Consider the following 72,089-nt stretch of genomic DNA (forward strand, 5'->3'; position numbering starts at 1 on the left):
TGTATTCCAAGATGATCTTACGTAGCAAGGCAAGTTTTAATCGACGATTTAGCACTTCCCGTTTTTGTTTGGCATGAATCCAACAGCACCTAGTTGCAATATAGTTTAAAATTTATATAGAAAAACATACACACACATATTCATGCGCATTCACATAAGCCATCTGTCGTTTCTTCGTAGAAAATACATAAAATAATATAGATTTTCCAAAAGTAAATAGGGAAGATTAACCTTGGCCGAGTCTTCTAAGTTCTTGGTTTGAATTTAATGGCTCGAAAAGAAAATGTAATTAAAAATATGTAAGTAACTCAATATTTTTAATAATCCATAAATTAAAAAAACTTTTTCTAAAAATATTAAATATTTTAATAAATCAAAATCTACCTTTTAATATATAATTAAAATTATACATAAATTATAAATAATAAATTTAAATTTTATAAAATTTTATTGTGTATGTAAATTGGATGCTCAATAGAATAAATACTTTCTATCGATCGATCTTGTTACAATGTGTAATGAAATTGCCAGGCTTACATTTATTTACGATTCAAATGAATTGTTCAATGAACTAATTTTAATGCATTCTGAATATTATATAAATATTATTTAGTAAAATAGATGGTTAAATAAATATATTGCTATAGATGGCAATAATATTGTTTATTTTAAAAAACGATTAAACGATTATTAATAATTATTAATAAAAAAATAGTAATATAAATATTTAATGTATGTGCATAATTGTAAGATGGAATTTTTAAAATGTAATTAATAATTACCCTGCTTTACGAACTGCACCGGTGCAGTTGAAGGATGCTGCAGCTGTTCCCGTTTGCTTTCCTTTGTAAGGCGAGTTCATAACACTTTCACCATCATCGTCGTCACTTACTGCTGTAGTTAATGACATTCTATCATCATCTGACATCTGCGAAAATAATTTGTAATATCATAAACTATATGTCTACAATGTTTTCTACAAATATAACTTTACACAATTGTTTTTAATAAATTACATATTATACATGTAATTAGTTTATTTTTATAAGAAATTTTATATTAAAAATGCTTGAAAAATGTTTTTTTAATTGGTGAATTTATTGTGATAATTTACTTTTAAAAATGATCCTAATCCTAATAAAATCCTAATACTCATAAAACGATATAACATTAAGAAGAAACTGCATACATGAAGCATACAAAATCATTCATTTAAAGCCTATTCAGACCGAATGAATTTATTCATTCAATTTAATATAAAAGGAATTAAATATACAGTGTTCTTGTAAAAAAAATTATGTTTCATTACATCCTGTAACACTCATTGATTCTTTCGATAAGAGGTTTTTAGAATGAGGAAAATCAGATTACTGTGTTATATAAATTTAATACTCCATATTATTGATTGCACAGCTCTAACTATACAATGTAATACATAATAAAATATATGATTTTATATTAGTTTAATTAGTATAAAAATATCGATAAAATTCAGAATAATTGTTTATTACTCATTTTTAAAAAATTTTAAAAATCGCGTTTTCTTTAATTATACTGTGTATAAAATGTAATAAATTAATTTCAGTCATTGCTTCATTTTCACACAGATAATAAGCGTACTGCAATAATAAAGCAATAAAAGCAATAAAAAAATGAAACTTACGAAAATGTATATAATTCAAGGAAATAAAATTAAATAATATAAATATATATATATATATATATATATAGAAGATAACTGTTTACAATAGTATTTGTATTTGCTACTGCGAACGTTTAATACAACGCTTATTCCAATAAAATATATCTATATTAATAATTTTTATACAATAGCACTTGATTTGTTTCATATAATACATTTCAATACATGCAAGTAGAAATAATATTGTAAAACCATTAAATATTATACTTACTTATCTTATAACTACAATATGCACATATGATCTCAGCTATTATTATAGCAATTAATATGACAATCAAACAAATAGAGTAGTGATATTAATTTACACGTATAGTATATTCATATCCAAATTTTGAAACTGACATTTACTTTCATACCATTAAATGAGTCTCCGAATTTTATCCATTACAATTGAAGAAATAATTCCATATATTATAACATTAGTAAATTTATTATAAATTTATATAAATACTGCATATATAATTATTCAATTATATTTTGTGTATTTATTTATAATTTCATTTTGTAAATTAAATTAAGAAGATAATAATATTCATTAATATTAATCTTAATTTTTTCTATTAAAATGAATACATATATAGTTAAATATTTCATAAATACTCATGGATTTTTTAATTTTTATTTGGCATCCTATATAAATAATGAGAAGCTCAATTTTGCTGAAAAATATATGAACATATTTTTAAAGCAAATAGAATAAATTTATTCCAATTATCAAAAATTAAATTTTTTTTCAGAATGTATTGATCTATGAATATAATTAAATTATGTAAGTAGTGTAACTTATAAGATATGTATTATACTTATTTTTAAACAATGAAATAATTTCAAGAATATAATATGAATGTCAAAATTATTTGAAAAGAGAAGAATCTATATTTATAAAAATCTTTTAAAAGAAGTTATCCGATTTAACTTATATTAAGACTATATTATTAGATATCAAGATGTGCAATACAAATTAAATGCAACATAATAAAATTTTTTGGAAACCTTTATTTCCTATTCATTTAATTTTTTACAACATAGCAATAAAAATAAATTCGTATAATGTTCAATAAAAAATATTTCATTTGAATTATTTGTAAATACTTTACAATAACATTAAATAAAAATATACTCGTAGAAACATTTCATAATTTTTAAGAAATTCCTTAATATTTTCGTCGAGTAATAAATATTTATTTTTAACGTTTTATTTATTAAAGTTATGTAATGAGTATTTATAAATTTTATATAATGAAGTTATATAATAAATTATGGCATATTTATATTTTAAAAACTTTCATCATAATGAAAATAATTTTATTATATATTTTAATTGTAAAAGCATCACACCTAAAACTTTTTAAGTAAAATTTTTATATCTGTACTCTTTAGAACCTTTTTATTATTAATAGATCTTATATAAATTTAAGTATAGTTTTACAATAAATGTAGTTTAAGTATAATATATATATATTTCTCTTTCATAATATCCATATTCTTTTCTCAGGTATATTATACATTATCGAAATTTGAATAAATATTAATATTATATATATAATGAAATTTTTTCCAGTCATTTTAATGCACAAATAAATAATATATATACATTAAAAATTAGTAAAAAATAATAAATAATTATAATATTATTAGAATATAATATAAATAGGTGAGTGTAAGTTTTATTAAAATTTCAATACATTACGAAAAAATTTTTAATTTTCCAAATGTATATAAGTTAAATATCGGAATATCATATTTAGATTAGTATAGATAAAGTATATCGTTATATATTCATTATAATTATTTTTATTTAATTATACCCATGAATTATCGCCTAACAGTCAAATTAGTCTTTATTTTAGTGTTGCATATAATCAATGTTGTAATTTTAAATTAGAAAAAAATATTAAAAAATTAAGTGCACGTTTTATATTTAGAATAACTTTATATGGATTGACATACTTTCTTTCTTCTATGAAACTAGGGTCAATGCTTCAAATACATAAGTATCTTTGTTTGTATAAATTTATAAGTCTGTTAATTTATGAGACGAGCTTCCGCTAAAAACTACATCAACCTTTATGATTGAGCAAATCGCGAAATGGTATTAGGCCAGTGCAAATTAATTTACTATGTCTCTCTCTCTCTCTCTCTCTCTCTATATATATATATATATATATATATATATATTTCTTTCTCTAATTGCGCGCACAGTAAGAAAAATGAATTGATGGATTGAACTTGATGGGAAGAAATGCAAACAAAGAATACAGCTTCAGAAAATAAAACATGATTAATGTGAAACAAAGCAAATAAATAAACCATCGCCGCAAAGCATAAATACCATCCAACTAGGCGTCAACGCGTCTAAATCATCATTTTCGCCAATTCCATCCTGCTTATTCCTACTTACGACCCTCCTAAGAAAGTCGGCATTGCAGATATCCGCCGTTATATGCGGGTGGTAATGACAATAGCAACTCTCATTGAGCAGTTTCATGTTGCTCTTGGCACTGCCGTTGATTTTAAATATGACTTCGTTTTTGGGAACGCGTGTCAAAGGCTGCGTATGAGTCGTTCTGCTGCCCTTCTCAGCCTCCCGTTGACGTCTTTTCACCGATCTTCGCTCGATCATCACTATAATGTTACGACTCTCGTCGATTTCACTTATTACGTTTCTCATGAACTTTAAGTCCATACAATATGCATAAAAGTTATAAAGTCGTCCTTACATCTCAAAGACCTTATAAACTTTCATCTTTTAGCAGCCGTCATAAACATAGAAGCGTAGACTCTGTTTTTTTTTTATTGTTATCTATTCGTGTATCATGGAGCATTTGATCAAGTAATACAATGACTGATAACGAAATTAAAACGAGATATAAAGTCTACGACGATCTTACATTTCTACTCTCCCATCATGTTCTTTATTCACACTTTTTATTTTTTACCCGTCCAAGAAAGTCTTCTTTCACGCTGTTTCTGCATGTATGTATTAATTTATTTTATTTGGAGCAAAATTAAAATATATCGTTTATTTTATGCTTTTATTATTATTTAAGGCTCCTTGAATATTTCAAATAAATTTTTTGACTTATTAACTATTTTTATCGTCAATTAATAAGAATATTATTTTCACTTGAGTGTACATTTAATTATAGTTTTTCTAAACTTTTAAGATTACATTAATTCCTTTTCAACACTTTTCTTAAATAAAGCAATTCCATTCTATGCATATATTGAGTGTTGGAGGCTCGGTATTACATAAGCTCATTACGCTCAACGCCGATCATTGTAAATAAAACGGCTTTGTTTATCCAGTGCTCATAGTAAGATACACACTCGTGTTACTTTCTCTTTCAACTCTTCGTTTTCCGTCATCTAAGTATATTTATCCAGTCCGTTCCACGCACTATATTACAATTTCTTTAGTGTCGAAATATTAATATTTCTTTGCGTATTTTCCTTTAGAACGAAGACGTTTTGTAAAACCAAATGTACACTTGAAAGCCCCCAGCTCGAAGATGTACTTTCAATTACTTGCATAACGTATCTAAATGAATCAATTCCAAAAAATAAGTTACACTTAGTTTTTAATGGTTGTATTTTGTTATCCCTCTACATTCATTCACATATATGCATAATGTAACGTATGCTTATGTTATCCGGAGTGGGAAAGGAGATGCAAGGTGTCACATATTTGTAACATACTAATACATCGATAATCCTCAAAATTCAAATCTCAATACAAATCATGGGATGACACTTCTAATAATTCAATCGTACGAATAATCTCGTAATTTCTAATTTACTTGTAATTTATACAAGATTACAATTCCATCTGAACCACCAATATTCATTTGTGCACTCACTGCGTAACAATCATGTAAATTTAGGCAAATTTAAATATTACTTCTTTTATTAATTCCATATGCTGCTCGCTTACATATTTATATGCCACTATATGTGTCAATCTATTTACCGCTCAGTTTCTCTCTCTATTTTCGTGCGCGGGCATGTGCGGATGCGTGTTCATTTACGTACGCGCTCGCATCTAAGCATACGTGCGTGTCGTAGGCAACGAATCTTTGAATGCGAAAGTAGCTGAAAATCGGTATCTAGCGATTTCATGCGATTCCATGCGATAAGGCAAACGGGCACTGTCAATAACTATAACTATAGCCCAGTACTATAGAGATGGCTTCTCCATCGGTAATTCAACCACAGGGAAACAGCGGTACAATCGAAGTTCATAATAGCGTTATTTTATTGAACTGGTCTCTAGTGCCTCGTAAGAGCTAGTGAAACGCATCCGTGTTGAGTCATACGCTCTCTGACAAGAACAAGCAAGTAGATCAATTCCAGACTTCATGTGACTCTCGCAGAAATTTCTCAACATCGACCCCATCTATCTCGTGTCGTAAAAAGTCGAAGAATGATACCAGATCCGAAGAAACGAGCTTCACCAAGTATATAACGGTCGCATACACCACGTAGATTTCCAAGACATTTAATGAAACCATGGCAGCCGCACGCATCTTGCACATTCTCGCACACTACCCGCTGTCCTCCTCTCGGTCAGCTCGCTGTCCCGCGAGACACTCATCAGTTCCACTACTCCCAGCCACGTGTCCGACAATCGACTTGTCCACCCTCGGGATTAACAAAAGCCAACGACGCTCAGCCCATTATCCTTGCCAATCCCGCCAAAAGTAGCGCATCCCTAATCAGCAGGCACAAGCGAATCGCGACGCTAACGGCATCTCCTGCACGCGGCAGCCACCTTCGGCAGACCCCACAGTAGAAGATAGCCTACAATCACGTGCTTCGAGGTGTCGCGCGCCTCGCCGAGGGCCGCGTGCCCACGGCCGCACGTCCGCGGCGCATCCAGCAGCTCCCGTTATAACCACTGCCGGAGGATGGCTTCCGTACACGAGTTCGTGGGAACGCTGGGTCTCCTCACCGACGACTGCTCTCAAGCGCTAGAGGAGCGCGAGCCTCTGCCGAGGACCGGAGCGTTCCGGCTGCGCTCTGGCGGCCCACGTACGCACACTCGGAATCAATACCCGGCCTCCTACCCACTGCGACCCAACCACCCCCGCACTCTGCCGTCGGCATCGCCGCCGCCACCGCCGTTGCTGTCGTTTCTAGCAATGCTGCAGCAGAGGCAGGGAGTCTGGACGAGGACTCAAGAGGGAGTTGAATAAAGATATAGCGCAAACGTGGAAATGGGCGAGATGGACAACGATCAAGCGAGAGTGAGAGAGAGAGAGAAGATAGACGAGTGACACGCTTGTATGAAAGGACTGAAATGGGAAACATGAGTAAAAATAGATAAGGACGTGTATGAAATGGAATGGAGGAAGGGGACTCCGGCTACTGGAAGACGAAGTCGGAAGAAAGTATGGGAACGCGAGCGAGAGAAGGAGCGAATGTAAGCGAAAATCTGCTAGCTTGTAATGGAGATGGATATAGAGGCGAAAATCAAAATGAAATGGAGCAAAGGGAATAGCGAAGGTGCTAAAAGGATAGGTTTATTTTAATTTTGATCTGGTGCTTCGATATGCCAGATAAACGTACGAAACCTCTTAGCATTGGCATTTATGCGATTATGACGTAGCATGAGCCTCAAACATTTGAAATTTAAAATACGCTCAGTCAGTATTCAAATCATCAAGCATACCCTGATTTTATTAGAATACGATAACGACGGAATAGCGGATTTTCCAACTATTTCACTTTATCTACAACAAGGTGTAAGCTTACTCGTTGAACCTAATATTTATCCATCAATATTTATAAATATTCTAAACAAATTGTGAGAAAATTGACGTAGCAAGTTAATTTTGACCGTTAAAGAAAAGTTGAGGAATTTCGATCGGCGCTTAAAGAATAAAAACCTTTTCTCTTAATTAGATTTTACTGTCATTAAAAGAAATTGAAGTAATGTACAGAAAAATAATGCAAATTAAAAAAGAATTATTTCCTCGTGCTTAGTAAAATATGACCAACATTTTCGAAAATTTATTCCTTTATTTTTTTCTGATAGAAAAATTAGTTATTCTTTATATTTCACATTTTATAGAAAAAATACATTTTTCATTTATTTTCAGTCCAATTAAAAGTAGCATAAAATGTGTAGTAAAATATTGAATTTGATAACAATTATTATAACAATAATTTATACTATGAACAAAATTTATTTCATTTTATTATAATTAATTTTCTCAAAATTTGGTAGTAATATAGTGATATAATAATAAAATTATAGTATATATGATGTAATATATAATTTCACTTGTTATATTCGCAGATATGATGCGTGAACAAACTATATTGGGTTAAAATGACTTCAGTTCCGATTTATCAAATTACATCATTTGAAACATTTTTTAATTAATCAGACTTGTCATATTACAATGGAAACAAAAATATTAATACAAAAAGAAAGAAAATAACAAAAATTGCTTTACAAAGGAAAAGTGAAACATATAAAGAGAGAATGGTTGAGAAAAAGGAAACAAAACGTATGCATGAAAAAGTGCGAAAAGATAAGAAAGACAAAGAAAATTAGGAAAAAATACTAAATAATATGTTTCACGATGATAGAAGTAGGGATTATGTATAAGGAAAAACAAAAGAGAGGTGGGGGGAGGGAGAGACGGGAGAGAGAGAGAGAGAGAGAGAGAGAGAAATAAGAGGTAGTAAGTTAAAGAAACTAAAAACAAAGGAGGCAGTTTAAGGATAAGTCGCGATGATTTAAGTAAATATAAAGAGCTATTTGTCGCAGGCCTTAATTTTCATTTAAATTCTGAAATTTAATTTTTCCTAATAAGCTTCTAAAATTTCGAATATATTTTATGTAAAAAACTATTTATGTAAAAATATTTTTTATCTCATGATGTTAGATACGTAAAATCAATAATGGAATTGTTATATTAGAATACTATGTGTATCATATAAGGATATATTGACCAGTAGCTACTTGAAATTGTACGGTTTCATAACCATGAAAGAATATAAATATATTCTTTTTATCCGAATCTTAATAAAAAATAATGAAATAAATTTTGTTAAAGTATAATTTCATATAATCATAACCATATGACAATTTAAAAAAATGAACTTTTTATGAATAGTTGCACATCATTTTATACAACTCATATATGTACACCATATAATGAATTTAGTATGTGAAATTATTTTTCAAATGTCTCTATTTTAAATAGATTATCATAATAAATACGTATATTAATATAGCGCACGCGTGTGTGTTTGTATTTTATTATTTAATACAATTAAATATTGACAATATTGTACGACAATTTCATCCAAGAACTTTATGAAATTCAAGTTGAGTATAAAATTAATATAAAATATAGTGGATACATATTATTTATACTACTTAATTTAACACGGTATTTTTTTTTCTCGTTTCTGTCTAACAGAATCAATATTTTTTGGCGATCAACCCTGCAATAGTTTAAAATAAATTGAAGGAAAATGTAGCATTAAAATATAACTAAAAATAAAATGTAACGAAATATAAAATCTGGAAATTAAGAGAACACATAGTAAAACAAAAACATTAGTAGTTCAATAATAAGTACCGAAAAGTATAATATACACAAAGTTCTACCGTAAGTACGAAAAATAGAAACAAGTAATAAACTAGAAAAGAGAAAACGGGTTACAGTATTAGAGTGTCTTCAAAATAGAAAGAAAAAGAATGAGAAAGAAATATAGGAAGAGTGAGAAGAAGAAATACATATAATCGAGGTTGCACTGGTGGCATTAGTGTTGTGTCGCTATAGGCATGTATATGTATTAAGGACTGTTAGTGCTGAACTGCTACTTCCGGTTCAGCCACTTGGAAATAGTCTCCAACTCGTTCCTCACCTCTGAATTTTACCCTCCTTAACCTTTGAAAAATGCAAGAAAAGTCGGCTTCGCAGAACCGTTTATAACTATCGGATCTTATGAGATGCTGAAAAGGTTAATTCCGGTAATAAAGGGAAAATCGTTTTAATAAGGTACAAAAATTTTACAAGCTTTTAACATCTTCTCTTTCATTAACTTCTCGTGCAATCATCGCTGATTAATAGTTTATTATAATTCAAAACAATATATTTATTATTATTATAAAACAATATTAATTTCAAAAGCAAGTTATCTAACTGCTATGCAAATAAAAAGGAAACCCTTAATTTTAGTAATGTTTTATAGGGTAAGTGGACGCATAAATACTATCTAATTTACTTGTAATAAATATATTAGTTTTCATATTGCAATATAAGAGTTTTTACAATATAAGTTCGCTAAATTAATACAAATAATACTGTATTTTAATTGTTTATTGGACTAAAATCATATTTTTCTTTTAATTATTTACTTAACCTCTGTATTTATACATTAAAACTGTTTAATAATTTTATTATTTAAGATTATTTTATTATTGATGAATACATTATATTTTCTCTATAAATAAACTAACTTTATAAACTTGAAGTTGCGTATATACTTATTCCTTAATAAAAATGAAAACTTTCTAGTTTGATAAATCTTCAAATGACTGATAAATTACGTCTAACTTTCCGAAATGCCAAAGCACAAGTGAATTCGCCGACTTAAATAACAAAACTGTACAATAGCGTGTACTCAAGATTCATAAAATTTAATGAAACAGAATCAGAAATTTTATGAAAGATAACTGCGTGAATTGTATTCCTCGTAATAGATTTTTCTAGCAACTATGTACGTGAATAGATAATGATAAAAATTTTTCATATGCTACCAATAAAATACAACAAATATTTTATATTACATTGTATTTTCACACGTTGTATATTATAGTGATTTATAGCATGAAAACCCCTCATATGCTACATGCTATGGAAAAGCTTGAAAAATATTGAATAATAAAAATATGTATGATAAATATTTACTGAAAAAAAGACATTAACTAGCACACAGAAGTTTTTGCGAAAAGGTGCTTTATCATAAAGGACTAATTTTTAATTGCTACTGCAACGCACCAGCATAGTACGACATACTGCTTTACATCGGCAGGTGACATTGTTTTACAAGGAAGTATTATGCAAAGAAAAATGATAAAATGTTCCTCGACTGGTAGAATTATTCAAAGATCAAATCAAAGCAAATTATAAAATAAAAATACATTTGGTTTCAAGAAGACAATTTAATTTCGTACAGAAAAAGTAACAATGCCAGAAAATAAAAAGTGCATTTAACGGTATAAAGTAATCATCTTCAATCAGTTCCAAATTGCAACCCTAAACATCCTTGCAGCAGGAAAACCAAATTAAAAGCGAACAAAACCAAAGGCTGTTCGATTTAGCCGGAAAGAAAAGGAAAAAGCTAAAATCACTTACGGAGCGCGAGTGTGCGACGAGTGTATCAAGCTCCCTTGAAAGCCTACAGTCACGCTGCTCCTGAACAACGAAAATATTTTGTGCGGCAAAGCACGACGACAACTGACGTTAATCACTATTCTCGAATCCCCTTGATTGTCGACTTGTCAAATTAGCTCCTCCTATACATTGGCCTTCGTTTGCCTCGATCCATTAATTGCGGCACCAGTGAAAAAGAGTCGGCACACCTTTCCCTTCACCACTCTCGGAGCCATTTTCCCCGTGAGCTTGTTGGCATAACTACCGAATGCATCGACATGAGGAAAGTGATCGGTCGGGCTCGAGGCCGCCAACTGTCGGTTGATTAGCAGCCGAATGAGCTCGGTAGTACACGACGTCAGCTCCCCAAACTTATTTGAATTATCGATGCAATCCTGCTGGAATGGCATGGGCTTCGAGGATTAGTGAAAACTTGTTTTCTTTACATTTTATAGCGAGTAGCTGCATCAATGGCTTCTCGCACAACAAGCAAAGCATACCAACACCGAATTAACCCAGCAAATCGACATGGCAGTAACATATCGCTTGGCTTTGCTCCCTACGTCGTCCCAGTCGCCCAACCCCAACTGTCCCACCCGCTGCTTCCAAAGTGTCACTTCTTTCTCCACCCCTTAACGATTTTCGCTGCAATTGTACATGACCGTGCGCGAGGCTATAGTCATGTGCACTAATTCACGTAGGCAACGACAGCTTCTGTCTCTCTGATTCATTGTTCGCCTTCCCTTTTCGACTTCACTTTACTTTGAAAACTGCACAATGTCGTTTCAAGACTTTCTCAGGGATCGTTTTTGATAATCTTTACATTCAGTCCATTCATTTGTTTTACTTTCATACCATAAACACTTTAACTAATCAAATATAATCCTAATATTCATAGGTAAATTGAAAATTAAAAAATGGATACTGTGACCATGATTTTGAAGAAAATTAATCTTTTACACATGTAGCATTATTACTGAGAGTACTCTTCAACCATTCATATTGTAAATATATTTCAATATCCATTTCGCTGTTATTCGTCATAATTTAAGAGCTTTGGTCTAAAATTCCAATATACAATCAGTATACGTATTTATAGACAATTGTACCAAAGTATCCAAAATTGAAACAAATATTTAGAAAATTATTAAACTGATCTATAATGTTATAGCAAGGTGAAAAATGTATATCATAAATCGAAATAGTGAAATTATTAATAGCATTTTCTCGAAAATGTGTACTACCAATACAATCAATATTAACTATATATGACAGACAACGATTCATTTGTCAAAAATATTACTTTATATTTAATTAACCTAATTCCCATTCGATAAGTAATGAAGAAACTATCTAATGATATATTAAAATATAAAATTGAAATCGAAAATGAAATATTTCATAAAATAAATGTCTTGATTTTTATTTTCCCAATTTTCAATACAATTGACTTTCGGCAATTGAAGGGCCAGTTTTTTTCATACATTTGATACTAAAGTGTAAATGTATGACAAAACATATATTAGTATATGAGTATAGTGTATGCTGATGAGAGCTACAGAAGTTTTCCAAACATTAAGCGTTTGAAAACTTCAGAAAGCGGTAAATTTAAAAAAATTATCATTTCTTTAATAAAAAATTAAAATCAATATGACGTTACTTATATACATAAATATATGGTAGCATCATTCACATAAATTAAAATAGAAACTTAAAATCAAATAGTTTTTACTTATACTAGTAAACTTATTTAATTAATGTAATTATAATTAGAAAATTTAATTACTTTTTATACTTTACTAATTTGATTATTAAATATATTTGATATTTATTATATTTTATTATTAATATATATTTTATTATTAATTTATTTGATAATATATTTAGATTTTAATTACACACATTTTTTTTTATTATAATTATAAATTTCTTTTCACGCATACATATTTGATAATTATACATTGTAAATCGATTTTCGTATAAAATTTTTTTTATAATAATTAATTGTATAATACATTGGACGTGAATAATCATTTTTAATTATTTAGAGACACGGTAAAGTTTTTATTTATGTTACAAATAATAATTGAGTTTAAATAAAAATTGTAAATAATCAAAGTTCATCGTTTACTGTAACTTTGACATTATATTAAAATGATTGTACAATTTAAGTTATCTTTTCTCATTGTGGCTGCCTCCGTTACTTTAGCGACTCTGCTAACTTTATCTATATTTTCTTTAACTTTCTTTTTGACTTTTTGACTTGTTTTTCAAAATCTTTCAGCCCATTGTTAAAAAATTGAAAAATCGCATATTCACGAAAGTATGCATCGATACAGGAATCTGATAACATCGAGGAAAATATTTACTCGAGTGCTCTATTGAAAAACTATATCGATTCACAAGTAAAGAATAGCTATTCTCTTGTAATCGAAATGGGAGATTCTTAATTTTATGCTTTCGCCCAATCGGATCTTCTTCGAAAATTGCATACATAAATCTACTTTTTATATTAAATTTATAGTCTATTTAAGATCAACTTTATGGTTATTAATGGTTTAAAAATATATTATTAAATATTAATGGAAATGTCGAATTTTAAATTAATAGTTAGTACTATTAATATAAATTTTAGAGATATATTAATTATCTTATGTAAAAATTTTAAAAATTTTACATCAAGCTTAAAAGTTTGGCTCTTTCATTCATAATAGAAAGTAAAAATTAATATTTAAATAAGAATGCACTTTGGACTAAAGTCAGTATTAATTGTATTAAAAATAGATAATAAGTAACAAAGAAAATAGATTTATATTTTCATATCTATATTTGTATGAAAAATTTATACGAAGTTCATGCATTCTGTCCTATAACAGTTTGAAGCACATACGTATTTCATTAATTTAATTCAATTAATAAAATTGTCAATATTCCCAATATAACTTCGAACTCACATTCGATAAAGAATTCTTTACTTATAAACAACTATTTAAACCAAATTTTCAGAGCTTTAAAATATAAAATTATACTATCTGAATTATACTATACTGAATGTTGCTTATTCAAATTTTCATTCTTGTACATTTACATCAAAAAGATTAAAAAATTAATAAGCAGATATTTAAAAATATTATTTCTAGCGTCGTAGTTCTTAAAATATTTAAAGAAAAGATTAACTTATTATTTCCACAAAAAAAAACGGAAAATTGAAATTTTTATAGAAAATATTTTAATTAGTTATGAAATTTACTATAATTTATAAAAAAAAGCTGATTTATCCAAATTTATATTTGATAAAAATTTATTAAAACTAATATTATCATTTTTATGCATGTATTATAAACTATTATATATTAAATCTATAAATTCTCCTTACTATTATAAAATATTTTAAAGTACTGAAGATGTACTTTTCAACAATTTGATTATTAAGCAGACGGCAGTATAAATATATATATATATATATATATATATATATATATATATATATATATATATATTCCGTTATTAAATTATAAAAGTAAATTGAATACTATTATTACTGTTACACTTTTCATAAAGACGTTAACCTTATTATGCATGTATATTAAGTATTAGGCGTTAAAAATATATTATCAAAGATCGTTTATGTTTAATTTATTTTATAAAATTTATAAATTTATTGATATTTTTTATAATCAATTACAGATTTGAATCCAATAAAAACACTTTTTAATTATTAAGTCATTGACTATTATATTGTAATTCTTATTAAAACATGAATTTAATATGCATTTCAGAATGCATAAAATATATTTTCTATTTTTGTTTGATCTTAATATATTCACTTTTTATTACTATTTTCTATTTTTTATAATAATATATCATCGTTGTAAGCAGTCGCTTGCACAAGACAGTTTAAATCGGTGGTCTCTTATAAAGCTGCTCAACATTAATGTTCACTCACTCTCCAATGTCTGTATACGATAAATCCTATTCGTGTATCCACTGATAATATTGTATTTTTATACGATCCCATATATATATATTTTATATATATATATATATATATATATATATATATATATATATATATATATATATATCCAAATAGTAGAGTCCAAATAGTATAATAACATTATTTAGTAGGCATTATAATGTTTTCTATTATTCTTTTGTAAATATATTTTGCTTATAAATAAACACCTCAAACACCTAGTATTTTCATTAATAATTACAAATCTTTTAAATTATTTAATAGATGAAACATATGATATTCAACGAATATGGAGTATGTGATTGTACTTAATAGAAATATATTTAATTACCATAATATGAATATTGTATTTATTAACATAATAAAACACTTATAGAAAATTATTTTTAATATGAAAGTAATAAAAATTTTCAAATCTAATTTAACTGAAAATTTGATGTCATACCTCTAATAATTTCAGAATTAATAATTATGAATATTATCTTTGTATACATTATTACAAACTTATTATATTTAAATGTTATTCAAAATATTTTTAATTAATTTTATATTTTTATGATTGTAATAAAGCTTATATTTTATATATCTTTATCTAAATACTTGCTTAATAATAAATTGTCATTATCTAACAATAAATAGTTTAATACCAAATTTTTAAACAATAGAAAATATATATTATATAATGTACTCTATTAGATGAAAATGATTAATAATATATTTAAAAATATTATTAATATATAAACATTACTAATGTACTTGTATGCGATAGTTTATTTTTTTATTTTCATTAAATTTTTGCATTTTCATTTTATCAAATTGAGTATATCTGAACATCTTTCATTCATTGAACATGTATTAAAATTAGATTCTACAAGAATCAAAATATCGTCATCTATTTGGTCTTATATTTGTTATTATTTATTTATAATTGCTTTCCTTATTTATGATTATTTTTCTTGGTATATTAATTTTTTCAAACTTAATCCTACATATTTTATACAATATTTTGATTGATAAAGTTTTTCGACTTTATTTAATACTCAATTTTTTTATCAATTCATAATTTACATAATTTTTTAATTTCTCGCGAAACTCTAGTAGATATATATGCATACTATACAAGGCTAAATAAAACTTTGTTAAACGTAATTTCATAAAATTATTTTACAAGCACGAAAATGTATTAAATACATAAACACTATCAAATGAGTTTGTTCTGTACAGTCGATTATGAGCTACACAAATTCTAAATATTAAACCAAGATTTCAAAATTCCATGTAAAAGTATTGATATTTTAATTTCTACTTATCAAACAAAAAGTATCAAACTTTATTAAATGATGCGTACAAAATAACTTGAAAAATTATATGCTTATTCATGCAGTTTTCTAATGTAAGAACTGGTAAGTGTAATAAGTGAATCAAAAACAAGTATAATTATAATAATGTGCTAATAATTATTAATTATAATTACAATAATACAATGGAAAAACCAATTTTTCGCATTTAACGTAGAATGAATAAAAGGTATCTCACAAGTTTCAGATTCTAAAATTTCAAAATGAGCATCCCAATACAAATCGTATCCTTGCATGGTACTGTAAGAAAAATCAGCGTCCCACACACATCTTTTTATCACTCTCGTCTGCTCTACCCGGACTCCAATCCCGCTTCCATACGTGCTCCGACGAACCTGCAAATGCGCATCGGTACCCCCCCCCTCCCCAGCCGCACACTAAGGCCAACTGGCGAATGTAAACTCAGGGCCGCACTATTGGACCCAGAGAGAGAGAGCGAACCAATCACCTCGGGTTACTGGGTTATTGACTGAGCACGTAACCTGTCATCTGGCTTTCTCTACTCTCCTTAACCCTCGCCAACAACATCGATCATTACTCAGCGTCCGCCTCGTCCATCCAACTGCAATCCCCATTTCGTTATCGCTTCCTTCCATCCGCCGCCCCCTTTTTATTCTCCGCGTAATCCGCGGCCGCTCGTTTCAGCACCTGAGCCTCGATTTGCCGTCGACATCCAGCGGTTCCGTAGATACGACGAACGACGAGATAATGGAACTTTTATTCGAGATCCGTTACAATGTACGCGCAGTCTTACAATTTAGACCTTGCACCATTTTACGTTAATATTTCAAACGAGTCGATCTCGGCGATTGACTCGATAATAACAATTTTTATTACTGCTGATGCATCACTCTCCTATCTATTCACGTTTCATATAGAATAATTGCGACGGATTGTTTTCTATTTTGAGTAATTTGATCAATTAATTTCTTCTTTATAGACTCGTAATTTTGGTTTTATTATTAAATTATATATTTTATCATTTTTATTATTATCTAATAATTTACTGTTATTATTATTATTTGCTGTTAGTATTAAATTATGATTTATTATAAATTATAAAATGTATAGTAAATATTTTGAGGTAGAATTAGTAATGTGTATTTCTGGTCTTGTCGATTTTCCACATCAGTGTTTTCATTTAAAATTAACGGTGTAAACTAGATGCACAAATAACACACAATAGCATCGGTTCCTAGTCCAGTTAGATAATTCTTTCAGACTTTTCGTCTCTCTATTTATAATTTACCAACATCGATCCGCATACATCCATAATCGAGAGTAAAACTTCAGTCGAAAATGCTTAGTATTTATTAACATCTCGAAAGTTAAACGGCTTGTTTAAAATTTAATCACAATTTGTTGTCATGGCATTAATTTAGCCTTATACAAAATTACATTAACAGACCGATAAACTACTTTACACCACCAGTTGGTTTATAAAAACTTTCTCGAAACTTTTATTCCAGTTAATTATATTGACTAAATAGTATATAAAATTCAAGCTGAGTTTATCTTTTCTTTTTAATTATTCTATATATTTTATTTATATATATATATATATATATATATATATATATATATTTATTTATTATATATAGCTTAAAATAATTTTCGTGATACACATGTTGCCTTTCCCTTCCAACCAGCTCATTGGCGCTTTATAATACGAAACTGTCCGCTTACAGCGCTTGAGAAATAATTAAGAATTACCCGTCCTTACAGTTATGCTAGATGAGTAGTCGAGGATAGGAGCTTCTGACGCTATCGCTGCGGTGGTAATAATCCAAAAGTGCCAGAGCTTGTGGGGTGAAAAAGCTTCGAAGCTAAAACGTATTTGATCCGTCTTCTAGTGCGAGTTTAAAAATGTCATGCTATCGTGGAAGGAGGGAGGCAGAAGAGACGCTCGCCTCGCAAATGGATGTGTAAAAAGAGCAAGAATCGGCCTCGATGTGGATTACTTCAAAGCCGCTTACGTTCAAAAGTAATGCACTTTTTCAACTGGCTTTTCATATGCGTACACGCGTTCTTTTCCCTCCAATCCTCGTTGCCAATAGAAGCGCGTTCCTTTCGTCTTGGACGCTCATTATTATACGTTCTCTTTCTTCCGCGCAATGTCCACAAAAGTGCGCCTCGAATAAGCAATACGCTTCCGATTTTTCCATCCCCGTTAAATAATATTTTCTATAGCCATGTGGACGTATTATTTTCCACCTCTTGATCTTCCGAGCATGCTATTGTAATGATCGAGCGTAACATTGCCGAGATTTAATTGAAAATACGAACAATTATAGGACTGTTTTATCGATCGGCTCGAATTCCTTTATATGCCGATGAGAAAATGGAGATTATTCCACCTAGGATATTGCTCACTTCTATTTTTTTTCACCTACGCTTTTGACAACAGAATCCAAATATTTTCAAAAATAAACTGCGCTTTCAATATTTTCGACAACGCGACTTTTCCGTTTACACTTCTATCCGTCTATCTCAAATGTAGTGCATTCTGTGGCCTCGCAATTGCTCAGCACGTATGTCATATATACATTCCCTTACTTAATGCAACGCGTCATGTTTATATTTTCTAAGTGATGAATCGTGTACTCGTTGCGTAAACGTCGATTAGGTAAATATTTAAATATAATTTATTGAGAGCAAAGCTTAAAAAAAAAAATAACTTAAAATAAATGAAAAGAAATGCTAACTAATAAAAAGTTACCATCCATCAATATCAATGTTCAATGCTCTTATAAAATGCAATCTACATCTTTTCTGTATATAACCTTAATAAAAAAATATTTGAATCTAAATAAAGTACAAGGATACATTCTATTTGTATAAACATATGTAATTAAATGAATTATGTTACTAAGGCAGTTTAGAGAAAGTTTGCTTAGTAAAATTCGCACATCACCATAAACAATATTATATCAATTTTACATGATGAATATGAAAATATAACAGCAAATTTGGGTATATGAGTTTATTTTTAAAATATCTTTGAATGAAAAGGAATAGCAAATAAATACTTGGTATATTTCTTTTAAAAAATATGCGATTGCATGACTTTTAATATGTGAAAAAAATTGATAATTTGACAAAAATGAAAGTCATAAGATGTTTATACACATGAATAATAATAATGTTTACTTAAAAATGGCCATATCAAATGTATGAAAAACAAATTACATATAATTTCGGTATTACATGTAATTGCAGATAATAATTTTCAATCATATTTTCGAGAGCAAATTTTCATTAGTTTTTGGTTTTTGGCGTAGCACTTATGTAATTATGATAAAACATTTATAAATCATTTAAAAATGCAAGATTTTATACATACGCGGCTATTTAAGTAGGCATAAGTTCATCTTAAAAATATAATATTTGTACCAAAAATAGAGCGTGTTAAAATGAAAGCAAATTACGTTGTGATTCGAAGAATTTTATTGCTTGGAGTTAAAACAGTTATACGATTTGTATTTTACGACAATCATATAATATACTTGTGTTAAGCCTATGTACTACAAAATAAATATACGTAATTTAGTAATAAATATAAGCTATCGAGAATGTGTAAATAAAATATTAACAAGTTCATTAAAACTAATAAAATTCAATTTCATTAAGCGTAAGCTAATTCTAATATAATTAAATTGAAAGTGTATGTACGTAAACTGATAAGTGAATAAAAGCGCATAATATTATTATTTAACATAAATCAATATATATAAAATGGATGTGTTAAAAATTTAAGATACGCAAAAACGTCTTAACTCGTATTTAAACGCCTTTGCATAAATGGGTAAATCTTTATCTTAAATCATAAAACATAATATTAATGCAACTGATGATTATTTTAATAATATTATTTTATTGCACGTAGTAGTCATAATGAATTATACTTGTAAGAATTAAATTTTTAAATGATCTAGCATTCATCGAGTAAACATTTAAAATGATGTTTTAAACCGAGGAAGGCTCATGTATATATAGATGAATGTAAAATATGGTGAAAATTGTAATAATTAGAACTAAATCGCCGTCAACTTGAATGCTTTTAAATCGCTTCTTATCAAAATAAATAGTAGATAATATTCAACATGTTAACAGCGTATTTCAATGTATTCATCGATATGTAATGCATAATCAATTTTTCAATAGTTACTTGCATTGGATTTCCTCATAAGCCAATTTTACATTATAAAAGTATATATAATGATTGAGGTAAAAAGTAAAAGGGCTTTGCTAATATATAAAATTGTCGAAGAGCTAAAGCCAGAAGAAAAGCACTCAATGTCGCGTAGATATCTTTCAATAGACCTATCAATTGAGAGAGAAAGAAGTTGAGCATATATCACCTATATCATCATCATATATGGAATACGCGTGCGCGAAAGAACATTTTCGTGTAATGGGCGTTACAGTATTTGAAGATAAGTGAGACAGAAATTTCTCTCTCTCTCTCTCTCTCTCTTTCTCTCTCTCACTCTCTCTCTCCCTCTCCCGTTTAACTATGTAGATATAAAGGGTCAACAGGCCACTTAGTTAAACTTACCTCCGAAGATGTCAAGTAGCAGAGCCTCGAGTCTGTGCTCTCAAGGGAGGCTTGTTGCACAATTCCATATCTGCTCTCACGGTCTGACATGTAATCCGACCTCACACTATCCTGTCTGTCGAAGATGCCTCTGTTGAAATAAAGAATCATGCAAAAAGAGAAGAAATGTGTTAGATGTTTTGTACAGTTGCTTAAGGTAGACATGCATGATGAGAGAATCGTAAGCATAAGGAAAATATTAATTATAAATATTATTTACTAGGCGATTCTATTCGCTTAATTTTTTTATATAAATTTCCAATTGATAACAATATATATTTACAGAAAATATAATACATTCTACATGCCTAATCCTAATCTGTCATTTCTCGGATATTTATTGAAAAATACTTGGAAACTGAAACAACCCGAAAAAGTGATTATAAATTACTAATTATAATTAAAATCACATAACTTGTAAAATCATAAAATTCAAAATTTTGTGATCTTTTATCAGATTTCAGAGTTTATAAAAATAATTAAGAATTTATTTTCTTTAACAATTACAAACCATAATATTAATATTAGTTCAAATTTGATTTAAACTAATTTTGTATCCACGGTTTACTACCTTGTGTCTTTCCTTTATATGTATATATATATATATATATATATATATATTTTAGTAATCACCTACTTCTTTTTATTGAAATATAGGGACAAATTTAATCCTATATCACTTTTTGTTATTAAATCTCAAAACATGTTTAATCCATTCGGTAAAAAGTTTTAGCCTAGATTTATTAGAATAATATTTTCAGTGCTCCTATACGACCTCAAATGCAATATGACTATCTTTAATATACAATGTATCATTTGATCGATACACCCTTCGGTGGCATTAAATTTATTCTGTAAAATAAGAGCTGTGAACACAAATATTAAATAAGTATTCATATTTTTTACTGAATAAATACAAATTCATCTCAGATTTTTAAATAAGAAATACAAGCTTTATTAGAATTGTTTTTTCAGTATCTTCGAGTACCATTATTTTAAAAGAAAACAGAGCAAAAGTTTTAAATCTAATACTGTAAGCTAATAATAAATAAAATTTATAAAATTTTATACGAATACGATTATAGATTTTTTATAAATATAAAGAATTAAAAATAATAAATTTTCCTTTCGACAAAATAAAAATAATGCACGCGTCAAACTAGCAATTGTATCCTTCATCTCATTACAGTCTGTGTGAACATCAAATATACAATTTAATAAAATCTAAATTCTCCACCTGTCTCTGACATTTATTTTCTCTACAAATATAATTGGGAACACGTAATCAGAAGTCTTCTCTTTTTAAAGCGTCTTACGTCACAAAATGTAACATATTATTTTTTTCCCAAGAATTGTATTATGCTGAAAGAAGGAGATGTGAGGACAAGAATTATGTCAATATGAACTATGTTAAAAGAACATTAATCCATAAATTTTATCAATAATTATTAATAAATGAAGTAAATGATATTAATAATAAATTAGGCGGAATTTTAAATGAAATGTTTGTCCCGTTGACTAGTTTTTATATTACTTTATCGTGATTAAATGGTTTGAAAATTTATAATATTATTATATTATAATGGAATATGATTTTTCAATAAATATTTTTGGGATTGGGAATAATATTTTATTTGATAATATCTTATTACGATTTCAATTATAATACAATTTTTGTACTTAGAATATTTAAAACCATATACTTAAAAATAATAATATTTTTTAATATTTATACAGTACTAATTTTCACCTCATGTAAAATAATTATAAAAAGAAAAATATTCATTGTGTTCGAGAGTGAATCGAGAATCTCTCGAATTGTATTCATTAGGAAAATTTCAACGGCTATTATAAAAAGAATTATCGAACGGACATAAAAATCTAAGAAAGTCTCGCCAAGGTTGCTGAAGTCTCGAAAAGGTTAGTACATCTGAAAAATACTCGTAAACAGTCACTTTATTGCTCTTCGTACTACAGACGTATTAATTGTTTTTAATACAATAAACGACCCTTACTATTTACCATCAAAACCCGGCTAGCCTGTTTACGCGAGAATATTTTCAAGCGTAAAATATTTCAAAACAATTTAGTGAAAACATTTCTTAAAATCCGTTGCAACCCGAAACTCGGCACGCGCGACTCTCGACATTTGCGTCGCACGTGTGCCTTCAATGCCACAAGGGCATACACATGCATTGTTGTCAAGTACGACAAATGTTGCTTGCTTGAATAGGCCAAGCGAAGACGCTTGACCAAAAATTACCCCCCCACGGTGAGTCCCGGAGAGGGGCAAATCTTCCACTTCACGCATTGCCGCCAAAGATACTTCTTCGATATTCTCATTGTCCAAGCCTAATTTCTTCTGAAGTGGGAAAAAGGTGTCCAGATTCATCATGCCGCCTAAAAGCGGGGCGTCCTGATTGGAAAACTAAGACCAGAAGCCCCTTGAGTGGGGACTCGTGGCAAGAGGCCTTAAAGGTGAGAACAAGGCAGCGAAAAGTCGCTGTCCGCGGGGGACAATTGGAACATGCTGTCTGCGTCAGCAGTCAAGGACTGTTTCGAAAAAAAAGTCAAGAGAAAAGGGGCTATCCGGAAGAGCAGCCAGGTCAGCAGGGAAGCTTTACGCACCCGTACGAATTGGTAAACTAGTAACCAAGAACTTGCGGACATCCACTGACCAGAAAAAGATACATCAACCGTGGTATCCAATCGCCGACGGAAGGCCGATCACGCACGTTTGTGTTTGCCGCGTGTTTTGTGATAAACCGTCGACGGGAAGGACGACCACTCACGTTTGTGTTTGCCGCGTGTTTTTTGTGGTCAACTTGATGTTATCATTTCACTTACAAGAGGGACGAACGACCACGCACGTTTATGTTTGCCGCGTGCTTTGTGGTAAATTACTCAACCCAGGATCGGATCAAGATACTGCATCACTGTGAGTACACTATCCGCGCAATCTCATTATTCTTGCTCGCCTATGGCAATGATCGGCACCATAATTAAACGATTTCAAGAGCATCTTGTGTGGTGACACATCCCATACAAGAAACCATTCGAGAAATCGCATCTTCACACTAGATTCAAGTAGATTCTACAACACCCATATGTAAATTGTGTAATAAATTGTATAATAAATGTATAATTAACCAACTCTCACGACTCTTGTACGGGCTTTCCACCTAACAATTTCCCGGGCGTCTGCTAGGGAGGACGGCAAACATCAGCTATTGAAGCATTGGCAGTTCGAGCTAAGAATTGCATCACTATAATTTCGAACACATTGGATTCATATACTATACTTAATTCCTTATTTATATGAATTAAGATTATGTAGTTATAAATATTATATAAATTTTGTAAATATAACAATAATTTTTAAAACTTCTATACATTTTTAGAAACTTGTTTAGCCTTTACTCTAAAAATTGAATCTCCCCAAGATCATCGATTCATACATCTATTCTATTCACATTCCTTTAAAATCATTTTCCTTTCTTTTAAATGTATTATCAACTTCTCAGAACCAAATTTAATTTCTCAAATAAATTATAAATATTTAAGATACAATGTTTAAAAATTCTTCAAATACCTTAAACATTTAAAACAAATATTCAATAAATTATGAATAACAGAATTTTCTTTCGGAAAAGTAGTGGTAACTGTCACTTTGCACGAAGTCAAATTGGCAGTATTATATAATACCATAATTTATTTTGCATTCGTATTGCATTCGTGAAAACAAACATTTTATAGTCTTTCTTCTATCATAATATAATACATTTCATTCAAACATACTTAAAAGTCACCTGTCACTTTAATTTGATTTAAACAATATTATAGACTGAATGATTTATTAAAATAGATAAAGTTAAATTATAAAGATAAATTTAACAAATCATTTAAGTTAATTAAATTTACTTTGTCTATATCTTTGTCTAAATCTACTATAGATACAAATTATTTGGATACATATTAAATGAATAAAATGTCATAAATATTAATTAACATGTGGATATTTAGTTAAAATAAATATTGTTAATAATATTCATATTGATAATATAATTCATATTGTAACAATTATATTATTATATACATCAATATTATATATCTAAATAATTAAACTAATTATAATTTTAGAAATACTCGTTCATTTAAAATATTTCAATAATATTAAAGTTTAAACAACTATTTTTTATATAAATTTTTTAAGTCAAATCAATTAAAATATTGTAGTTATTTTGATAATTGATGTATATATTCAATAACACGAAAGTTTCTTTGTGATTTTAAAGACATTATGTTTTTCTTTTTCTTTTTTGTAGCCGTGATAACTTCTAAATTTATGGAATTTTTGGTTCGGCCTTATATATATATATATATCTTTGAATAAAATTTATACGATAATAAAATTAATATTTGTCACCTCGCCAAACTATTCATTTTAAATGAATTTTAATTGTAAATGTAGTCACTAACTTTTTGATATAATTCACAAAAATATTAAAAAAATATTTTTATTTATGAATTATTGAATCTTCTAACCCCGATAAATAATAATTATGAAAGTATTAAATTTTAATTAATGTTACTTATAGAATTAAAAATATTTAGACAAAATGAAAGCATATATAATATTAGATGTCTATTTATTTCCAGTAGAAAAAGGAAAAGATAATTACGTATAAAAAACTCAAATAATTTTAGAATAAAAGGCTTTCTCGTGCGACATTTGGTAAATAAATGGCTTTGTATAAATAAACATATTTAAGATCTTACACAGTCGATTAATTTAAGCGTAAAACTTGTAAAGAAAAAATGAAAGATACGTAAAAATCTCGATCAAAAGAGATGCAATAAGACGAAACTGGCAATGATAAAAGGAGAACACAATGACAATGAAAACAATGCATAGAACGTTCGTTGCACGATATCGGAGGAAATAAGCATACACACATGTTCGTTCTACTGTGTGAAATGGCATTGAGCCACGATAACAAAGTCCAAATGAATTAAACAAAGAGGAAATTGTATAGTAAGTGGAAAAACGGAATTAAAATATGTAGGGCAAATATGAAGAAATAGCAAATTATTTTTTGCTTAATGGCTTATATTTCAGTTTTAACTTATTGTTTCAAGAATAGCGGTTATTGAAAAAGTGTTTAAATGAATGAAAATTAAGCATCCCTCTAATTTAATAGTCAATTTATTTGAGACAAACTAGCGTACCGCGTCAGAAATGTGATTAATTCTCTTGAGCTTGATATTTATCATGATAATTTGATTTTTATAATGCTGCTTTTGAAGGTGTTAGTTTATAATAATATATAATAAGTGATCGTTTGTGCACCTATTATAATTTATGAAAGATATTATGGGGTGTATATTGTCGGTAATTGATACGAGAAATTAATTTATCTTTTATATTGATCTATCGTCGAGAAAATACTGAGAATAAGAGTAACGAAAAAGTGCAGAACGGATGAAAAAGGGATAAATAAATAAAACTAGAAATAGCGCAAGGAGCAACAAATTCGAGAAAGTTCGGTATAACGCATATATTCGTGTACTCGAGGATTGCTACGTGTTCCCCTTTTATTAAAGAGAGATACATTGGGACGATAAACATTTGCTTAACCGCAGAATCTCTCTTTTCATAGTGTAATTCATTATTATTATGTTATTCCAAATTCTCGATAACCTGCTTGAAATCTTCTTAACAGAGCACTATCTTCAGCTTTACTCGTATATCACTGATTGTCGGAGAAAAACTAAAGAAGCTATGTAAAGAAAGCCGAGACAAGGGAGTGACTGAGAGGCTCGATGCAGTATTCTTTTTATTTTGTTCGAAGACTCGAATATGCGCCCACTGCTCGTTGCCAAAATTTTCGTTTTCAATGAATATACCTTTATTTCAATTTGATTATCAATGATTATCAATTTGACTTTAAATTTAACTTTTTTTAAATGTAGAGCAATTATTTTTTTATGGCAATTTTAAATAATATTAGATGTAGACTATTTTTATGTAAGGGCACAGATTACGCAGACTTACTTTATTCTCTACTTGAAGAGAATTCTATTGGCATAGGATAATTTGAAGATTAATGTATTTAGAGCATTTATTATTTCAATAATATTTTGACTTGAATTATTTTATTTGTTATTATTGTATAATGTTCATTGTAAAGTTTATTGGTAATTTAAATAATTGGTTAAATTTATTCAATTTAATAAATAATGTAAAATAACGAGCTTTTAATTATAAATTAGCGAACAATTCATGAATAAGAGAACTGAATAGTATGTTATTATTAATTACTATATAGATATTTAAATTCTATATTTTAGTATCACGACTTAAATTGCTTCACTCTCAATTAAGATACTATTAAATTGAATTAAATGTAATTTTGTATGCAAAATTTATAATTTTAATATTTCAAATACGACTTAATAATTGGTAGTACAAATTTTGAAGATTCAATCAAAGATTTAGTATAATATATAATATTAAAAATATAGTTCAGAATGCTTTATATTGGAATAACTTTTTAAAATTAAATTTTTTAATTCAAACTACCGAGAATTCTGAAAATCGATGAATGTTAATATGAAAATACTTGTGAAGTAGTTGAAATCTATTTCAACATAAGTAGATAGAACATTTAAGGAAATTTAGGGAAGAATTAAAAAGGAATGAAATGATTTTTAACGCGTAATGCGAGTGAACAAGTGACACACGCTTTATCAAAAACAATTTCTTCGATAGTCGGTCAATAGAAACACTAGAGAGAATACTCTTGAAATTTCGCACAGAATTTACCCTGAAAGAAGTAGCGTAATGAGAACAAGAGAATGAGTAAATGCATAGCAATGAATGAATAGGAGCGAGATGAAAGTTTAAGCGAGAATCGACGTATAGGCAGATAATGAGACATCGATATTCTCGCGACGTTCCTCTACGGAAATGCTTGTAGACAAGAAAGAGCGGACTAATTTAGTATTATATGCTCGTAAGCTTTGATCGCGTCCTTATGCGCACACATGATATGACAGATTGTTTACAATTGATCAAGAGCCCTCTGTTGTCACTGCGATGAGCGCTTTTATGCCATTGTTCCCGCCATTCTCTTCTAACACATAAACACTTTCGGGCTCATTCTTCGCTGGGCAATAAACTCTGGGAAAATTCGATTAGCACTCAAGCGAACGCGTATGCTTCACGTAATTATCTCTTGTAATTTCTACTAGAAGATAAGAACAACTATCGATTAATTCTCGTGAATATTCATTCGATGGGATGATTATAGAATTAAGGAATTCTATCACGCCTATGAAGCCAATATTTGATGTTACTTTCAAAATACTAGGGCATACAAATTTTAAAATATTAACAATTGTCCATGAAATGTACGTGTGATTTAGATATTTTATAAAATTAATGCTTCAAACTTTCACAATATTTACATTATATACATCTGACTAATAATTTCTCAAACTACAATTATTTTTTTATTAGAATCTGAAAGACAAAAACTATTAACAATTATAAATGTAATAAATTAAAAAAAATGTATAGTAGTATATTCTGTACTTAAAACTTTAATCATAAAATGTAGCTTTAAATCGTTGACTATGCATCATAATAATGAGAATATTAAAACTGTGAATAAAACAAGAAAAAAACAATTATTAAAAAAATTTCTTACTGTGAAGAAAAATAATCGTGTATTAAAAGTTAACAAACATTAATAAACAATTCATTTATTTAAATATAAGAGGAAAATTTAATAATATAAACTTTAATAGATAAAAAAAATTTACTCATAAAACATTATCTAATCACAAAAATAAGTTTTTTTTAGATAATATACTTTTTAATAGTTTTACTTTTTCGAGGATTAATTTTTTCTGTTATAATTATCACATTTCAAGTTACTTATCAATCTCGTAAAGTATATGGTGTCAATCCTCGACATCTTAAATCCTAAAGAGTTGATACTTCATGTATGAATATATGCACTTCGGTCTTGAAATGGACTCGGAAGACCGGAAGACGGCATCTATTTATTATATAATGATAGTCGAGCATGAGAGTCGATGTAAGTATATAAGTATGTAATATAATATAATATAGATGTAAGTATAATAATTTAAAATAATACCAATCATCAGTATATACATATAGATATATATATATTTTTCTTTTTCCCTATTGATAATAAATATAAATACATTGACAATTAAATAAAATAAATTTTTATAAATAATAGTTCTCAAATATTTATAAAATACATTTGTGCCAAGTTAATGGTAATATTATTATATATTTTTTTTTATTCTCCAAATTTAAATTATTATATAACAATATATTATGTTTAAATTAAATAAATATTATTTATAATACGATGTTAATCAAATTAAATTTATTATACCTAATATGGATAATTAAATAACTTATATTTAATATAATGTATACAATCGCTTATATCTTATAATAATATATTTATAGAAGAATCAGTTATTTTATAATTAGCTTTAAGAAATAAAATGGTTTAGTTTTACAAGTAAAGACTGTATATAAAAAATCAACTTACATATTGACGATGCAGATTAAATAATTAATATTTATAAGCTAATTAATTTGAATACTGAAAACGATAAGACAAAAATAGAATAATAATGAAAGATAAAATATATGAATTTCATTTAAAGACAATTATAAATAAAATTCAGAAATAATTGTATAAATGATAAGTGCAGAATATTTTATAGTTCATAATTAGAAACAAATATTACAGAAATATAATAGAAACATATATGATATTTTCATTATCTGTGATATACTTTAAATGTATTTTACTGTTTAATGTCGTTTCATTAATAAATGTTGTGTTTTAATGAAATTACCGACAACAAAGTCTGTTTCTGTTTTATCGGTACGAAAATTTACACATATATCGTATTGGCATTATCTGCTCTAAACTGAACTTACTTTATATGTGAACATACATATATTATGCCTGTTCATAGGAGGTATGCATAAATTCATATCACCATTAAAATGAATTTCAATATTAATGTACATATATGTATTTATAAGCAAAATGCTAAATATGTCGAGTGTGACTGTTATAGAATCGAATGGAAATATAATTTACAATACTTTGTTATTCCATGACAAATATATATAATTCTAAAATTTATTTTTAAAAAACTTAACAATATAATTAAGTTATACGATTGAAAAAAGTTAGTACGAAATAATTTTAAACATAATTAATCTGACTATTATACCTTATTCAGTTTAACTTTTTAAAATAATATTTCTCAGTTTGAAATATGTAGTAACTAGTTTCTGCTAATGAAAATCACTAAACTAAATAAATTTCCTGTATAAATCATTAGTTAAATCATTTTATATTATTTTATATAAATTATAATATATGTAGCGCAATTATACAAAAATGTTTCGAATGTATTTAACTGAGATAATCTGTAATAGCGAATAAAAATTACAATTTTCATCGCAGTTATTGATTATAGAAGATAATAACATAACATTAGTACTTTAAATATTAGTGCAAATGCAATGTTCTATCTCATATTTTCAATTATTCGAATTGCTAGAATCATCAATGATAAAGCATAAAATCTCTTACGGCTTTTGACTTATCAAAGCATAAAGTGAAATAAAACAATCGTAAAACATAATTTATAACATACCTTCACCTCAAGCCAGTAGCTAAATTTCCACAAAGTTATTAAAGAAAATGAGATATCGCGAAAATCAATAGTGAATTAAATGAAGATGGACTAAGGTAGATAAGTAGACGCTTATAATTTTAATTGGTCAGACTGGCTTAAGCTTATAAAGTGTGAAAGCCTTGTATAAGCGTTCCAAACGAACCTTTTGCAAAATATTTTGCGGTTAGCGAGCAAGCAAATGAACCCTACCCGCGGTCTTACGGGTGTGTCAATGCAATGAAGCTAGTTACTTCCCACGAAAATGAAATTACCTGTACTCCGCTTTCGTCTTAGGTGACAAATCGTTTTGTGCAACTTTTCTCTCTATCCCTCCCATCGACCGCCGGTCTTACTCACTCCGCCACTGACTCTTCTGTTCCGAGTTTTTGGAGTGGCGAGTCCCGCGCTTTTCATTCCCTCCAACCGTCATTCGGAACTCCTTCTCATACTTATTCCCAAAGAGTCCTTCTTTTGCCACCCTTTGCTGTTCACATTTTCTCTTTCATTTTACTTTTTTGCATACTCTCTGATTAAAAAAAGAATTCCGTGTCAAGAAAAAATGAACGCTGAATTATATCGCGGCTGTACAATTCCTTAGACAGCTTTTTTATTTCGTTTATGATGATCTTACATAATACGTCAAATGCAAAGTTTTTAGAAATATTATTTATCTTATTTTCCGAATGTAAACATAATTTTATAAAAAGGTTTCTTTTTATAAATTCAATGTTTTTCTATGTTCTAAAAGTTCTTTGTATGTTGTATAAAATTATATGAAAATTATTTATTAAAGTTAGTTTGAAGAAGTATTATGTCAAATAATAGAGATTAAGTAAATAAAGTATTGAAACTCCGTCTTTTGGTAATATTTCATCGCCTATTTTAAATATTTATCTATTTCAATTACAGATTCTTCATTTAATATTTCACTTCATATTTTATTAAATGTAAATTGAATAAAAATTAAACATAAACGTATTAAACATAAGTTCACATTAAAAATAATACATTTTTTCATAAATTAAAAGTATAATATTATTGAACATAATGACATATTTAATAAAATAGCTCACATTTATAATGCACACTAACATTTCAAGAAATTTATAGCGAAATTTAGACATACGTGTTAATACTTATTATAATTATTCAACTATGCCATATTTAATTGTATATAAAGTATATGAAAAATGTTAATCTTTATTTAGTCGAATTAATGTAAAAATTTTAATAAAAATAATTTTGATATAGTTATAAAAAAAAATGAATCAACGAAAGATTTATAATATTTTTAAATAAGCATAGTAATGATAATCAACGAAAAGTAAAAACAAATTATTACAAGTTTACTTATGGTAATAAGCAGTTTACAATGTCAAAAAAATTTGTCTTTGAATATTAATTATCCCCCGGCTTATTCGCCATTTTTAAAGTTATACAAATGATATTGATCTGTCTATCTCGGGAATTATGGAGCGAAAACCTCGCATAGCCTCTTATAAACTTTATCCTTTAAGAATCACAAGATATAAAAAGTTGGCCTAAATTATTAGAAGTGTCTTTGAAATTTATACGATATTAAGTGTAATGTATAAACTAACGTTAAAAATTGATTTATTTCCTAAAATATTGATAAATTATTCCCATAAAAAAAGCGTAAAAAAATCGCAGCTGATAAAAATCCTACACGATTACGCGAATGTAAGAGCTTAAAAGCCAAAAATTAAATGATAACAGTCATTAAATATATGATGACTCGTCCCGTGTCATTTATCCTGCTCTTCTCCGTCTAATACTCCGTAAAAACTTGCAATACATAAAGTTGAAAGCTCCTCGTGCAAACATTGGGAAAATACAACGCGAAGACAGGAAAAATCACTCACCTTTGCTCGAGCGAGTCAGTTCTGTTGGACTTGTAGCCACTGTCGTTGAGGCTGCCTTCGTGACGGAGCGATGGCAGCGAGTCCCAGGGTGAGTCGCGCTTGTGCATCCCGGTGTAGCCTGGAGCCGAACTCGAGGCCGCGGAGCCGAGAGTCGAGCTTCCTGACTGCCAACCATCCGAGTGCCGGAACCACTGTGCCCGCGCCGACTCGCCAATGCAGCTTGCACATCTTCAACAATAATGGACATCGACGTATAACTGCTTAGAAGAAGTAATAGTGAGAAAGGCAAGGAACCAATATCAAAGTGAGCATATATTTTAATTGAGTACAATTAATTGAGAGTCCTTTGATTTTTTTTTACGATTAAGATAGAAACTCAAACAAGGAGTGAAAGAAATGAATACGTTGTTCTTGCATTGTTTCCACGCTCCCTTGGCAAACCACCTCTGTCCGCTGTATTTTTCGCCCATTGATCGCTCGCTGTTCTTTATCTCCTCCGATCTCGATTTTCGAAATTAAAAAATACGAGTGGAAATCTTTGTCCTCGATGTCCTCATTGGACATTATGCATACTCACATGAATTGGTAGTTGCATTACAGGCGTACGAAAAATTACATTAACTAGAGAAAAAAAAGTTCCCTCATATTTTGTATAAGGCGCTAAAAATTTTGAAAAAGTATAATTTCTTCGTTAAGTTATAGATGAAGAAAAATAATTCATCATTTTGTGTGCGTGCGCGCGCGCACGCATATTTGTGTATATTTTTTGGTGTCTACATAAATTATTTTCATAAACTTTTATTACACTTGCTGTAAGAAAGTTGTATTTAAAATAAAGTTATTTTATTAAAACATTAAATTTTTAATTCTGAAATATGTGAACAGCTTTCATATTATGTATGTTTCAAGTGTCACTTTAATATAGATATTAATGAATCAATACCTTGAATTATAATCGCTTAGATAACCTCGGTCTCGATCGATCTCTCGTTCTCGTTTTTCACGCATAATCTCGTTTCTATCGCTATAATAACCATCCCTATCTTTACTATTTTGTCTTTCATTGTAATAACGATAGGATAGAGGTAAAGTCGATGACTTGCTGGAGCTTGAACCTGGAAAATACAATTTTATATGCAATATATTAAATATTTAAAGACGTTTATGAAATATTCTAGTTTCAACGTGCAGGTTTACACAATAAGCGGAATTTTTTTACTAACGTCTTCTTGATGCATGGGGCGTTCGTTGTACATTCAGCGGTATGTTTTCGGCAAATTCTATAAATTAAAATATGAATTAAATATTGTAATTCAATATTGTATAATTTACTTATTTTTTAATTATACAGATATTAAATTCAAAATACCGATGCATGTAAAAAATATATACACTATTTACAACGCTATATTAAATATTATAATATTTTTTATATAAACATTATATGAATTATTATGAAAATAATTAGAATAAATTAATGAAGCTTTAATTATCTGTTTTTTGTTTTAAAGAATACTTATTACCTGAAAAATATATTAAATATATATATCAAAAAAATTTATTGAACTTATGATGAATTTTATTTTATATTGTTTTTATGCCGTGGAAATAATTTTGTATAATAATAATTGTAGTTATAATATCTATTTAGATATAATTTATTCGTATATTCATCTACTCGATAATCTAATTTGTACAAAATATTTATAAAATTTTTATAAAATAAAACTATTCACAAATAGTTTGTATTTTAAAATATTTCATCCTCATTTGACATTAACTTTAACTATATATTTCATAAAGTTTATACTTATATTTTATAAATTAAATAAACATAAACATTTAATTTATTCTTTGTAGCTGCAATTTATATTTCAAAATATCAACATATATTGTATAGTATTTAGTTTACATAAATCCTTAACTTTTATGCCATGGAGTAGATAAATAAATATAAATAAGATTTACAAACTGAGGCATTAAACGTTAAGGTTTGTATGTATAGAAATAAATGCATTGAAATAGTTTTAATTAAAGGTATATATTTCTTTCAAATAATACTATACAAAATTAATATTGAAATTTATAAATTTTTAAATTAAAAATCTACGTAGTATTAATTTTCTATTCACAAAATGTTATTTATATAACTGTAATTCGTTAAAATTATTAATAATTAAAAACAATTAGTATTACAAACTGCTTCAGAGATGTAAACAAACTATTTAATATTAATAAGAGTTAAATATTTAAAAAAATGGAATAGAAATACATGAATGGAATAAATATAGAAAACTGAAACGTATATCGCATAATAAATATCTTAGGATTTTTCGAAGTATGTAATTAAATCACTTTCTTGTAAACAAAGGGTAGTAAATTTTCATTTCTCTGATATTAGTTATTTAAAGCTTAAATTTATATTGTCCTTTCCTGTATAATATATAGTTTTGTACATTTGAATCTTCTAGAAATATTATTTATATCACGAAATTGTAGACAAATAATTTATAAATTGATACAAATGTATTACTTTTTCAAAACAAAAATAAAATAATTAAGAGAGTTAGATTTAAAGAAAATACTATTCTACTTTTATATAATTTCTTATTCAATTATGGACGAGCTCCAATCATACGAACCGATAAACAAAAAAGCACACAAAATCCACCAGTAAAAACATAATTCTACTTCCCAACTCTATTCCATAAGCTCTCCGTTTGCCTAGAAAATCTTATAACGCTAAGTATGTATGGCCTCATGATTTATACGCATGACGAAGGCCAAGTAAGTTGTTGGATGAGAGTGGGAAAAGCAGGAAACCGCGACTTAATAGTCTCCGACTCACCCAGATTCTCCATACTCTGGCTGAGTAGCGCTTCGAAGGTGTGAAGGCTGTAGCTTTCGGCATCCATACCCTTGGCCAGAGTATTACGCAGATGCATCTCGTACTCAAGCAGTAGTCTGCTGGTTGGACTGCCGGGTGTCGAGACCGAGTGCATTCCCGGCTGCTGCTGTTGCTGCTGCTGCTGCTGCTGATGATGATGATGAGGATGTTGATGCTGATATGCCGCTGAGCCGTTGCAGCGGCGTGCCTGACAATGGGACTGTGGTTGCTCCATATCCGAATTGCCATTGGAAGAGCTCGGAGTCGTCGCATAGCATTGGTTGTCGAAAATGACGTTGTCCGAAGGGGGCGAAAGGTCACCTGTGCATCGATTACGTTCCAAATCTAAGTACATCCGGCCTCGGCCGCCTACAAAGGACAGACAGTTTGCTACGTGCAGCGAGTCGGAAGTGGTGCGAGCTCGGGCAGCAGCAGCGGACTTCTCCGCCAGCTGCTTCCGCGCCTCCCTCTTTTTCCCTGATGGTTTTGGTTGCATGTGAGCTAACGGTATACGCAGTTATGTGCATTAGGACAATTGGCATACTAAAATGGGATGTTGCTTCCATTCATAACTTTGCATTATTTCGCTTCATTCGATATTTCGTGCTTGGATATGGTTTTTTTTGTATTATTAAGGCTAGCTTGTTTCAGTCGGGACAGGAGAAGGGCCGACTTTTCATTTGCCTGGTTTAAACTGAGAATAGCAGTGCAACTAATGATACAGTGACATAGCATCCTTTAAACATTGAAGAAAATTTTCATTTGTCGATGCTAATTAAACAGTGAATTCTTGAGGAATCTTGAATATTATCCTATCATTATTTCCACTCAACAATAAAATGTCTCAATTTATCATAAAGGATTACTGCACAGATCTGTTCAATAAATTGTGAAACAAGTTGAAAATTGTAAAGAAAATTTTATATTGATATCTTTAATAGAGTCTGTTTAGACAATTGTTACAAATTTCTTAGTTTTTCTAAAAGCTGCGTTTGATCTCAAATAGTTAAACAATGAATTAAACAAATTCACTATCGGAACAAATATGTTTATACTTTTAACAAATCAACATCTTATTAAAATTGCTTATGCACTCAGGAATTTAAAGTTTGAAATTATGCATCAACAATTACGAAAAGGAAATGAAAATATCGTAAAAAAAAAATCAGATACTAGAATATCGCCATACATTGGATAAAACAATTATAAACGATAGTATTATAAAATAGTAAAATATATACAATCATGCAGGCTAAAATTTATATATTTATCACATTGAAACGATCAATTCTATTGATTTGTAATGTTGCACAGTGATTTGATTATTTAATATTTTTACAAAGATTATATCATAAATGCAAATAAATATGTAGGAATAAAGTTTAATCGTAGAAGTAAAATTTAATGAGAAAATAACTACTTCAAAATCACAATTAATACACAAACAACTTTTTCGATACAAAAGAATTGCAATTTGATAAATTAACATTTAATCTTTTAAATTTTTCTAATTCGTAATTACAAATATTAAGTGTACTAAGTAAGCTGAATAATAATATCAATTACTAATAATTGTAACATATTGAACAATTATTTGCATGGAATATTTTATCTTATTTTATTCTATTAAAAATATTATATATTTATTTGTATTAATTTAGATTGTTAAATCAATCGCATTTCAGCTATAGTATATAATAACATTTTTTTCGCGTTACTTTATTCAGAGACATATATATATATATATATATATATATATACATACATACATACATATATATACATATTATTTCTGTAAGCTAAACAAATTTTTATTAGTGAAGCAAAAATTGTATAGACTAAAGTAAATGCCTTTAAAATACGCGTTTTAAATTCGCTTGTCCTTCACGCTGATAAGAAATATTTACTTTATAAATATAAAGTCGATTATTGCTTAAACATCTTAAAACGAAAAATATAAAATTGTACATCCTAAGACAATTACAGCAATTTCATAGAATTTAAACTGTAAATAAGATTAACAAATGTTATGTATTTTACTTAAAAGCAAAAGTAGCTTTTTTAATTTAAGTATTTTTTTGCATATATTTAGAAAAACAAACATGATATTTTACAAATTGAATTTAATTCTTACAATTTCTCGTAAAATAAATCATGTATAAAAAGCTATTTTTATATTAAACATAAATATGCATGATTTATTTCTTTCCCATAATTTTATCATAAATTGTACGTTTACATATATTGAAAAAAATTGCTGTTTATCAATGCAAGCAAATACAGCTAATAATATAATAATCAGACTCTTCTTGTCGTACATTAAAAGTACATTATGCTACGCGTGGATATAATTTTAATCGTTACAAAGTACAAGTATTTTCTCTTTTTCTAAAATTTATCAATTAAATGCCAAGATTCAAATTTTCAAATCAAGATCGTTATCCTTTCTACGTCATTTCTCTGTTATTTCTAATCAGCGTGATCGACCTATCGACTGCTAATGCGTGATGTACCGGAATACTGTCGATCCATCTCGTGAACGCTCCTCGAGCTCTGAAACTTGCCAGGATAAGGTTGCCTATAGGTGTGGGCGTAGCCGTCGGGCTCAAGCCCAGAGTACTTGGACCCCGGTCCAGGCCCCGGTTGGCAGTAATAGCTATGATGGCTGTGCCGTTTGCGCGTCATCTCCGGCGAGGTTAGGGGACTGTCGATGCTTGAAACTGGCTTCAGGGAACGCCTCAAACCCTGCTGCTCTTGTCCTCCACCGGCGCGCATGTCGTCGGTGCTCTTGCTCTTACTACGACGGCCACCCTGGCTGAAGCCGCGAGTTTGTGCCTCAAGCTCACTGTAATCCGCTGATTTGGTGTGCTGCAACTGATCGCGACGGTGGCACTTGAGGCTGCCGCCCGCTTGCGTACCTTCGGACTTGAGACAATCGCTTGGTTGGCCGCTGCTCGCATCCTGTTTGCTCGGCTTCTTGGGCGAGGGTCCGATTCCCTTGTCCTCCACTGCGTCTATCTGTAACATAGAAGGTTTTAGTAGTAGCTAGAAGTAAGGCTTCCGACATAGATTCATCGACACTATTCTAACTTAACTCGGATACTTTGATCGATTGAAGCACTGTTTAACAAGTAAACTGCATTTAACGCATACTTTATCAATACTTTAAACAGACATCTATCAACACTATTAAGAAAAATATGTTACTCTCAAATGAACATTTTAGTTAGAGAAACTGTTTGATTTGAAGTTATTAAATATTTATAAATGCCGTATTGAAATAGAATATAAAATTAGGCATTATTGTGTTTGATATCGAAAAATACAGCTATAAAGTAAATATTAATTTTTATAAAGAAATTAACAACTAAGAAAACTTATAGATTAATAATTTATAGATTAATAAATAAATTAAGTTCACATTATAATGATTTATATTATGCCACTTATACACGATTCTATATAATATTTCATTAATAAAGAGTATCTCTTGCAAAAATGATATTTAAGTTAGCTATGGGAATATATGGGGATAATATAAATAATATAGGGATAAGAAAGTAATTCTCAATATTCTTACAACTGTTAAAATAATATATAATTTTTTTTATATTTTGCATACTGATAAAGTAATTCTCAATGAAAATTAAAAAAAAATTATTAATGATGAAAGAAATTAATTAGGTTATCATAATTACTCATGATATAATAGAGATAGATTACAAGACAGTGAAACTCTACTGTTTCTTTTATTATAGTTATTTCGTAAGAAATTAAAAATTTTCTAGGCATTAAATGTAATAAAAAAAAACTAAGAAAAAAAATTAAAAGTGATATAGTATAAATACATATATAATATATAATATCTTAATTCGATCTAAAAAAAATTAGAGAATTTTGTTAATAAATATAGATATAGAATATTCGGAAAAGTGTATAGATAAGAAAAGTTATGTTTACTGATAAGTTTATTTACGATTAATTCGAGCCAAAGTTTCTGTTATTAAACATTACTACAATAATGATAGTAAACGAAAATTTTCAATTTTATATATTTAATATTAATATTAAGCTTTACAAACACATTATTTATTTAGAACCAAAAACTATCACACCATAAAATAATATATTAAATTAAAATATAATAATTACATATTGATAAAGTCTAAAATATAGATCGAAAATACAAAAAAAAATCATTTAATTTTAATAGAAGATTTAAAAAATTAATACATTAAAGAAATAATGATAAGGGTGAGTCCCTAAAATAATATTAAGATTATATTACAATAAAATTATATTTCTAAAACAATAAACTGTAAAAGATTTTAATTAAAAAAATTGTACTTTACTTATTATTGCAATAACGATGATGATAGTATTTATATTGACACTAATAACAATTAATAATGGATTATTCCATTTGTTTGTGAGATGTGATTTTAAAAACGTAATTGTAATAAAAAAAAATAAAGCTGAACTGGCATGGTATTGCAGTAAGTGTATTCCATTAAATTTTAATGCAAAGGATCGCTGTTTGCGTTAAAAATACTAAGATATCTTGATGTTATCATACATTCAAGCCCATTAAAAATACGAAAATTGTTGAAAAAATACAGAAATTGGTTAAACTGAATTTTCAAATTTAAATTATACTTTATTCTTATAAAATTTACGAATGAAATTAAGAACTTAAATATTTAATTTTCAGGCTCAGGAAATTTAAATTAAATAAAAGTTAAAAGGATTTCATAAAAATAATAAAATCCGTCATAGACCAAAGGAAATTATAATATAAAATATTATTGGATTAGTCAATTTTACATGAATATTTATAAAGGAATTATCGCTTACCTTTACGTCAATACACATACATTTAGAGCCAACTCATGAATAATGGATAGTCAATTTAATTTTTTTTTCACATTAAATCAAAATGATTTAAATTTTTTGTGCAAAGCAGAGAATTTTTCTGTTGAATTTATTTAATTAATCTCTAGGCGTAATTTCTAGATCTGCGAAGATCAGATCTATAGAAAAAACATGGACGGATCTATTTCTAGAAAAATCGATTAACTGGCGGATGGCCGAATACTTCTTCATGTGTAAAATCAATGTACCTGCGACCCGACTGTACTCGTCCCGATGGCAACATTCACGGTTTTGGGTGTTGTCTGACAGGTCTCACTCTGCTGCTGCTTGTCCTTGAGCTTGATGGAATCGGTACTTTTGAGGCCCTTAGTTACCGTCCCAGTACCGCCTCCACTATTCACGTTGTCATATAGTGAGGCGCTCGAAGTAGCCGTCATCTTTTCCCGGCCGCTCATTTCCGGATCTGCGGAGCGCGTCGCGATCCTCGGCAACGTCGATGAATTAGCTATAAGATACGCAAAATTAGTTATTCCTGTAGATTATGCTTGCTAGATAGATTTAATTCAAATGTGGTAATATATAGAGCAGATTATTTAGCAATAATTTGAAGTGGAATATGTAACTGAAATCATTAACTGGATTTATATAGTTAAAAAATACAAAGGTAATTTTGGAGATTCTAATAACAAGTAAAAGGATCGATTAAAAGAATTGTAATCTTAATGTATTTAATATTTTAAGAAAAACTACATTGAAATATATTGTTGAGTGAAAGTGAACAATTGAGATATTGGAAACGAGCTTCGTTTGGTTGTGAAAGTTTTCAAATACAAAAGAGATAAAGACAATACGTAAATGTTGTAATTTTAAATGAAATTTGAGGCTACTGTATGAAATAATATGAAACAAAACTGTATTATAGTGCACGACTAATATATGTACAATAGTTTGGTCGATCCAAAAGATACCAAAAGATGCGATGTTGTAATGTATGAAGTAGTTGTTGACTGTCACCTTATATATAATTTCAGGCACCTTCTTCGTTCATTAGCTTTGGCCATTCAATCAAATACTTTATTTGCAAACTTTTCCTTTATACAGACCAAATCAAAGAAATTCAAGTATCCACTGTTAGTACACCTAGTTCTATATTATTTCATATATTTTTAATTTTCCCTCCGACGTAAAAGAATATTTATCTAAAATCGGAGTTATTTTATTCTATCAAATATTTTATAACCACGCATTAACCACATTAACGCTGATAGATTTACTATAAAGTTATTTATCATTTATATTTTAGTTACGAACCTTAACAATGAAAATAAGCTCGTATCATAAATCTAATAATTTAATAAGATTCGCCAATCGCGCTGTAATTATACACAAACTCTTTTATTCGAAAGTCAGAATAAAATATCAGCAATAGGATTAAAAATTAGTTAATATAATAAGACTTACGAAAAAATTAACTTTCTTAAATAACTAAATGATTAGGTAAAAATATAATGGTTGCGTGAAATAGATATAAGCTTTTTTTTTAATCGGAACAAAAATCTCGCAGTCACACATTATAAAATTTCATCCGGTCGCGTCCATAACATTTTTCATGAATTTCAATAATACAGTCGAGCCCTTAACTCTTTGTTAAGCCAACTTCGAACGTGCATATATCACTGGTATACTAAAGCGAAATATTTGCATTACCTGCTAGTCGCTGATTTATTATTCAGCTTTTCTAACACTCGGACAAGGGGATCATGAAACGGAAAAAGCAACGTACCACATGTGGGCCTGCATCTCGGATCCTGGCGTAGTCGATTAAATTGTTCGGGTGTCATGCAGGTGCATTGGAGCTCGCGCGACCTGCTCGGCGATGCGGGCGTCGAAAGCGGCTTTTGGCGTGTTTTGACCTTGGTCTGCTTGTTCAGGGGTTCGAGCCTTAAGGAATACGATGAAGAGGCCTTACGTGAGATCTTGAACGATGGCGACTGGAACATCGAGACAAAAAACTTTTGAGGTCGTTCGCTGAAGAATGAGAGAAAATTATTAAAAGCGCGAGTTTGGAAGTGAGTGAGTGGGACAAGCGGTGTCAAGGATGGATTTTTTATGTTGAACGAGACTTGATTAGGAAGGCTATCCAAAATGAATTTCATTTTGCGAAAAACGTAGTCGGGTATTTATTAATTCATTCAATCTATTACATTTGATATTGAAGCTCCAATGGATTTTTTAAAAGCATTACTTTGAAAAATTGATACCCCCTCGTTGAATACCAGTCTTAATTTATTCATACGCGTTAATTAGTAGAATATCAATACAAAACTTTATTTTTTGCTATCGTATTAGTTATTTAGCAATGCATCAAATTCTTTAATGTGAATAGATATTAGTCATTCATAAGAGAATAAATATAAGTGAAATTAAAAATTAATTTTCTTACTAGGCATATTTAATGATATAATATTTAATGAAAACAATAATTATTAAGCAAAGTGTTTACGAAATTAATAATAAAAAAGCTTCATTTTACTTATAAAGTATGATAAATACTAATAAAAAATAATATATTAAGAAAGATGACGAACGTTCGCTTTAAAGTGGATGAACAATTAAAAGCTTAATGATACTATAAATAATCTATAATAAATTTTAATCAAAACATAAAAAATGTTATGATTTAAAAACTAATTTTCTTATAATGTTTACTTAAAAAAAAAATGTACATTTACAAGGTTAAGCAATTTTTCATATTAAATTCTGACATATTAAATTCTTTAGTTTTAAGTTAAAAACTTATAAATAATTATAAAAAATGTTTAAATATATTGATACGTGTAGATAAAGAGTTTTAATCATTTCTATCAGCATCCATAACTCAACGCGACAATTTTAATCAGACTTCTGAATGTAAACACGGAATTACTTACCACACATTCCTTGAATTGCTTGGCATCGATGGGACAAGTGAAATTTAACCCCCAAGTATCGGATGTCATTGTGTCTTTCCAGTAGACAAAACATTCGGACGCTTGACCTATTCGTGTCCCTAAATATAAATATAATAGAGTTGATGAAACAATGATTTATTTCTTTAAAGGAATATAAAATAAGATAGAGATGTATTTCTTAAAGAACCTCATCGTATATGTGTAATTCATTCTCTCTCAATCAAGTAGCTATTCTGTGTTCAAATTACAGATTATAATCAAACTCAGGAAAGCAGATTTTAATAATAAATGAGAAATATAGGTCTTATAATTTTATAGTATAACTAAAAATGAAAGAGCCCTAAATTAAATGGGAGAATAAATTTAGTAAGGTGGATAGAAATTAAGGTAGATTCGATATTAAATTTAATTAAAAAGTATATTTTTTTTTTAAGTACAAAATGATGTATACTTTTATATCTATTATAAATAGATATAATTTTTTCAATATAAATACATCTATGTATTATAATCAAGTTTATTGTTATTGTCATATTTTTAAATTGAGTTTGCAAAAACAGTTACTTAGTATATAGTTAATATTAATTTCGTTATATTTTTTATCTATACTTAGCCACTCACATTATGTTCTACGAACTATGAAAATTCTTTTCTCATTGCAGGTAAAATATTTACTTTTTAAAGCATTTTTAATTTTTATTGAAATTCTTTATAATTTAAACGATACTTTATTAGAATTCGTCGGTAAAGAGTAATGATGAATTCATTAAAGAATTCTAATCGATTAAATTATTTTACGTATTACTTTAATTGAAAATTACTTTAATTCGAATTTATAATCTTGTTTATAAAAAGTAAGAAACCTTTCATTATTTTTATGCAGAATATACATTATTACCAGAGCCTATAAAAAGAATTGAATTTCTAACTTACGCTTTATTTTTTATGTCACTAAGTGGCAAAAAACTATTTCCTTTCAATTTATAGATAAGTTATGAGTCAAATATTATTATCAATATTTTATATTTTAAATTATTAACATCTAATTTATTTCATAGAGTATTTATTTAATATTTAATAATAAATTGAAATACGTTTGAAAATTCATTATAAGAAATTTTTTTGACTGTATTTAACACTAAATAGTTACATAAATTATTTTGATAATTCGAATTATTTAAATTAATTCATTAAACTTAGTTTAATGTAGTTTAATAGCTTATAATAACAATTCTAAAAATTTACGAAAATTAAAACAATATTTTATAATTGTATATGGAAATAAATATTCTATTAATACTTAATTTCTCATATAAGGTTAAAATTAAAATTATTATAAATATAGGTATCTTTTGTACTTTCTGTTTAGTAAATAATAACACTTGTAAATTATTTGCATACTATAAAAAATTTGAAATTTCCGTGTAAAAGCAATAGTTTTATTAATCTTTGTAATTACTTACAGTGAAAGTAAGATGCTATAAATTTTTTATCTAATATTGAGAAATAACATTATAATAAGTATAAAGTAATATTTTAATAAAAGACTTTATATTAGGAAGGGCTACATTGAAAATATAAGAATATAAAGATTTATCTGTACCTTAAAAGTACTTTAGTTGTCTATAATTATGAAATTTTATTATCTTTCAAAAATAGCCGAAGAGTTTTATAATTCATTTTATAAAATATCAATAGAATTTCGAAATTCACGCGTTTAATAATAATTCTGAAATGATAAAAATGCCTGCATCGTAAATAAGTTAAATTTAAAGCCATTTTATGATTGGAACAAGTTATAAAAATAAAGCAAATTCGATATCCTAAATAAACTTACACGATTCCAGATCTCAAGCAGACCGAAAAATTTCTCGCTAAATATACTCGTTAAAAGTTATTAACTTTTCCTTATGAATAAGAATCACAGTTAGGAAACAAAATTTGAATGTCATTAATTTTCAGCGGATGAGAAGTGTGAATAATTACCAGGTTGGACCAGCCGCACATCGAGAATCTTGTCGACTTGACAGTTATACGCCGTTATATGGAAGATAGTCTCCGGCGAGTCCTGGATGCAGGTGATGCTCACCGGCACGAGGTCCTCCGAGACCTGCTGCCATTTCACGCTCCCGGAGCCGCTCGTCACATGGAACACCTCCGCCCATAACCTGGGGGAAAATATCGGCAGCTCACGCGGTATTACTAGATTCCTTTTTAAGTGCTAATATGATCCACACTTGGCAAGGCAAGTACTAGCAAACAGGCCAATAACGTCCCGAGATAATTCACAGCTTCGATTCACAGGAGGCTGATTCCCGAGTTTGCGTTATTTCTCACTCAATCGTAGAATAATTGAGTTTTTACAGATATGTTTTTACGAAAAATTATGAAGTACAGATTAGACTTATGTGGCTCACTTTTTATGTATTTTAAAATCATTTTATACAATTTGTATAAGATTTGCGAACATCTTGAATTATACGAACACCTTAAAAATTCTATGTACGAACTCGTGTCGATAATAATAGTCGAAGCTCTGGGACGTTACGGACATATGTAGTATGCTTACCAAAACTCTCAATATCGAACAATTATACACAAAGCCAAGTAGTTTATATATAGGTGCCTTTTGGAAAAAATGTACTCTAATCCTTATAATTATCGTGGAGGATTTCATACGAAGAACGAATCAAGATTAACGAACAGTAAGAACTTTTAGCGTGCTTAGTGTTGCACGTAATGAAGTCTGGTGACCCCTCACAAAGATTAAAGAGCGCTTAAATAAATGGGAATGCATAATGATTTCCGCGAGCACCGCCTTTGAGAAAATACAATTTGCTGCTTTACCTTCTAAGCAAGACTCCCGTTTAAACTATTTCCTTCGCACGTCTAATCGCAGTATAATTGTTTTATTTTCACGATGCATTGACGTATTTTATATGTTAATATAAAAGTTATTGTTTCTATTTTGACCCAATCAATGGCAATTATTAATTATTATTTAATGCAACGTTTGTCGTAAAATAAGTGCTATTTATGAATGTTAGTATGCATGTGATATTCTTATTATGTAAGAAATATTGAATATTAAGAAAAAAAAAAGTAAAGAAAATGAAATTATACACATTAACAAATGTCATGTATGTCATTTCACTTTAATCTTTTAATTAATACATCAATTCCAATGTTGTAAGTACAATAAAGTAAAATGAAATTTTGTTAGTTCAGATAATTAATTGATTTTATTTTATTTTATTTTGCATTATTACACTATAATCTATCCATGCTAGAACATTAATAGTTAGAATTATAAATTTATTATTTATGATAGAAATTTGATTTTGCTACATGTTTTATTACAATCAAGATTATACAATTTTCAATACTATTTTCTAAGAAAGTTCAACATTAATTCTCCGGCTATCAAAAATACTCATCTATTTGAATACGTAAAATATAAGATAAGTAATAAAAGCAGCCATTGATCCTTTAAATGTAGAATGTCGTATACCCCATAAAGACCTAAAAAAACTGTAGACAGCTACAACGCATTCCACCGAGAAACTACATATCTAAATACAAGTATTTCTATTCATGCAAAGCGCGGTGTTTAGGATGAAATGAGAGAAAGAAAAAAAGAGACACAAAGACAGAGAGAGAGAGAGAGAGAGAGAGAGAGAGAGAGAGAGAGAGAGAGAGAGACACACATACAATATAGAATTTCTGCACAAGTATAATAATTTTGATTTTTTTTTTGCAAGCGATGTCGTGAAAGACGAAGAAAAAACACTCAAAGACTAGTCAGAGAAACGCTTTTCATGAGAAAAATTGGTCTCAGGAGTAGTTCCCTATAGATAGTATAAAGTTATATTGCAAAAACTTTTTGGACGTGACATGAAAAGATGCTTTACGTAAGTACTGATCAAACATTATGAAATTTCAGATATAGAATTTATTTTTAAATAAAAAATATGAAGTTGACAATTATCAAAAGTCAAGTAAAACTCTATGTTATATTAGATAAAATTAAATTAATGGAGTTTTAATATCATTTCAGAAATTTATTTTATATTCTATAGAAAAGATGATATAAAATCTAATTACTTCTTTATTAGAATATTTATATGAGAAATTAAAATTTATACTCAAATTTTTCCATATGCTATCAACTACTTTGCCCATAAAAATAAGAAATCGGTAATATATTAAGCCATCATTCAATTATCAAGATCACTAAATACGAGAACTACCTTTCTTTTAAAGATACAAAAACTCGGAGCCACTTTTAGTAAGTTAGGTATTTCTTACTTATATACTTATATATGCATATAACTATACTATAGCGTGTATACCTTATTTTATAGATATTAGCTTAAAAATTATTCAAAAACTCTATTTCGTTATATATTTTTCATACAGTAGAAATTTTTATGTAAATAAAATAAAATATCCAAGATAGGTTGCATTATTTAAATAAAAAACATATTTCATTATTTTTCACAAAAAAATATTGAATAATATTAAACTATAATATACTATAATACCGAGAAATTTATATTTAAAATTTGGTAATCCATGTAATTCCCGTAGATGACTTTTTAATTAATTAATAGATTTAATACATTTTTAGCCTAAATATCAAAACTTCAGTAATAAAATGTTTTCCATAATCGCTATCACGTCTTTAATATATATACTAGACATATACAGTAAAAAATTTATCGACTTTTGTAAGTTTATATATATGTTAAATTAATGCATCCTTAAGTATGGATAGAATACAAAAGTTTTGTTCTTTTATTTATTAATATGTATTTTTATTAATATGTAAAATACTCAACGATGTAAATTAAATATAAAAAAGTGATATAAATATAAAAAAAAATACAAAAAAGCGATACTAATTTGTAACTTTTTATGAGGAAACTTTATGTAAATCTTAAATGAATGCTATCAGTTCATTTATTGTAATTCCAATTCATGTATATATATATAAATTCACTTCATTTTATTATTCATTTTACTTGTTTCTATTTGATATTCCTCACTGTAATTGATAATTCATCTAATTTTTATAAATTAACTTTCTTCACAATAGAAATTATTTCACAATTATAATTATCTACAAATCACGACTAGTTTACAAAAAAACTAACTCTTCGTAAAAGGTGCTAAGAATTTTATATTAAAAATTATTACAAACTCATCAATTATCCCCAACTATACTAGAAATGGCTTAAAGTCTCCTCAGAGCTAACTAAAAATATTTTATACTCTCGAATAATTTACTTAGTGCACTCTCTATTAGTCTCAAGTGTATTACGAAGTGTACAATAAATGACATTAAAGTAAACGAAATAAAGAATAAATATGACTACAAAAGGGAAATAAGAATCAAAATATTATAATAAAATCAAAGTTAGTATAGGGATTAAGCTGATATTGAGCGCAGAATCCCGAAATAATTAATAAGCAAACTGTGCACTTCGTTTTAAAAAACGGGACACGCTTCTTTATTTTGAGAGCTTCATCAATTTCCAAATTTTGCTTAAACAAACTCAAAATTATAAAATGAATGAGCTCATTAAGATTGATGGCCTTGTTCGAGTTTATCATTTTAACTATCGTTGTAACTTGGAAACTGAGGAAGACGAACAATCAGCAATATGTATAGATCGCTCGGCTACCACTCTCCAGCCCTTATTCGCAAAACTAAGTGAAAAAAGCGCGGGTGAAACGAGCAGCGCTGAAGGGTAATAAGTAATAAGTAACCAAGGAAGGAAGAAAAAAAAATGAAAGAATATAGTGATACTCATTAATAAAATAGACCAATATCCAATGGTAATGGTTGAAATGGTTGTCAATGGTAATGCGCACCTCTTCCTCTCTCTTAAGCTTCCGCACCTGAGCAAGTGACCCGTTTCGCCCCTGCGCTCGCCGCCGGCCCCGGAGCCGTTGGCGCGGCCCCGGGCGTTCGCCTGCCACGGCGAGTCCTCGTATCTGTAGCCCTTCTTAATCAGAGGCGCGCAACTGCACGACAGTTTGTTGCCCATCTTACCGCCCGACTAATTTGGAAGCGCTTGTTAAGATCTGCCAACGGGTTCAGTCGATTCTTCTCTCCTTTTGACACGTTGGGCGCATGTAGTAGTTGCGTTTGGCTTCGGTTATGTCCCGGACTTTGGCACTGCAGTTCCACGTATTTCCTCTTTCCTCCGCTAGCAGCACCAGATTCTCCGCTTTTCTCGTTCTTTTTTCCTCCTCCTTGATTTGGCTCACCTGTGTCACCTTGGGCTGTTAGTCCAAACTTTACGTAACTCGCTTGACGTTCCACGGGAAGCACTCGGTCAACGCTGGAACTCGGCTGAGATTACCGAGATCAGATAATTGGAAGCTTGTTTTATTGTCACATCGTTGCCAGCCGCTCTGTGCACCGAGGAGTCTCAACATCACATGGCCGCTGAAATCAGAAGCGACACCAGGGCAATTAGAAATATTGAGCTTCGTGCTTACGGCTAAGTATGCTTAATACAATATTCTCTAGGTTTACACTTATCGCCTCGTTTTATTTCAGCATGGATTTTGTATCAGCGTATATCGCCATGCCACTTCAACAATTGATTCAATTTATGTAAGGCATGTTTATAGACAAAAACGCTCGAAATAATAAAGCTCAATTTATTCCCCCTTGATAATACGATTAAGAGTACCGAAGAAAGAAAATTATATTTATACTGCTTTTGCCATCTTTCATCTGACGTTTTATATTCAAATATTTTTAGTCAATTATTGAATATTTCAATAATACGTGAAATAAGAAACTAGCTTTTATTATTATTTAAAAAAATTCGCTTCAATTCAATCTATATACTATTGCTGCAGCATACCACTCTCAGTAAGATGAAAAAAATATCATTTTCCTGAATATAATTTTTTTGTATTGTAAATAATTTACTTACAGAATATATAGCTGACAATTGTCATCAATACTTAACAATTACTAAGTAAATGAAAAACTGCTAAAAGTACCATATGATTTTGACCATTATCATTTAAATGCAACAATATAATCCAAACCATAAAGGTATCCGTTTTATTGACGACTCTAAACGGACACTAAACCTTCTTACATTTAAAGCGTCTTAGAAGCCCATTGTTACTTTTGTAAAGCGTCTTATATCTAACGTAATGTTATAAGTAGATGGTAGGCATAAGGTATCGATGCTTAATCGCAAAATTTTTAATATCTTAATTAAATTTTAAATAATGCAAGCTAATAGTTCTGCTGATTATATAAACGATGAAATTATCGATATACTAATCTTTCATTAAACACCTAGTAATAGCGTTCTTAAGTTATTCTATAGATATCACAAATATGGAGAACAAAATATTTCAGATAAATGAATATTAGTAAAAAATTGTTTAAAATCTAGAATATTATAATAGGCTACATTATTTTTTATATTAAATTTTATTTTAAATCACAATTGAACTATAAATTGCTTCCACTTTCAAAATTGAAATTTCGCTATAGGGAATAAATTAGACATTGATGTAAGAATGAATTGTAAGTTCTTTTTAAATTAATTTTCCATTTATATTAAGAAAAAATATAGCACGTATTTATTTTAATTAATTTAAAAGAATATAGTCAATCCTTGGAACGTCTGTTAGAATTCATATTTTCATAAATTTTCTTTGACTTTCAAGTTACAAATTCGTGTCATTAGATGAGAATATGAAGTAGAATTTCCGATGTTTTATACCGTAAAATTTATACTTCATTGAAACTTGAATTTCAATTGTTAAATAACAATTATAAAATGTAGTCTTCGTAAACATAAAAAATTTTTATCAATATAAATAATGCTAACATAAAATGAAAATAGTATACATATCTCTTCTATTATAATTAATATAATGTGACATATTTGACACTTTGAAATACCATTATACACTTCCCATAAGATATTATCCTTTATATCAATTTAAATTACATTTCATATAACTCTAAGTTAAATTAGAAAATGTATAATACTATTAGAAACTTTTACTCGTAAATATACAGTCAATTATAGAATCCGTTGAAATACAGAAACGTTGAAAGAAACGTTAATTTATGAAATTAGTCCGATAGTAAATGTCACTTTATTAAAAGTATTTAATACGAGTGATGTTAATACTAGTAAAGCAAAATACTTTTTTAAAATATACAATAGTCATTAATCATAAGAATACAATTACCAATACTAAATACATTATAATATTAATACTGAATTAATAATTTGAAATTGATAGATAATACTTTAATTATGTGTTATTCAATTTTAATTCTATTTTTATGTTTTATATCTATTTTTTATTTTAACCATCTTTTAGATAATCAGGCTTTATGCATATCTGCCCTCGTAGTTGTCCATGTATAAGTTTTATGATTAATAGAATTGGCATCAATCCTCCAGCGATGTTAAAATTAGGAAATAATAAAAAATGAATTAATCGAACAAATAATTGATTCAAATAAAGATAAATACTATATTTGTACGAAAATTGCTTTTAAATTTATAAAAAAATATTGTAGGAATGAATAAAAATCATTAAATGAGTTTGATTAGCTCCTTTAAGGGAATCTGTTTGTAAAGAGAAATACGTGTTTCGAACTATAAGAACTAGTAAGTAAGAAAATATGAGGCAAGCTTTAGGCAAATACGTAAATTTCATGAAATATCGTAGACTTTATGTCAAACAAAGAATTCAGCAATCACCGAAGTCAAAAGAAAAGAAGAAACAGTGAGTGGGTTCGTAGACAAGGAATAGCAATATAAGAGTGAGAAAGAATCTTAGGTCAAACAGCGATGTTGGTTTACGTAAGTAGTTACGATCCGCTTGTGGTCAGGTATTCCACTTTCCTTAAGTGGTAACGATCGACTCGCACCTGACCGCCAAGCAAACCAATCTGCTTGCTCATCCGCGAATGTAAAAGCTAAAAACGGAAAGGCCATGATTGAAAAGAAAAGCTTTGAGATTGAACTGAAGCTGAATCACAGACACGAATGAGTATAAAAGAAGATAATAAAAACGACGAGAGAAGGAAAGAAAGAGAGGCACGTTCCAGACTATTAAAACAACGCGAAAAAAGGAACAAAATAGGGCTACGAGATTCTCAATGAATTGGATAAAACTTTTGCATTAACTGCTTAAAACAATTAAAATATTTTATTTATTCAATGAACTATTTTTAATTTATCTAATTTTAAATTAAAAATACGATTATTTCATTTACAAATAGAAATATTGCAGTCTATGTCAGTGTGGGTGTATGGATATGGATGGGCGCGTGTGGAAGTTAAAGAAAAGTTTATTTTTAAGAATATAAAATTTAATAAGCACTATAAGTATATATAAAAATGAAGGAATTTTTAAATAATAAACTATTATCAATGAATTTAATATTCGATTAACATTCGATTATGAAAATTGTATATTATTATATGCAAGCTTAGCGACGGACTGTAAAATTCGAATAAAAAATCACCATGAACCATTCGACAAATGGCACTGACGTTTCCTAGGCTAGGTTTATGACTGCTAAAATTGATATATAATAAACTCTACGCATCCAAGTGGAGGTATTAATCACAATTATAGCGCTGTAACAGCATTAAAGACAGGAGCAATTCATTCACAAATTGAGCAACGATGCTATAACTGCGTACAAATTGTGAGATCGGAAAACCAAGGTAATACGCAATATCGATGCATCAAGTATAAGAGAAATTAATCACAGGTTAAACAATCTCGATAGGAAGTGTGCAACCAACGATGATGAAAAGGCAGATAGGAAGATTAGAATATATAACGTATTAGGAGATAGGGAATCGCGTTCTTTCAATCGTTAACAATATAATAAAAATCTCTTTGAAGAAGCTATGCTGTCGATACACATACATGCGCGCATACAACGCCAGCAAATTATCGAAATCAAATTGAATCGTCATTGATCGGCGGCGACGTGGCCTCCCTCTCGATTACGCCAGGAAGGCAATTTGATTCGATCGACCAGGAGTGAAAGAGATTGAGAACGCGGACAGATTGGAAGGGAGATCCAGTGATTTAGGGTAGAGAATGTGCGATGGTTCTTTTTTACATTACACTTTGGTGAGTCGAGGACTTGCGTTATACTTTTTGCGACGAATCCGGCGATACCTTGTCATAATAAAGCCACCCATTAAACCTACGCTATCTATGGTATTGTTGTTCCTTGCCGTGGTTATCGGCAAGCCGAAGATAATTTCTTGTGTGCTTTATACGTGGTCTAGAAATTGGCCAGATGTGAATGTATTTCTGCTATTTCTAAAGATTAATAATGGAAGAAGAGGAAGACAGAGAGCGAGGTTGTAGAGGACAGCGACAAAGACTGAAGTTTCTAACTAGGACAGCTCTCTACCTCGGTAAATGCGATTAGCGGTTGATGAGCATTTTTTCAAAATCAATTTGACAGCTAACGAACAAAATAATTAAAGCATTCTTTAATAGGATCAAAACGTTTTCATTTGTTTTATTGTACGCCCAGAATTGCGAAAACGGGTCCCGTGGTCGACGACGGACTGCATCTCCAAATGCATTAAGATAAAAGGATTATTCATCCAGGCAAAAGTAATGTAATTCATCCTCTTATAAAGTTTCTCCGTGATATTCTAAGAAAGAAAATAATGAAGAAAAATAAAAAGGAGCAGAAAAGTGAAGTATATATGGTAAAATAATTAACATTAAAAGGACACACATATTTGTGGTGATGCAAACAAAATATTTCAATATTCATCCGCAGAAGATGCGCACAAGGACGAGATGTAGAAAGAGAATGTGAGAGGGGGTTCGAGGGGTTAAGAGGAGGGGAGGGAATTAAACGAAACGAGAGTGGGGTGGTCGACAGCAGCAGTAGCAGCAGCATCGCTATTGGAGATAAAATCTGGTTCGGATCCAGGTCACAATCCTGCGAGGAACTCGAAGGGCGTGCGCTCTTGCTCGATCCCCACCCGACCAAAAATTACGTAATAAGAGAGAAAAGAGCATCCTGGATGTACTGCAGTAATATGCCCATGAGCAAGCGGGGTTGGGGGTGGGGGAGACAGGCAATTACCAGCAAGCGACAATGAGAGCTGGCACGCTTATCGCCCGTTATCAGACACCGTTACGCGAGAGACATTTTACGTGACACTCGCTCTGGCCTCGACTACGGATAAAACTTGGGTGAAATAAATTCATAGCGTGTAGTATGACGTACATTAACGAGTCTTGCGCACTGTATTGACTTTCCCGAGGATTATTTTTATTTTTTTCGTTTCTTTTTATCAATGCTTATTAATAGCTAATTATATTTTCATTAATTTCGCGATTAATTGTATTTTCTCCACTCTTCTTTTGCTTTAAGTTCATCATCCATAGTTAATCTGAGTTGTTGGCTAACCAATCGTATGATAATCCAGGTATGAAATATTTGCGTTCCCGGATCTATTGTTTATTCATTTTATTGCTTACATCCTGAGTCATTGAGTTGAATAGAATAATCTTAAAAATTTGAAATATTTTGTCATTATAAGAAATGACGTCCTATGGCAGAGTAAATTACAAAAAAAAAACAAATATCCGATAGAAATTTAAATGAAATTATAGATTTTTAACCATTTATAAATACTGTTACACTATGCAAAAATTTCCATTTCTATTTTATTTAATCATATGAAATAAATATTCAAAAATATAAAAATTGACATTTTTAAATTTTTTAAATTCTCATCTTATAATAGAAATTTTCAAAACGGAAAATGTCAAATCAATTAGAATGAAGCAGAGAAATGTATTCAATGGTCAATAAAGTAATATAATATAATTCAAAGAAAAATCGACTCGCAAATAGGATTAATTTGATACCAATATCCACTAAACGATTACAATAAAATTCTGAATACAACTGTTAATGCTTGATCGCCAAATTAACCATATTAATGTAACCCGAATTAGTATGTTGAACAAGATCGAAATACTAAAATATTGTGCTTTTCATTGCATTTGATACTATGATAAAAATACAACGAAGTGTGCACACGAGGATACGTTCGCCATCATCCATCTTTAATCTTTAATTTATATCAGTTGGCGGGGGTAATTAAAGCGTTTAAAAAATAAAATCGAGTAATCGATCTCCGTTAACCCCGGAAGACAGAGTTTTAGTACCAGCACTTGCATCGGTTAGTCGTCCTCGTTGCTGTCTTGAAAGCAGGTCAAAAGCCTTCCCGGGAAGCGGGGCAATCACCGTGGACGAACGCGGGTCGCCTTCGTCCACGCCGTGACGACCGAATTAAGCCAGCGGAGGTTGAAGCATAAGAGTATGAGATGGAACAGCGGGGGTGGGAATGGTCGCTGTTACTCGGTCGCTCTGAACAGAGGGCGCTTTAAAAGTGGGGTGTGGCCCGCCGCGGCGAGTTCAAGGTGAAATTGCATTTTCAACTTGTTGATGCGAAGCAGTGCTCCCCGGCTTTTACTGATGCATCGGGGCTCGCGTTTTACAAGCAAATGTAGAATTTCTACTCTGTGGAATTTCGCCGTTATTGTGGGCTGTATATTAACTGGATAACCAATTTTTCGTAATCGTACTCCTAAAAAATGGTTTTTTTTTTTAGAAAGGCTAAAATACTGGTGTCAAGTGAAAAAAAAATTTATTTATTAATTACGAATATTTGAATAATCTGATAACAAAACGAATACTCGGTTAAGTTGTTAGTATTGTATAATGCACAGTTTTATTAAGAGAAATAAAAAAAATTTCAATGAAATTTTCATAATCTTAATATGAAAAGGGATGCATTATTGACTACGATAAGAATCATAAAAATTTATACAATTTATATTTTTCATGCCCTGTGTTTTATTTTTTATCAACTTAGACGATATATAGGTACATTAATGTATTAATTGAAGATAATAATTGATAATAATTTATTTTACATATAAAAATTACAAGGCAACTTCTTTTAATACAATATTCTAGTAAAACAATGTTTTTTTCAAATGAATTTTCTTTAACTTAATTCAATTTTATAAATATGCAGCAAAATTTTCTCCTATTTGTATTGAAACTCTATTCCAATTAAAAATAATCTGATCACTAAATGAGAAATCTACTATTATAAAGGGCTACTCAAATTACGAAATATAAATTCGAGTATAAAATATTTTACATCTAGAAGAAATACATTCTCTCTGTACATTTGTCACATTGGAAAAAAATTCAATAATGAGAATAAAAAGATGATAAACTAGATACTATTAAAAGCAATTTATCACGCTGCCTCCTCTTGTTATTGACAATAAAATTTTCTCAAAGAAAAAAGATGCTCGTTTTACACAAGGTAAAAATATTTAATTAATTCAAATTGCTTAATAATTCATTTATTCATTTATTTATTATCACACTTTTAATTTAAAATTTTCAAGCATTCTTAAATATTTAAATGATATTTTAGAAATTTTAAGAATTCATTAATTTGTTAGTTAGTAAAAAAAAAAGACCTTGGTCACGTAGCATAATTAATAATCATTCAGATATTTATAATGCAATTAACAATACGTATAAATAATATTTGAATGTTTGTAATGAATTGTTTGAAACAACGTATTAAGCAACTTGCAAGCGATATTATTATCTGAGAACATGGGCGTGAAAAATGTTCTAAAAGCATTCTAGCAATAAATCCGTTCAAATTCTTAGTCGAAAATTTCTTAAAATTTTTAATAGATGTAAAATATCATCTATTCATTCATTTATAATTACAGATATCAATGATTATTATTAATCATATTTTATATTTCTTGTATCCAATAATAAATGTCACATTATTGAAATAATCGGGATACCTTTGACTTTTTAAATAGCTCGTATTTTCATTTGTAAATCATAATTCCTTTTAAGTAGAATAAAATTTAATATAATTATATTAACAACGTATACAAAATTGCATAATAAATTCTTTAAAACATGTGTATAATAAATGCTTACCATTAACAACAAATTTTCTTCGGATTTATATAAATAATGCATAATCTTCAATAAAATCAGAATTTTTAAAAGCTGTTGCGTTAAAAAAATTTTAGAAGCTGAATATCAATAAAATATGTTATTGTAGACTAGTTTTCATTGTATATCTTTTCTATTTCATGAATTCTAAGACAATTATTTATCTTACGCTAGCATTAAATATATTAAGATGTATCAAACATTTAGGAGAAATAATAAAGTTGCTATTTATATCTGAAAATGTATCAATATTGTTATCTGAATTTTAAAATATTTGTCAATTATATTAGTTTTTGAACTTTCATCTACTATAAAAAATTTTGAAAACAAATTTGGCACAGAAGAGGGAATCGAACTTTTTAAGATAAAACTTATAACTGCAATTGAATGCCGAAATTGACAAAACTCAAATTTATCTCGGAAAACTTTTGTAACATCGATTCCAACTAAAAATGAATATAAGTTCAAAAAAATTTTTTACACCGTAAAGTTGTATAAACTAAACAAGACGTATAATAAGAAATATGAGTATATGTGATTTCTTAACTATATCAAGTTAAAAAAAACTGTATTTCATGTTCTCATGTATAGATGTAATTTTTTAGGTTAAAAATATCCATGAAAACTTCTTAAGTTTTATCCGGGAGATTGTACAATTGCAGTAAATTACATTAAAGCTCACATTTTATATCTGATAGTTATCTTTATAATGTTCTAGAGATTTGTTGTTGGTATATTATAATATTTATAAAGCACATAATATTCCATTCATTTTATTACATAAATATGTGTTTTAGAATTGAGGTAATTTGAAACTAAAAAGTTTCGTTAAAATCTATATATTAAGCTCATCAAATTTTCATCATCGGTAAATTTTTTTTAACAGTTATATTTACGTGTTATTTTTAATATTTTATATAGATAATGGAATAAAAAATTTTGCAATTCACCTGTAATGAACTAACGTTTTTTAAGGATATCTACATGAATACATGCTCATTTGTTTTCTGAGAATCAATTTTGTATCCATTATATATATATATATATATATATATAATGCAATATATATTGCATCCTTGTCTTATTTCAGTTACTTCCTATATATATATATATATATATACTTTAATATAAATATTGCATATTTCGTTGTAAATTAGTTGGATTCATACGTAATAAATACGAAATCAATATTTTAATATATATTTTTGAAATAATTTATAATATGTATAACTTATAGTTATGAAATAATATAGTCCTGAAATATTACTGCAATTATTTAGTTCTTTCTCATGACCTGATATTTAATTCATTTCAAATATTATCTTTCAGCTTATAAGTTAATATTCATATAACTATATATAAATTCTTCTTGTAAATATAAATTATAATACAATAAATCGATGAAATTATTAGATATATGTTGAAATAAAATAATAATTTTAATAATTGTAAATTGAAGGTAAAAAATGATGGGTAATTGTTCATGATAATAAGGTTCGTACATGTATACACAAACACAGAAGCTACTATAATTTATTTATGTATCTACATTGATAGAAAGTATGATAATTCTTCAATTATTGAAAATACCAAGCCAACTATACTATTTTCGAAAAGAAACCAAAAAATGTCAATTGCCATTTTTCAATTAATTTTCTGTCTGAAAATTCGTTTAATTAAAACCATCCATTGATCTTTTCAGATTTTCTATGAACTCGATGATTTAGCGTCGAATTAAACTATCCTGCTCATTAATACGAAAAACTCATTCAATATGAAAACCGATGTTTCATAAATCTTGTAAAATGAAAACTGGTTCTTAAGAAAAATAATGAAATAGAAAATGGCATAAGAAATATAGAATAAACCTACATGTAATTGTGTACCTCTTTTTCTTTTTCTGTGCACATGTGTACCGATAACTATAATAAAAAAGATAAAGATAGAGGGAGAGAGAAAAAAAGATGAGAGAAAGAAAGATAGAAGTGTACGACAAATAACTATTTTCGACTGTCAAACTCTCCGGATTCCAATTAATTGTGAAAATACGCTCTAAAATAAACTTACTTATACACTCACTATTATTAAAGATAAAGTGAAAAAGAAAAGAAAATAGTAAAAGAAAGAAGAGATGAACTAGATCAATTCTATTACACAAAAATTATATTTAACTAATACTATAATACCAATAATAATTGGATGGGGCCATATTGATTATACTTACATTTAAATAGCACCTACAACTTTTACAAAATCTACGCCATGTTCCCAACAATTATAGCCAATGGAAATTTTCAAATCGTATAAAATGAATTTGTCGCCTTATTTACTTTTTATAGTAATTAAATTCGAGGAACCCATATTTTAGTGAAAAAAAGTTTATTCGATTAATTTTAGATATTCACTATGACGCGAAAATCATAATCTATGTAATTTAATAATGATAAATATGGATTATATATAATATATGTATTAAGTATTTATATAATACTGCTATTACTACACATATTTACATATTTATTAACGTATAAGTTATTTTATAACAGAATAAAAAAACTAACTATATTTACTAACAAAGTTTTTTAGTTGCATTTCAATATTATTAAAGATAATTTTAGAAGGTGTATATTGCATATTGTACAAATTTCTCGAGAATTTTACAGACTACAAAAAATTATTATATAAATAATTAAACATGCATACAAATGTTTTCAAAATTACAATTAGCACAATAATTTTATCCATATTCTAGAACTTTTAATTTAGTCATAGCCATCGGTAACTTATTTTATAATGGTTAAAAAACTTATTCTATGATGGATAAAATAAAATATATTTAATGAATAAGTATTTACTAACTTTTCAACATAAATAAAATTAGTTTTTAATACTTAGAATTTAAAAGTTTATTTAATGCTAATTAAAATTCTCAATTTTGTTGACAAAAAATAGGCCATAACAGAGGGCATTTATAAATTAATTATATCACATGCATTATGCGCAGCAGACATATACGGTATTCTCTTTTATTTTTATGAAAAGCATTCAAACCATAAGTGAGTAAAAATAAAAACGAGAAAAATATACTTTATAAAATATTCCGTGATAAAATTTCATAGTACAAACTTTTACCTAACTGAACCAATGAATTTGCATTTATTTAATGAGTGATATGAATGCATTTTATAATCAGATAATTAAATAATTAATAATTTAAAAGACGTAATTTGATGAAGAAGGAAAGACGGATACATCACTGTCTAACTGGATCAAAGACGAACGCTGAGAATTCCGGATATTAACGTTCTGTGTCGTTTCTCATTACATCTGTCTTGTGTTCACATCCCATTCCACTTATGACGAGAATCCTGTCGTATCACGCCCAGTCGACTATTAGTTGATTCTAATCGGATGCGTCGTTCCTACGAAACTGGCAGACACAATTTCGTCCAAATGTATGTCTTTGATACTTGAGATGTTATTCGTCACAAAATGTGAGTAAACCAACCGATTGAAAAATAAAAGCGATTCTAATCCTACATAATCTTAAATCTTCAATTTATAATACTTTGAATATATGTTATTAAATATTATAAATTGAGCGCTGTAAAATTCATAAGTCGTCTATTAAACTTTGAAATGTTAAGTTTCTGTATTACATCAAATTGTACTGCAATAAAGTATCGAATTCAACATTTTTTAATTTTTCACAACTACTTTTTCTGAGATACGTAAAGTAATTACATTTTTTATTCTTTGTTACATAGTCTGCATTTTATTAAATTAATTTGAATATATTTTTATTCAAATAGTATTTTTAAAAACCAACAAATAATTATTTATTATGTATATGATCTTGATTTATTTTTACATATGATTTTCGTGTAGTTTTGACTTATTTCAAATTTTCATAGTAAGATATTGCGGCAATGTCTTTTGATTAAAAGACATATATTTTATATGTAATTATTAAATATACATATTTTATTTAATTATTAAAAAGACATATGTTTTATGTGTAAAAATTTATAATTTTAAATAAACTATCTCATTATTTCATTATATGACCTACTTCTTTGTCCTTGCAGAAAAGTCTGTAACCCAGATGACGTAGAAAGATTTTACAAGATTTACGTAAAATACCAGTCTATGAGCTTAAAGGTATTTCGTGTCGCACGAACATTTCTTCGATCATTTCAAAGATAAAATTTGATTACAAAAAGTGGAATTTTCCTTCTTAATGACGAGCAATCTCGTTTATCCAATGGCTTCCTCAAAAAAAAAATAAAATAATATTTTTTTCAGGGTAAATATATTTTATGAAAGTTTTGATAATATAATTTATCTACAAATTTTTTAAAATTGAAATTATTTTAACTATTTTTTCAAAATAAATTTATAATCAAATAATCATAGCCAATATTAATAATAATAGACAATATTAATTCAACGTTATTTGCTAGAATAATTAACAAAATTATTCTATATTTCTCCAAATTTCAATCAAATTGTTTAAATTGACAATAAGATTAATTATGTTATAAAATATACATTCCTTAATTACATATAATCGAATGAAAACGAAATTTTAACGTATAAAAATAATTTTGAAATATAAAATAATATTAATTTATATTCAAATAATTTATATCAGAATGATTTTACAATGAAAATCATTTTCAAAATGGAATGTTTTCTTAATAGTGGAAAAATTTTGTTCAAGTTTTTTAACGAATCAATAAATATACGAAATATGTAATATTTAAATTTTAAATATATTTGATTTTATATATATAATATTTCATTCTTGAAGATAAGAATATAATCAATATATCTTTTAAATGAGTGTATTTATCATAATATCGATATTAAATTTTTCGCCTAAGAACCAAAAAATAATATTAGATCGCAAAAGAGTTAATTCGATTAATTTATATCGATCAGTATGATGTTCACTACTTTATGAATATCGGCTATGAAATATATATAAACATATATATATATATATATTTATTTATTTATTTATTTATTTATTTATTCAATATGTATCTACAGTAAAAAAAAAACTAATTATCTTAATTTTCTATAGACAGATAATAAATTACAATAACAATAAGTAATAGATATTCTTTTATTAAATGATTTTCATTTGTACAGTGTGCATTTTAATCATATAATATAAAGATTTTTTTATCCGTTCTATGGATTTATCATTTTTATTTTGAAAGTTTTTTAATAAATTAAAATTTTTTCCCAATATCAGTTATTTATAGTTTATGTAAAGACGAAAATTGAGAAAAATAATAAAGTCTCTATAGGCTAGGAGAATTAGTAAAAGGGATGCGAAAACTAAAAAGGTGCTAAGTGAAAGCAGAGCATTGCTACTCTATTAATTGTCCAACAGTTCAATAGAGAAAGCTGCTGCTAGAATTTAAATACTTGTGGGATAGAATCATTCTTTAGAATTTTGTTCTTTTGCATTCATATTTTACTCTTAAAAAATTTCACTCTTAGAAATATTTTCATTAAAGTTTCAAAACGTTGATTGAATAAAGGTGATTCATGCTTATAATTTATATTGATTACTACCTATTTCTATTATTACGCAAGCATAAATGCTGTGGTAAAAAAAATACTTTCCAATGAAGTAATTTATAATTAATTTGTAGAATGTACGCGAATATACAATTAATTATATGAAAGATAAGTTCATCTAACTTGCATTATTAATTAGTCATTGTTAGCCATAATTGCCAATGGGTAGAATGAAAAATGCTTTCCTCCAAACACAGTTTCATTAGACTACAGGAATAATTCTACGTGACAATGTATACCTCATTCCAGCAAGCTTCCACTTTACAACCCTATGATCGTTAAAAGCTAAATCCAGGTTGTCTAAATATACCATTGCTAACAAATGCACCCCCTAATAATCTCGTTACAAGAACTTTAATTTGATCGTAGATACGTTACGGGGAAAATGATAAAAAAGGAAATTCGTCGATGGAAGTCTTAACTTTTTCCAACGATGGCGTAACGAGGACGAAAAAACACCACGTAAACAGAACTTCACGCTATTTATAGTGTAGCCGAGCTTGGGGTGAGAAACAACAGCTCTTCCAACATCATAAAAACTCGCCCTTCGACGTCGCAGAAGCCGCGATTTTCGTCCAATGGACACAGAGAAAGGAGACAAAAGCGCTTTAAATGCTATATCGATTTTGAGTCCTAATGTAGTCGTGCAGACGATGAATGTGCGCTGGCCAGTATCACCTAATCCCTGTCACCGCCGCGGGATATCAGGCGCGAAGAATCTAATTGATGTTTTATTATCGTTGACGTTCGTCCTTGGCTTCATAAGATGTCCACTCGACTGGTAGCAGCAGAGATCGAGACCTGATTGGAAACGATCTTATCACCGTATCCTCAATGTTTTCAACGTTTTTCACTTTTTTTCTATATAAGTTATATAATCAGTGCGTTTTTTGCTGTTTTAAACTTTTTATTATTATTACTACTTTAAATTCTTTTGATAGTATCTTAAACTTGATGTAAAACATGTGTTTACTACATCCGATCTAAAGTAAATATTTTTTTGTATACTTCAGTTTATTAATTTGAAATACAAGTTCAGAATAAACAATGACATATAGAAAAAATATTGAAATATTTATTACAATAAATCTTTATTCGAAGCATATTAAGTTTGTGTTGTTGTACGCGTTCAGATTGTTTTCGATTCTTCCTTTTAAAGTTGAAAAGAAAAGGGACTCTCGAATGTTCTGTTGTCTTGTCATTGGCATTGTTTGTACTACAGAAAGTGAACAATGACAACAAAAATCCAGAAATAATATATCTTTATCTTCTTAACAGTGAATATGAAGGAAAAAGTGGGATTTCTGACTTTCTCTTATCTGTTGTAAGAATTTTTTAATAATTTAATCATTTTCTTTATAGAAATCGTAATGGCTCGGATAAATGGCTCAAAAATATCTATAAAATTTTTCAATATTTTGAAGATTTAAAACAATCTACATCTCTACTAGAGATCACATTTTTTATAAACATATATTACAATTCTTTAAATCAAATTCACATTTATAATATAAAAATGTATACTATAAAAACTCAAGGAAAATTTACTTTCATACATTCATGCATGTTATAATTATAAAAGAAAAGTTGGTTACATAAATATTATTATTTTTATTGTTGATATTTAATAGCAATGTTGTTACTTATTTTATTATTGTTATATTATTTTTATCATTAGTATTATTTTCAGTGGAAAAGATAATAAAACAATTGATACAAGAATTGTACGCTATTCTCTGAAATGGAACTTCCATAAACCAAAAATCAAAATGATATTTCGTAGATGCTAAAGCATAATTAATGGCCTTGAATCGAATTCTGGCAACTATGACGCCCTCTGAGTGGGCCAAGATGATAACGGATATATAAATGTTACTTATGCATTGGATTCGCTACCAAGCAATTTCGATAAAAATAAATCATAGAAATAGACGTCTCATTTATTATCGGATAAACGAAATTATAGGTTCTAGGAAGAAAAATATTATTAAAATCATGTTATTTACCATAAACAAAGTAATAATTGAGAATTTATTTAAAATAAATAAATATCAATTTGCGAAATACCCGACATTGAAAGTGTATGGAAATGAAGACATATAAACAGAGATTTGGTAGAGTCTAAGGTACGAAGTTGTAGTTGTCAGTATAGGGACATTTGCCAAAAGTTTAGACATATATAGGAAGTACAATCAACTATTCAGTCGATATTCTATTCCGCTAAAAAGTATTGGCGACTTTATAAGTTCCGTGTTTCACTCACTCAGTCACAACTCGTGGACGCATTGCGCTGGCTTGGATGAGTTCGATGGCGCCAGGCTCCGATGACTATCTGACAAAACCAGTTAAGGCTACAGTTTATAGCATTCCACAACACTACCTTGATTTATGTTATACCCAAGGCGATATTAATGTATTCCACTTCCGTTAAGATGAAGTACAACTTGTACGGATATGTAAGAATTCAGGAGCAATGGATACACTGCCCCCCCCCACCATATCTTATGTATATATGAGATACTGTTTGCAAGCTTTTGAAAAAGTTAGTAAGACTTCACTTTCGGACAACGATGGAAATCATTAGGGACCTGTCCGAAAATCCATATGTCTCGAGAAGGGTAAAAACAAGTATTGATGCAATTTAATAGATTATTCAACAGACAAGCCTTAACAAGCACAATTAAGAGCTGGGAGTTAGTTTCCAGTTCCTGAAATCATTCATACGTCAGTATACTAGGTATTTAAATTTTTTCCTTACCGACCAATTCATCGTAGGATTATGTTAGTTTAATAGTTTTAAATAGCCTGCAACGTAGATAAACTTAAGTTAAATAAATTTATATAACGCTGTTATTGATAATATTATCTATTCGATATCTTTTATTATACAATGGAATCAATTAAGAAAACATTTTCAAATGTCTTTACTCACACAGTGTTATTTCAAATAATCTGTTAACATCATGATGCATAATCATCATGAAAACAATCGTTTTTGTGAAATCGGTGATGAATCGTAGGAAATTTTTTATTTCACCAAAACTCAAATAAACTCTATAAGAAGATACATTTAAAAAGGAAAGCTGTTGTATATATGACAAAATCAATTCTGAAATAATGCAAATGCAGGGACAGTTGCCATCCACATGTTTTTTTTTATTCAATTTAAAAAAGATTTTGAGTCACAAAACTTTCGACAATAAATAATATGGTTCATTGCTTTTAAGAAAATTTCTATTATTATTTGATCTATTTTTTTTCTTTTATTAGCTAGATATAATTATAAGTTCAATTTATTTAAATTATTTTCTCTATGTTATTATTTTATAATCAAGTTCTAAATATAATTTTACGTTTTTGTTATCTGAATCTTAATCAACATAGAAGTCTTTTTTATAATTTATTCCTGTTATCCTACTATGCCCTCACACACTATTCATTTATTGAATATTCTTGATACACATTTAGCTTGTCTCAACTTTTGAAATTTAACTCCAATTCATTATCGAATTGAATTTAGAGTTTGTTTGACATAAAGTTATCTATTTTAATATACATTATAAATAATAATCATTCAACGATTATTATGTAATTTCTCAATTTTAATATTACCCAAATATCGTAACAAATTATTCATAATGCAAAAGCGTATATTTTTGTTATAAAATTTTTACATAATTTAGTATATCATTATGTTTCTTAATGCTGCGAGTTTAATTCGTCCAGCCTTTTTCTTTTAATTTAATGAATTATTCCATATAATTATAATATAGCATTAAACTAAGCATATCTATATTTTTTATTACACAACTTATGTTGACATACATCTATATCAAAATTAGCTATTGATTATGTTTAAAAAATATCTTCAATAATTAATATAACTTTTTTATTCGGCGAGAAAGTCTCGTCGAAATCAATAATATTTTGATTCGTATTACAACATAGGAAAATGTAATTTTACCTAAAGTCACCTGTCTCGCCTCTGTTCATCTCGTTCACTAAATTGTTAAAACGTCAAAACCATGCTTATTTCAATTATAACTTCTCGGAATATATCTGCTTCACAGATACTATGAATATTCTATATAGATAATATGAAATGTTTGTTTTCTCACTCGTGACTCCTATTGAACAGTTCTATCACGAAAATTCGCATCGATCACCATTTTACTTTCAGAAAAATCTTACCTCACATCTGGATATATACCGTTATCTTAACAGATAACTAAAAACTCTCGATGTAGAACTCTCAATGTCGTATCTACATCTAATTTCGACTGACGACTCCTTATTACTTATTTATATATTCGCAGCTATCCTTTACACTCCTATCTAAAAGTCGTATCCACAATTTCAAATCTAAGAGCGCGTTATGAAGTAGTAAAAGGAGGTCGTAGAAAATATCGAATGATCCATTTATAGCACAAAATTCGATAGTATTTGAAATTGGATAAAATGCAAATACTAGTTATAAAAATTTTAAATATTCGATAAATGTATAATGTATACGTCGTAAAATGTGTGTGCGTGTATGTGTGTACAGTATGTGCAATATATATATATATATATATATATATATATATACGTACTATATATTTAACATGGTATATATTACGTATATGTATTTAAAGATAAAGAATATTCGATTTAAATTCCGATTATTAAGCGAATTTAAATTTATTTGTTACTTGATACCGGAAGTGTGATAGATCATGAAATTTTTTTTACTCAGAATAAAGCACAAGAATAGTAAGAAATATAATTCATAGCAGATGCAAAATAAGAACATTAAGAACACAACAACAAAACAACACACACAAGAACACAGGATTTTGTATGAAAAAGTAAGAAAATAAAATCGTCGACAGAAGTTGCGGCTCTCGATCGCTCGACCGATATTTTCTGAAGCTCGTAAATTTCCAAGACCATGCAACGGAAATCGATGCCGCTCACTTGGCGAGGTCGCGTGTAAACAAAAAGTGACTTGGAGAGAGTCGCCTCGGAAAAAGCAGCGGCGAGTGAAAAGACGACGCGGCGTTCCTACAAAGGGGCTAACTGCCGTTTAAGTAGCCATTCTGCATCCACGGAAATATGTAGCTAAGGCTGGCATAGATAGCACAGAAACCAATAACCTTTGGCGCACATCAAAATGTCAACGTGCCGATAGACGGAGTGGGGATTGGTGATGACGTGGAAGGTGCGACTAGTGGCAAAAGCCCCGGCCGCACGGAAATTACTCTACGTCACTTCATCTCGGAGGAAACGTCGATTCAGCCCAGCCGAATTAGACGAAGAGAGTGAGAGTGAGATATTGCGCTAGTCCGGAGACTTCCAGATAAGAGATATAAAGATGAGAGATGAAAACGCCGCGAAAGCTGTATATGGGCCAGAGTATAGCCGGAGGAAAATTGAAGTTTGGCTGACCAGTGCTGCTGGCTCATGAATCGACCTAGGCGAGATTGTAAATTGATGTCGCGAGATATTCGTGTCGAAGAGTGAGGGACGAATGTATAAGCCGCCTAAATTTCAGGCTCTCATTAACTTGGAGGAAGCGAACCCCCAGTGAGCGGTGCACTTAAATCAACCAATGTTGCGCACTTGTCAGAAAACCTCTAGATACGTTGGTTGAATGCACGAGCTTGTATTATTATTTTTTTAACAAATTCGGTGAAGCAAAAATAGCGAAACTATATAATTATGTTTTATACTCATCATTAATATCGTATGTTTATTCAATTAATCCATCAAATTTTAAATCTAACATAAACGAATATTTCAATAATTATGATTAAACATAATTATATATATATATATATATATATATATAAATATATCTAATTGTGAATTTATTCTAGTCTAATTCTTATATATGCGCGCACGATGATAAGAGAATTGACAACGAATTTCAAAGTAACTGCAGGCTAGAAATCGCAATTTTACACTCTGAGCACAAAATCACTTCTACCACCATTAAGAGTTATTTAATTCATTGTAGTTTCCGTTTTATGCTATAGTAACGCAATAAGTAAGTTTACATTATTTCGTGTATCGTTTCAACATAAAATTAAATAGTCGATAACCTTCATTTATTAACCACTGCAGGAAATTTACTAGACACCTACAATTTCTACTCCACTGTTATCATAATTCCATTTAAACTGTATTTATGGTTGCTCTACTTATAACACAATGTATAATATGATGAATATGTAATATTAATTATCTTTATTCATAGATCAGTAAATCAATATATATGTAAAACATTAATAATCCTATCGCTTATATCGATCAATTTTGTATGACTTGTATTCGATCATTTATAAAATATATAATTACCATTTTATTAGGTTAAACTTAAAATTTTCTCTTCATAATATATTACTTTAATTATTTCATTTTTCCCTCTTATTCTAAATCAGTTCAATATTTTGTTTAGTTTACAATGTTTAATAATCAAACTGTTTAATAATCTTAAAACTGAATTTTATGTGACCAAGTATTAATATCGGACGAACACCAAAGCTATTAATTTAAAGCAATTTTTCAATATCTATTACAAATAACATTTTATAATATTTAAATGAATAAATTGATTTATTAAAAAAAGTGCTTTAATAAATTTTAATCATTTATTTATTCCATAAAGGTTAAAATTAAGAATTGTAGATATTCTAATAATCCTACATATAAAATAATTAAGAAATTTAATCAAATTGAAATTAATCTTTTTATAAACACTTTTTATATAAGTTATTTTATAACTTTATTTTAATATGAACATAAAGATATCCTTCAAATACGGATTATTGGTTAGAGATTTGTTAAAATAATTTTGAAAAAAATTTTATACATAATCTTTTTTTTATGTAATTTTTTATATGAATTTCTATTTATGCTAAAATTTTTAGCTTAAACTTTTTTCTGAAGAAAATTACATCTCGATTACAATAATTATTTTTACTCCATAAACGAACAGACTTCTGCTACGATTTTATCTCTATAGTATAATTGCAGCATTTCCCGTTAATCAAGTTATTTTGTATTTTTTGTAGTTATAATATATGTATATATATTTCAAGTTTTTTAAGAGTTTCGACTTATAGTCGATATATATTCATAAATTACTTATTTGTTATTTATTATTTTTCTTCTTCTCATATAATGTGAAATTTTCTACTCTAATGAATATCAAAATCAAACATTGCAATATATTTTATAGTTTAATCAAAAACCATATGAAAAGATTTTTTTTCAATTAAAATTATTTTTATCTTAAATTCATTGTGAAAGAGAGTAAGAATATCGTCGACCTATTAAATTCACAAAGTTTTGAGATGTTTTGCATTATTGATATTAATGATATTTCTGAGGAAATACCTTGTTCTGTAGTTAAACTAATAGAAATTTAAAAATTGGGTACTGTATTTAAATTACATTCATTATATGTTTTTCACTGCTCAACTATCAAAACGAACAAACTAATAAATGTACATTTGGCAACGGAAAAACTGGTTGAATCGTACATAATAACGCTAAGTTTTCTTACGTTTCTTTATTTTCGCTAGCGTTATATTTGTGTTTGTAATCATTCAGTTGATAAATCATTAATCGAAATTTAAGTAGAATTTATATTGCCGTTTAAGATTCGGTCACTTAATCATAAATAGTCGGATAATAAATAATCGCTTTTATTACAATTCTAACATTTAGTTAATGTTTTTGATGTCGAACTTTCCAGCAGGATTTAATCGATATTGCAGTCTATTAATTTATGATTGATAATCAATATCTGGCTCCCTTTTTTCTTTTTTTTTTTTGCAGCTGATCAAGAATTACTTTTAAGTTGTTCGTTTCGTATTCTTAAATTTTCTTCTTTAGTACACATAACTTTACTTGTTCGAATATAAACATCAACTACATCTATTCTAATAATATTTTATATTAAATGATAAAACTTTTTCTTTGAAAATAAATTGGGCCCTCAAAATGCCCTTTCAATTTTATTCGTAAGTGGCTTTGGTAAGTGTTTTTGATATTCTCGTTTCTAAAAACTTCTTTGACGTTGTTAAAGTATCTCAGATTGATTATTAATATGTCGAAGTAATACATGTGCTAATGAAAGAATTGTTCCGCTAGTCGAATTTTCTGTATATACTTAATTACTTTTATTACTCTATTCACACTCCATCTATTTTATTTTGCATAGTAATAATTCCTATCATTTTCATAACAATTTCCTTATAATTTGAATAGTACAGTTACATTTATTCTTAAATACAATTGACAAAAAATAAGTTCCGATAGCTCTGACATAGATTCTTCAATCTTAAACCACTGCAATTTTCCTTTCTTGAGTTTGATTTATGTAATTTACCCCAAATATTCCCACCAATTACATTTCTTCTTAATATCAATGCTACTTTTTATCGAATCGCAAGTATATCTTACACAGATAAAACATTTTCCACTGATTGTATTCCAATGTAATTTTCCATTTTAATAATTATAAATTAAACAACATAATGAATCAATTATTTTACAAACGTGTACTGCTATATCAAAATTATAAAAAAAAATTATCACTAACTAAAAAATAATATAGTATATTCATACTTTTGGTCAATAATTGATCAACAATCGTCTTAAACACACATTTTTCATATTCAATACGAAATTGTATTTATTCAAATAATATTCTAGATGAGTATATCGATAGAATAATATAAAATTTCACGAAATACCCACATTTATTTTAAGGTTTTTTGTGCTTTTATCTATCTATCTGTTATAAACATAGTTTCCTCTAAATTTTATTAAATATATATAATTTTCAAAACTTATCGATTTAATCTCTTAAAATTAATGATGAATTAATATCGTGTAATAATAGAATAGAGAAGAATATTTTGTGCTTTGTCAACAAGAAACATTGTTTCGTTTAATGTAATAATCTGCTATTAATATTATCAAAAGAATTTCCACTGAGAGTACTTGTTTAATGAGTGACAATTTATGTAATATAATATCAATTCTTATGTTAACC

The 72,089-nt window shown here is 28.5% G+C and overlaps 2 protein-coding genes across 2 annotated transcripts in view; both read right to left on the reverse strand.

Annotated features, from left to right (window-relative positions):
• LOC105367630 (protein still life, isoforms C/SIF type 2) overlaps window positions 1-4,723 on the reverse strand; it is a 37,534-nt gene extending 32,811 nt beyond the window's left edge. The window contains exons 1-2 of the mRNA XM_011506397.1: window positions 4,035-4,723; window positions 783-928 (exon numbers count right to left, since the gene is read on the reverse strand). Of these exons, the coding sequence (XP_011504699.1) occupies window positions 783-928; window positions 4,035-4,388 (500 nt within the window). The 5' untranslated portion in view covers window positions 4,389-4,723. The remainder of the gene's footprint in view (window positions 1-782; window positions 929-4,034) is intronic.
• Window positions 4,724-9,527: 4,804 nt separating this feature from the next.
• On the reverse strand, window positions 9,528-49,814 carry LOC105367631 (protein still life, isoform SIF type 1-like). The gene is made up of 11 exons (XM_011506398.1): window positions 49,252-49,814; window positions 45,361-45,542; window positions 43,354-43,472; window positions 42,207-42,414; window positions 40,672-40,928; window positions 38,065-38,569; window positions 35,513-36,052; window positions 33,608-33,779; window positions 32,665-32,892; window positions 20,993-21,122; window positions 9,528-9,677 (listed from the first exon to the last, which is right to left on the reverse strand). The coding sequence occupies exons 1-11, from the start codon at window positions 49,425-49,427 to the stop codon at window positions 9,528-9,530; spliced, it is 2,667 nt and encodes an 888-aa protein (XP_011504700.1). The 5' UTR covers window positions 49,428-49,814.
• Window positions 49,815-72,089: the final 22,275 nt, after the last annotated feature.

Source organism: Ceratosolen solmsi, unplaced genomic scaffold (genome assembly GCF_000503995.2).
Source record: "Ceratosolen solmsi marchali unplaced genomic scaffold, CerSol_1.0 scaffold7, whole genome shotgun sequence".
Taxonomy (NCBI): domain Eukaryota; kingdom Metazoa; phylum Arthropoda; class Insecta; order Hymenoptera; family Agaonidae; genus Ceratosolen; species Ceratosolen solmsi.

Coding starts and splice junctions, on each gene's coding strand:
- LOC105367631 (XM_011506398.1), bottom strand. CDS start 49,427: ATGGGCAACAAACTGTCGTGCAGTTGCGCGCCTCTGATTAAGAAGGGC. Junction 43,473..45,360: donor TGTGCGGCTGGTCCAACCTG/GTAATTATTCAC, acceptor ATTTATATTTAG/GGACACGAATAGGTCAAGCG. Junction 21,123..32,664: donor ACTGACTCGCTCGAGCAAAG/GTGAGTGATTTT, acceptor TTATTTCAACAG/AGGCATCTTCGACAGACAGG.